The 55,539-nt window shown below is 40.3% G+C and overlaps 1 protein-coding gene across 5 annotated transcripts; it reads right to left on the bottom strand.

Annotated features, from left to right (window-relative positions):
• Positions 1-673: 673 nt before the first annotated feature.
• Positions 674-55,254, bottom strand: CNOT10 (CCR4-NOT transcription complex subunit 10). 5 transcript variants are annotated; one of them, XM_039524142.1, is made up of 19 exons: positions 55,101-55,254; positions 48,373-48,467; positions 45,718-45,879; positions 45,169-45,319; positions 43,592-43,737; positions 42,546-42,632; positions 41,660-41,743; positions 40,458-40,575; positions 38,703-38,852; positions 37,321-37,523; positions 32,958-33,079; positions 31,843-32,019; positions 25,818-25,943; positions 12,944-13,057; positions 10,487-10,617; positions 9,713-9,748; positions 9,481-9,608; positions 6,556-6,631; positions 674-1,087 (listed from the first exon to the last, which is right to left on the bottom strand). In XM_039524142.1, the coding sequence occupies exons 1-19, from the start codon at positions 55,120-55,122 to the stop codon at positions 933-935; spliced, it is 2,283 nt and encodes a 760-aa protein (XP_039380076.1). In that variant the 5' UTR covers positions 55,123-55,254; the 3' UTR covers positions 674-932. The 5 variants fall into 5 exon arrangements, with proteins under 5 accessions (XP_039380076.1, XP_039380077.1, XP_039380073.1 ...); XM_039524143.1 differs by having other exon boundaries at positions 25,818-25,898; XM_039524139.1 differs by lacking the exon at positions 55,101-55,254 and adding an exon at positions 49,164-49,543.
• Positions 55,255-55,539: the final 285 nt, after the last annotated feature.

Below are 55,539 nucleotides of genomic sequence, written 5' to 3'. Positions count from 1 at the left end.
TTCATTCCACCATATAGTTTAGTAGTGATGGGCTGTATTTACTGGGAGGACACAGAAGAAACCCAAGGCTCCTGCAGTTCACAATTCTGATGCTCTGATAGGTACCATAATCAATCCACTCTATACTTTTCATGATAATAAATCAGGCTTAAAAAAAATTATACATGGCAGAACCTATACAGGGAATAGATTTTAAGAAAATAAAACCATATGCCTAGCTGTACAAGGGTTTTAAGATTGGAGACAGCTGAGGAAAGTCATCTATAAAACAATCTTATTGTAAAACAGAAACTTTCAGATAGTAGCTGTCCGCAGGTAGAGAATCCAGTAAGTTTCTCAGCAAAAACAGCAGAGAAAAGTTGTCGCCGCTATAGTAGCTACAATACTATTGTTTCTATGACCTCCTGGTTAGCACAGGCCAGACTAGATGATCACAATGGTCTCTTCTGGTCTCAGGATTATCCAAAAAGATAGGTTGGCAGAGGACTCTTACTTTTTGTCCAGATCTGATGATGATGGTTTATCCCTGTTCCCTGAGAAGCATGACAAGTAGAGAGCTTGTGCAGAGGCTCTCCTTTAACAAAAAGAGGCAGCTGCACTGTCTGTACTGAAAATTAATGGAAGTGAGAGGTGGTGCAAACAAACTGCTCTGTATGAAAAACGCAGAATCAAAACTAATGATGCTGGTTGCGGTAGTGAGTTAAAATGATTAACAGCATAGCCTGAATCTATCATTCCTGTTTGTCATTTCCCCAATAAATATCTTTTACAAATTTCTTCAGACATGATTTTTTCATTGAATTTTTTTTTAATTAAAAATGTACACAAGCCAGCACATTCCAATATGCCTGGTATTCAGGTGGCTGAGAGTTTAAAAAATATACAAACTCACAAGCCCTCGTCTATAGGGCCCGTCAGGTTATAGCAAGACTTCATTTCCTCTGAACAGTGGTGAAAGCTGGCATCTGAATGGGCTGGATAGGGTGGACTGGCTGAAATATTGGCTTCTTTCGCATATCAGTGTGTGTTTTCACTGAAGGGAGAAGCTGGTTTCTTTTGATTATCTGCAGTGCCAGTTGAGTGTTACCTACAAAACAAACAGTTTCTAGTTAAAATTCACTTCTACCCATGACAAACTTGAGTCACAGGAGACAGAAAAAAAAAAATCTTGAAAAATCATCTAGACAATCCCCTGCCAGTGGTAGCTCCTGCCCATGCAACTCAGATAAACCTTATGCTGCAGCTGGCATATGCTATTTCATAATGATCAACATACTGATAAGTGGATGTCACCTACTACAGATGCACAAACAAAAGAAAGTTGAAGCAACAATCCTGCTCAATTCTAGCTGCTGTTCCTAGCTATTAACAGTTACACCTTCAGGACAGACACCTGACTTTAGAGTTGGCAGAGTACTTGACACTGAATCTCCAGAGCCACCTCGCCCCTACATCCAACTTGGACTTTTGTACAACCCTATTAGATCTGAAAACAAAGGTTCTTAGACAATTATACTCTTTTGCCATCAGTGATCTCTCAATCATCCCACAGACTACATAGTACGTAAGAAATGGAAACAAGTGAGACATCAAGGATACACAAATCAGAAAACATTAAAGTTAAGATTCCAGCTTAAATCAATCATGCTTAGAGCTAGTCCACATTTTTCAAACAAAAAGTTTCATTGAAAAATGGCCTTAAAAAAAAACAACCAACATGACCCTGAATTGTTTTCAGTTTAATGAATTCTGAAAAGATTGGGTTTTGAGTTCTCTCTCAAGTCCTGTAACATGAAAAGAGGGGGAAAGAGTAATGAGAATTTCTGAACTGAAGTGATGTTTCTATAAACAACTTTAGTCACACTGAACATCTATACCACTTTGAGGAGGAAACCTGAAAAGGAAAATAAAATGGGATCGTTCTCTTCTGGCTTTACTAACTGAATTTACAAAGCAGAAGTGTTTCCCAAAGTTTGCTTTAAAAACCTAAACAAAAGAAAATAAACTTCAGGTTTTATATAGAGCTGTCATTAACGTAATAGCTGTGCAGTCAAAGAAACCAGGTAAGCAAAATCTGGTTAATTGAAGGGACCTCTGTTTTAAATAGTCTGAATAAAAATTTTTGGTGGCACCTGTTTTTCCTCAAAAGATGTCTTTGTTAGGAATTCAATGTAAAAAAATAAATCTCTCACTCAACACAAAATTATCACAAAAACCAAAGAATGAGATTTCATACTTATTTTGAAAATATAAATTGAAAAATCTTAAAGGAAAAACTATCAGCTTAAGTCACACTCCTCTCTGAATGTTTTATGTGCTATTTTTACTTGTAAACGCATGGTTGTAACAGATTAGAGTGGTGACAAATTGAGCACCAACAGCACTTTCTGTTCAGTTATTAATGCCCCAGTCCTGCAGGTGGTTCTGTTCTGGGGGTCCCTTGCATCCAGAGTCCTGATGGCTTCAGCAGGGCTTCAAGTGGGTGCTTGGTTGTGTCCATGCACAGCAGCTCAGAATGAGGGCCTTCATTCCTGTTCCATGTGGGTCCTTCACACAAACAGGGGAAATAACATTTGCAGGAATGGGAAAAAGTGACTCATCTTACAGTAACTGGAGTCCTTTGAGATGTGCTGTCCATATACACATTGCACTATTGGCGGACATGAGCAGTACCCAGAGAGTCCCTGTGCTCCACATAAAGGGCATATAAGGGCAGCATGCACCAGTGCTCCTCTGTTTCTTCTGAACTGCAGAATCTGAAGGGTAAGGACGCCAAAGTTGAGCAGATGGAGGGTGTGAGGAATGTGCATGTGAGTAACATCTCTCCAGTGAAGCTGATGATGATGCTTGAGCTCTAGTTGAATGAGCCCAAGGAACCAAGTGGCTCTACTATGGCTACTTCACAGCAGGTCTTGGTGTAGTTGGAGATTCAGTTTGATGGTCTCTGTATTGATATGGCTGATCCCTTTATTCTTTTTGCAAAACAGACAAATAGCCTTTGAGAATATGAGAATGGTTGTGTCCTATGCAAACAGAGGCTAATACCCTCCTGCCATTTAAGAAATGTAGCGTTACTTCTGATCTTGAGGCAAGAGGCTTGGAAAAGAATACTGGCAAGTGGAACTCAGTAACCACTTTTGTCAGGAACTTGGAATGTTTCCTTGAGATATCTTATTGGAATAGAAGATTGCAAAGGGAGGGTCAGCCATCAGTAATTGGATCTCTTACCCATCTTGCTGATGTGATGGCCATCTTCGCTGAAGTGTAAAAAGGAACAGGTAGCAAATGGTTCAACTGATCTGCTCATGAAGGATTGAACTACTAAGTTGAGGCCCCATGGTGGAATGAGGTACTCGATCGGTGGGAATACGTCAATCAGCCCGTTTAAACATTTCATCATAGTCACGTGAGAAAATAGTGTGTTTTTCCAGTGGGGGTGGTGAGCTGAAAGTGAACCCTGACTGAACTCCAATGACAAAATTATTTTTCTTTAGTTCTAGCAAATAATCTAAGCTTTGAGGTATCAAAGAATTGTGAGCAACAATCAGCCTTCTACAGCACCAGTGGGAAAACCTTGTCCATTCTGGCAGGTAGGTTTTTCTTGGCGACCCCTTCCTGGTGTTCATTCCTCACTGGAGGACATCAGGCATATTCTACCAACAACATGCACCCAGGAAGGATTTCAGTTCTAGATATAGGATCTCTGCCTTGTTCTGTGACATGAAGTCTGGGAGCAGAGGTGGGTTGGGAGGTTAACAGGTATAGCAGGTCTGTGAACCAAAATTGGCAAGGCTATGCCAGGGCTATCACAATCAACTTGTATGAATCTTGCTGTTGACCCTTGCAGAGCACTCTCAATATCAGAGGATAGGCGTATATTAAGGTCCCTGACCCTGGAATCAGGAATGCATTTGCCAGGAAGCCCAGGCTGATGCCTCCCCTAAAACAAAATATTCAACACTTCCTATGACCCCATGTGGCAAACAAGTCTATCTGGAGGTGACCCAAGAACAGAGTTCTTGATCTCCCAGTAGTGATTCTGGAAAAAGTGCCCACTCAGTTTGCCTGCCAATGTATTTTAAATACCTGGTAAGTATATTGCTGATAGGACAATCTAATGTTAGATGCATCAGGTCCAAAACCTGACAGCATCTTGGCTCTGCATTGTTTTTTGATGTAGAACATGGTAATTGTATTGTCAGTCCATTATCCATACCAATTGTCCTCTGATAAGTTTGAGAAGTCTTGAAAGTTTTGCATCAGCTCTGAGGCTGATGTGCATCCTTGCTTCCCATACCATCCAGAGGCCTTGCACTTTGAGTAATCATATGAACCCCACCCCCTCCCCTTAGTGATGCATCTGTCACTATGTGATGGGTGTGTGTGTGTGTGAAGAGAACGGAAATCAATCCCCTTGCAGATGCTTAATGAGTTTTTCCAGTGTGTTCAGGGAGGACAGAACTAGAGAAGACACACAAAGATGCATTACTAATTATGACTGTTGGGCAAGTATACCATCTTCAACTGGTGAAGTCTGGCATGTGGTGTCACAAAGGTGACATAGAATACATGTTCTAGTAGCCATGAGACAGATCCTTGCTATGGTATTTGGGTTTTGTTCCAACTGACAGATGAGGGACAGTTGGTTGTTGAATCGGTCCTGAGGGATGTAAACCACAGACTTGGTGGAATTTAAGACTGCTCCTATGAATTCAATGTTCTGGACAGGAATCAGGCTGGATTGCTGCAGACTGACTTTTGAGGCTAAGCTGCAGCAGAGGTATAGGGTAGAGGCAGATGGAGTCTGAGGCGCGTTGAAGAGGAACTCATATTCAATGTCTGTTGGGAAGAGGGGGTGTGCCACTTGGCATAGGAAGGGCTGATAATTCTCCACTTAGTACCACCACTGTCTGCACAGTGTTGTTGAAGGCTGTGGTTTAGATAGGGGGCAGTAAAGGCAGTTTGCATGACCATTGGTTATGGGCACGGGCCCTTTGCATGTGGGGCAATACTTAAACCCAGGAGACACAGATGAGACCATCCTGGGTCTTGACAAGAAGTCAAACTAAGCTAAAACTTATCTAACCAGAATATACTGTAAAACTACTAAAGCTATTAAAAACGGTCAACATTATTAATTGTGCAGTAGGAAGCTGCTGGCAGTTGTACAGGCAGTGAGCTCAGTCTGAAGCCAGATGTGATTAAGAGGAATGGAGGAGTGCAGTGCGCTCTGCCCTCACATGCCCTCAATATGGAGCATAAGAACTCTCAGGGCACACGTGTGAGGTCTAGGTACTGCTGACTAAATACTCTGGGCTCAAGTGCATGATGCAAATGTGCATATGGACAAGCAATGAAGGAGAATACTATACTGAGGACGTCTCAGGGGTAGGTCTAGTACATAGCACTATCTAACTCATTTTTGGAAGCTTAATAGGTTTCAAGTTGGTGTCCCTTACAAAACCCAACAAACCTTTTAGTCCTTCTTTATACAAAGGTGCAAGAAAGTGCATAAACTTTATCATTCAATCTCCCATACCTCACTAACTGATAGGATTTTGCTCAAACTTTCCAAGACAAAATTGCTTTTGTACAGAGACAATGCATGGAAAATTTCAGCCCTGAAGATGAATGCTTTGGAAAGATACGAGTGTGTAAGAACAGGTTTATGCTAGACATTGTTTTTAAGTCTGCACTACAGAAGGCACTGCCAACCAGCGGTGTAATTTAGGCTAAGAGTCTTTAACTGATAAATACTTATTTTTACACAAAAGGAAACATAAAAAGAACAGGAGTACTTGGGCATCTTAGAGACTAACAAATTTATTTGAGCATAAGCTTTCGCGGGCTAAAACCCACTTCATCAGATGCGTGCAGTGGAAAATACAGTAGGAAGACAGATATATACACAGAGAACATGAAAACAATGGGTGTTACCATACACACTATAAGGAGAGTGATCAGTTAAGGTGAGCTATTACCAGCAGGAGAGAAGGGGAAAAAAAAACCAAAAACCCACAACACTTTGTAGTGGTAATCAAAATGGCCCATTTCCAACAGCTGACAAGGTGTGAGGAACAGTAGGGGGGAAAAAGTTTTACTTTGTGTAATGACCCATCCACTCCCAGTCTTTAATTTAATGGTGTCTAATTTGAAAATTAATTCCAATTCAGCAGTCTCTCGCTGGAGTCTGTTTTTGAAGTTTTTTTGTGGTAATATTGTGACGTAAAGAGATGGCAACCAATAGCGCCATGTAGAAGCGTGTACACACACACACACACACACACACACACAGAGCTTTGGACTTGAAATGTGGGGAACAATTAATTGCACAACTTGCTGAGCTGTAACACATCTGAACTCAAAATCTAAACAGACAGTATATTTCTGATGCTACTAATTGCTTTATTCTACTGCTTTGGCTTCAAAGGTTCCTTGGTAAAGTTTGCAGTAAGGCCTAAAATAATAATTAAACAAGCAACATGAGAGCACAGGGAGCGCCAATCAACATAAAAGGGGTTAAAATTGTTTAGAAAAGATGCTAAAATTACTTACCATTCTGTAGTTCAAGATACACAGCCAGTAGAATGGCCTCCGGAGGAATTTCTTTGGGATGGATCAGTGAAGCAGCCTTATCCCAAAATGAGAGAGAAAAAAGGTTAACACCACAACAGATAATTCAACAAGAAGGAAAATACCAGCTGGCAGGATAGTTATAAGACAGGGCAACAAACAAACCAAGGTACTATTTTTCAAATATAAATACCTGCCATCAGGTCCATGTATGCAAAGAGGATGACAGATGATCTGCCTTGTAAGAATATTTCGCACCTCTACTCTGAGGCACCATCTGCTTTTTACATACATACATGACAAATATAAATGAGTCATTCCTGAGCCAATCTGAAGGTTTTGTTTGTTTTTTCTTGGAGGGGTGATTTCCCAGATGAGCAATTCATTCAAAATCTCCCTACAGTCACATGACCAGATCCTCCGTTATGAAGCTAATAAACCTATTCAGATGTGCACCAGCTAGGGATCTCTCTCTCTCTCTCTATTCCCAAGCTGCAGCAGTTTGAGAACACAGTGAAATGTCATTGTCTCAGCCAATCAGAGTGCAGGAATACCATACAGTTACTTAGTTCCCTGTGCTCAGCCTGGTTGCCAATGATTTGTACAGATGTTTATTTCTCAATAATCATATAGTATTTGATTCCCCATACTCTGATCAGCTGACAGAGGTAGCCTACAAGGATTTCATGATCACAATACAATTATTTCTCAAAAAAGTGTGTTTTAAATATGCAGCTCTCCGATCAGTCACTCTGATCTCTGTGCTCTGACTGGTTCCTATACTCAGAAAGCTCGAGCACAGTGTTATTCCTTTCAGTCAAAGCAGAAAAATTCTCACGATTAACATGCAAAGAAAAACAGCAAGGGCTGTCAAGCCTCTGAAAGGGAAAATGTTATTAAATATTTGACTAATTTCCCTCCTCTTCATCCTTCAACCTCAACTTCCTTCCCTCTACAGCTGAGCAAGCATCATTGTTGTATTTGTGTTCGTCTTGTTTACACTGGACGAAAACAGCCCTTCTCCTAGTCAACTTTGAAACGTGTAAACAAATATATTGCAGCTATTCAAACAAAAGCCTTGCTAAGCTATGAGGAAAGGAAGTAAGGAAGAAAAGAATGGTAAAAAAGGAATGATGATGGGGGAGGAAAGGCTATGATTTAAAAAAAAAAAATAATTTCCCTTCCTGAAGTTACTTTGAATTTCATTTTGAAGTGTGAACAATTAAATATTTCCAACACAACAACAAAGATGCTTCTCATTAATCACCAACTGGTAGACTCAGGGGCCTCCAAGTTTATTTGCTATAAAACCCCTTAGCCTCACAGTTTGTTCAGCCCAAAATACAGCTATTACTTCACTAAAAAGGGAGAACACTGCAATTATATTAACTGAACCTGTACAAGTGCATTTGGTTTAATACCCCCTCACAACACACACACATTCCTGAAAAGTCTGGGACCATATTTGTGAAAACTAAAAACACGGGACAAAACGATTCTGTATAAAAAGCTCTAGTCCAAGCAGTACAGTTAAAAGACTAAACAGCAACTTGGGTAACTTGGTAGCAAAAGTGCTATTTCACCATTTGATTTGCCCTATTTCTCTCTGCAATAAAATCCAATGGTGTCCCTGCCCATTGTTTTTCTAGTTGGTTTCACTGTGTTGAAGACAGGCTGTTTAAATATGCACAGTGAAGTAATTCCCTGTATCCTCTCTTTCACACATGGTGGTAGTTACATGTAGCACCCAGTGACATGGATCTGCTCTATTGAAAGGAAGGAAATGAACAGCTTTGAATAGCTTCAACTTCAATTTCTTCAACTTCAGTGTAGTATCCTGTTTTGGACAGTGATTAAATTATGACAGCCTAAGTTATTCTGCAGAGAACCCTTTTTAGTTTTACACAGAGGAGAGCTGCTACACAGAGGGAAGAAAGGAAGAGGCAGTAAAATCTAGAAAAACTGTAGGAAACTGAACTCCAAGGATAATTAACTCCCTCAGCCTCAGGAAACCCCTAACCTTTCAGCACAAGTATTTGCACATTTTTTGTAAGTACTCCACAAGTGAAATTCTTGCATTCAGGCAGCAGAAATGGGATGTTTGTGTTTAGATTTTGATGTGACAGATAACAGCTATAAAGCATCCTAACTTCCCACCAAGGCAGTTGAACTGCTTTACAGTCTTAAAAGTAAACTAAAATCAAGTTTTAGCAGTCCAGTGTTTGGACCCAAAGCACCACAAAAATTCTACGTTTAAGGGCAATAACTATCACCGGTTTTGGGAACAATTAAGTGTCAGATTAATTTTAAACCCACCCACAAACAATTTAAGGCAAAATGTGAAGAAAAAGGCTAAAATTACAGGCTTAATTGACTGCTTTAGAGAGTTTGATGCTTTTGGCTTCCCTTTAGCCATCCCTATGTTTTTTAAAACAATGAAGCTAAAAGGGATGTTAGCATGATGCTTGACATAATTGAGAACAACTTCATTAGAACTAATCCAGAACAGCTCATTTAAAATCGTTCTAGACCATCGTATCAACATGCATTTAGATAGAACACCCAAGAGAAATTCACCTAAGCAGACAAACAGCTTTGAAATCAGGTGAATACATAAAGACGTGATTAAAACATTAATATTGGAAACATTTTTTAGGGTTATCTTCTGGCTGAAAATATATAGCAAGCTTTAACTGAGCAAGTTTGAGAATCCTAGGAAGGATAAAGGGGAAAGATGAGGGGGGGGAGGAAAGGCTATAATGTTTTCTTAAAAAAACATTTCCCTTCCTGAAGTTATTTTGAAGTTTCATTTTAAAGTGTGAACATAAATATTTCCAGCATAACGACAAAGATGGCTCCTATATAAGAGAACAGTACATAAAGCTGTCTTGAGGTTTGTTTTTTCACCTGGTGGAGACACTTGCGAGCTTTATCATATTCACTTCGCAAGCAGTAAGCACTGCCAAGGTTAAACAACATCATTGTTCGTGCAGAAGTGACTGAACTGGGATAACACTGGGGTGTCTGCTTGCCAGCTGAAAGAAAAAATAATCAAAATTATTTCACACTTTTGATTTCATTCCACACCATGGCAAGACAAATGCCTGCATTACTTCTGGATTCTGGAGCTATTACTTACAAGATTCCATCACCTCATTTTCTCCTTTGTCTGACCCTGTAGAGACAAGAAAAGCCAGAATGTTCTGTGAGCCTTCTTAAGGCTTTCAAAAGAAAACCCTATCGTTTTATGACAGCAGATTCAAGCTGTACTTTCCCTTCATAGACAGATTTTCTGGTTTACCATAGTCAATCAGCTTGTTAGAACTCGTGGACCATTTAGAAAGCTTTCAATTTTCATTTAAGGGGTTTGCTTATCTAAAAACATCTTTTAATTCTACAGTATAATGATGGGCAATAAAGTTTAAACTGCAAATGTGCCATTCAAATCAGAACTGCTACTGAAGGCTGAACTGTATTGATGGGCTCTAACAGTAGCTGTTATTACATTCCCCACCCCACCCACCAAAAGCGTTGGAAGATTTAAGATACAGATTTAACCATCTTCCTTCTCATATCCCCACAGTGTACGTCAATGTCATTTAAATTCTGAAAATACGCACAGAGGATGAAAAAGGGTGAAGTGTTAGTAGGTCAGAGGCCCAAGCATTAACTGTAATTACATATTTAATAACAAATTTCCAACAAATGATATTTAGACAAACTGATGAGCAATACATTAATTGTGTGTATTTGTAATTTAGTTCAAAATACACACAAGGTAAACCAAAAACTAAGGACTAAAGAACAGACCATCCGCCTCACAAAAAATGCTGCAAATTTATATATGTTGCGAGTTACAGAAGGAAAGCAGCTGAAAGCACGACCGGTTCTAATCAGGTGTAGACTCATTAACCTTGATCCTGCTCGTTTGAAGAGATCCCCAGGGAAACATCAGTGACGTTCTCAGGGTTCAAGTGAGTAATGGCATCAGAGATTCTGTCTAGAGAGATGAGAGCCTCTGCTGCATACAAATGGCCAAGAAACCTACAACAGCAAACATTCAGATACAAATTCCACTTAGACAAGTCTCATTACCACATTACTGTTTCAGAAGAGAAACTGGATGTATTTCTTTACCTGAGTGACAGTTAGCTGCATTGAAAATATTATGGAGACACTTTTGCAAGTGACAGTCATTTAATTTTTTGTAGTATTGGAGTCTAAAATGGCAAACACTTGTGCATGTGAGTAGTCCCAGTGAAATCAGTCGTGCACAAGAGTTTGCAGGATCAGGGCTGTTCTCTATTTAATAATAAATAGCACTTATGTAGGACTTTATCCATTCAGATTGCTATTCAAAAAACATTATTTAATTCTCACAACATCCTTGGGAGGTTGGTATTAGTTTCTCCATTTGCCAAACGGGAACAGAGACAATGGCTAAGTGATTTCACACCCAGAAGAAAAACCACCAACCTGCTACTAGAGTCAGTTACTTAAAAAATAATTGGTATATCTCCTATCTCCTAGAACTGGAAGGGACCTTGAAAGGTCATCAAGTCCAGCCCCCTGCCTTCACTAGCAGGACCAATTTTTGCCCCAGATCCCTAAGTGGCCTCCTCAAGGATTGAACTCACAACCCTGGGCTTAGCAGGCCAATGCTCAAACCACTGAGCAATCCCTCCCCCGAACAAAACTGCAAGCATAAATTTATACCCCAAAGAGGGAATATAGGCTGTCAATTCTTGCGCTGTCCTACAAGCCTGTAAAGCACCTAGCATAATGGGATGCCCATTCCCAACTAGTGCTCCTGGGAGCTACTGCAATACAATTACCAACACAGAGATGTTTATGATGTTTTCCATTTTTAGCTTAGCACAAGTAATCTGCATTTTTTTAAATTAAAATGTTCTAATTAAGATTGAATATTAGAAATTACCACAATATGCACATTAACAAGCAAATATTAAATTTAAAACAAAAAAGTTGAATACACATTTTATATACATGTGTAAGACATGTAACAATATAGAATCCATTTCAAATTACAGCAAAGTTACTTTGTTTTGAGTTAATGATTAGCACGCACAGGAATTTGACAGTTTGAATTAAAAGGCAAAGCAATTATAATATAAACTATCCATGAACTGAAGCATTTTAATCTGAAGCACATAATCTAAGAAGTCAGAGAGAGTCATCACAACAGACTGCCAGCTCCCTCCATGTAATTTACCCCCTTCAGTAACAAGAAGAAAACAAGCATAATTACCACAGAGAACAGCTAATTTCGCAAGGCAAGGAATGTAAATGGCTGTCTTTTGCTTCCAAACATTACTCTGATCTGTTATTTCTCCATTTGGGGCACAAATAGTAGCATACTCATTACAAAGCAGTTTGTAGTGGACTTCTAAATTTAATAATATTTGGGTCATAAAAGGACTGTACAAAAGCTACAATGAAGTAACATTAGGCATGTAACAAAAACAAAATTAAGATCAGTTAATTTCTTGACATGAGTGGGTTTAGCGTGTATATTGCCAGCAAAGTACTATAAGCATGACTGGATTAACTCATTCAGTCATATGTATGTATGGCAACAGATTTGTGAAACCCACCATGAAATATCACTGATAGCCAGGGAGTGAAGGATAGGGTTCAAGATCATTTGTTTGGTTTTTTAAAACAAAAAGCCTTCAGAATTGTATGACAATAACATGACCAAATATTACACAAGGGCAATCTATTCTGTAAATGTAGTTGGATTTCTTTCAAAGTATCTTGCTTATCTTTTGGAAGTTAAAAGCCCCTTTGAAGCTAATTTGCACACTGAATACCCAGAAAGTAGCAGTCTTTGTGAAGAGCAGTTATTGCTCATTCACAGCAGTTTTAACATTAAATACATATACAAATAAGTAACTAGCACTTCCATAGCACTTTTTTCCTGTAGGGCTCAATAAACGTTACAGAAATAGTAAGCATTGTTATCCTCATTTTGCAGATGAAGCACTGAAGCTCTGTCTCACAAAGTCAGTCAGTCAATGGCAGAGCCAGGAATAGAACCCAGGCCTAAAACATCCACTTTGGCGCCCTAGTCACTGGACCAAACTGCCTCTTCAGGATTAACACGCAGCACCAAAAAGTAGTTACAGAATCTGACCATTTCAATTATACAGATTTCATATTCAAAAAGTTAGGCCCCATTCCTGCTTGTCAGTGAGTATTTTGCCACAGACTTCAAGGGGAACAGGGTCAGATCTAATATTTGCGTTCTTAGACTTAAAGGCAGAACTGGCAACAAGTTAAAAATGTTGGCACTTCAACTCAGACTCTTCCAGATACCAAGGGCAAAAGAATGGTCATCCAGACTTACTTAAGAGATCCTGACAGCTTTGGCTGCTGAAGAAGTTTATCTGCATGATTCAAAGCCATAAGGTTATCACCCAAAGCCAGAGCAACATAAGCACTGCAGGCAAGTATTGAGCACCTGGAGGAGGAAAAGAAAAGGAAAATGTTGTAGTTTCAAATCCAAATGTAACTGTCCAATTCTTGTATTAATAAATACATATAGAAAATTCTCAAAGACATGCTGGGTCCTTTTAAGAGGATTTTGGCACAAAGAACAGCTAAGCCATTGGGATAGCTAGCTGATTATTTGATATACCTATAAGAAGGCCGTAATCCTTTTTTCAGATCACACCGTTTCAGACCTGACTTCTCTATGGCACACATTACAACAAACGTAATCTGTAACATCGCGCAAGGGGTTGGTTTTCATAGTTTTAAGCAGTTCAAGAGGGCCTGTTGCCTGTCAACAGTGATTTGGATGCCAAACTTCAAATCTGTGAAGAGGCTGAATGGCTGGAATAACCATGTATAAATTCAGGATTCCTACATAACAACAGTACATGAACATTTAGCAGTCTATGAAAAGTCCTATCTTAATCTCCAGAAAACATGAGCTTTTAAAAGCTAAGTTATACCATTTTCTCCAAAGCAACTGTACTATAGTCCAGGAACCTGCAACAGGAAATATGTTAAAATGCTCTGCACATTTAGGCTCAAATATTTTGACTACAAGTACTCACTGGATGGAATAGAATTTGTCCAGCAAAATAAAGTTCCAAATTCTCACTTTATCAACACTTTATAATATTCAGAAAATCCACACAAATTATACTTTGATTTTATTACTCATGTTCTGGATTCTTTTAGCCTTGAATTTCAGTTGATATATGTTCCCATTTTATGAAGCAATAAAAAGTGATACTGCAAGTTTGCAGATTTCTGCATCATGTAACTTGATATGTAATCTCCTTGCATCACAGATTTATTGTAATAAGCCTTTTATTTGAAAATTGTTAACAGCTACGTGGGTCAATCATATTGATACTTTCTAGTATTTGTACTGTATGAATGTGACCATAAAATCTTAAAGTATTAAAAGTAACAGTCTGAAGTTTTCTACACTGATTCCACTATTTTAAAACTGAAAACACTGATTTCAATACATAATTGTAGTGCTGTATCAGAAGATTCTATGAGATAAAAGTGCCAGAGATATTTAACTACACAGTCTTTTAGATGTTACTTGTGCAGTTTCATGCATTTCTAAAGCACAAGATTTCCTGAAATTCTTGTAACAAAATCTGAACCTCGCATTCCACATCTTCAAACAATAGTCCCACATCAGGATGTCAGCATTAGGTCAAGCTTTTATAGCTTGTCATTTTTTTCCTTCTCCACCCCTCAAACACAGCACTTTGGAATATTTTCCACTTCATAAAACATAGTCCAATGTAGGCTTGCTTTGTCTTCAGGGCATGAGCCTTCACCTTCCTTGCCTTGGAACTCCCTGCTGCAAGAACAGATTCTATCCTTCTGCAGGGAGGAAGAATGGATCCTCAGACAGGTCTCATGTTGGGAGTTGACAGAAGAGTGCATTTGATTCTCCTGTCAGGAGGTGGGCTATTACAGCAACAACTTTCTGGCAACTGTCAAACCTACTTTTGGTCCAGCAGTAAGTTATGTCTTTATTCCTGTTTCCCAGGAGGCCTGCTCTTTAATTATACACAAGCACTATAAGAAACTTCTCCACTATTTTCCCCACCCTCTATTCCTCTTTTCATGTGACATATGAGCATGATAATCTGAAGACGCACAAAAGCTTTCAAGAAAGGGAGGAAGGCTTCCACCTCAGCTCCCTAAAATATTCTTGAAAGGTTGCCAATAAATAAAAGAAATAGGACTTTCTCTCGTACTGAATTCTAACTGGCATGTTTTCTTCTATCTCAAGGGAGCATTACTTTTAACAAGGAGAATGGTAAAGGTATTTAGCTGATAAAACTAATCTGTATAAAAAGGCCAAGCCTGTACTGACAGAGTTGTTACTCTACATCTGTCCGAAGCCAAAATTTGCTCTCTCCCCTCCACATCTTTCTATATGTTCAATTTTTTAAAATTTTATTTATTTATTTTAAAAAAGACACTTATTTGCCATCACAAAATTACCCTCCACTGGAAATGCTACTGGTCTGGAAACGCTCATTAATTAGTATTTTAGGAAAGAGACACCGCACAGCAACAGCCAGCTAGAGAAGAGCAAGATGTTTACATCAAATTTTCTTGCTTGCAGTATTATTCCTCTCACACTCTGATTCATTGTCAAACCTGTTAAACCAAACAGTCAACAGATCTGACAGTTAATCAGAGTGGAAGAATTGCATCACAAGGGAAAAGACAAACTAGTTTCTCCTCCCCCCCCCATGAGGATTCTGAGAAAACTCCACAGGCTGCCTTTAAGCACTGGAAAGTCCCAGCATTAGTCTGCTTCTCTGTTCCCTAAAGTTTCGTTTGCATTGGAAAAAAAATTTTTTTTTAAACTGCCAGATTATGTCAAACAACCTGTTGTGCAGGACTTGACAATAAGATATGTCAGCCCTCAAAGAGTCAGTTTACTGAACCTAAACCAGATACTGAAATTAGCTTAATCCATGTAAAAAGGCTAACCAGGATAAATCCAGTCATTCAAAACTGATTGAAGGGGAGAGCTACAATGACATACAGTGCAACTCTTTAAAGATATATCAAACAATGGAATTTCCGGAATAATATGGAGGAAAGTCTACAAGCTGAAATAAATACAGAATACCAAATTAAACACAACATTGCCTATCTTTACTCTAGTCACATTTCAATATGGCCAAATGCAAGGTCACACAGAATGCAGACCCTGCTTGCACGACAGGAGACTGTTCTGGAAAGCAGTGATTCTAAGGTTTTCCACATTTAAATGCTACAGTGGTACAGCTGCACTACTGTGTCTCTTCAGTGTAGACACTACCTACGCTGACAGGTTCAGTACTCTCGTTACTGTAGGTAATCAACCTCCTCAACGGACGGTAGCTAGGTTGATGGAACAAGTCTCTGTTAGGCTTTGTATACACAGGGACTTAGGTCGATTTAACACTGCGGTCCACAACCTTTTTTGTCTGGCGGGTGCCGGACGACGAGCCACCGAGGACCGTGGCCGGCGGACAAGCATCCGCCGAAATGCCACCGAGAAGTGGCAACGTCAAGAGGCGTTGCTGCCAAGAAGCAGCGTCATCAAGAGGGATCGCCACTGAAATGCCGCCGAAAATCAGCGGCATTTCAGCAGCAACGCCTCTTAATGACACTGCTTTTCGGCGGCGGCATCTCTTGACGTCGCCGCTTTTCGGCAGATGTTTGTCTGCCGGCCAGTACATGGGCGCAGATAGATGCCCCGGCGGGCACCACGGCGCCCATGGGCACCACGTTGGGGACTACTGATTTAACACCACCACTCGGTGGCGTGGATTTTTCATACTCTTGACCAATGCAGTTAAATCAACCAAGTTTTCTAGTGTAGACTAAGCCTAACAGACTTGAGGGTCACAGTGGATAAATCAGCTGAACTTGAGCTCCTAGTGCAATGCAGTGGCCAGAAGGGCTAATGCAACTCTTGGTCATATGAACAGGGAGTACTGAGCAGAAGTAAAGAGATTCTAATACCTCTGTATTTAGCCCTGGTGCAACTGCTACAATGATATTGTGTCCAGTTCTGGTGGTCACACTTCAAGAAGGACATAGATAAACTGGAGAGGGGCAGAGAAGAGCCATGAGAAAGATGTAAGGATTGGAGACTAAGCCTTAACAGACTTAAAGAGCTCATAAAAACATAAAAATGGCCATACTGGGTCACCCCAATGGTCCACCTAAACCAAAATCCTGTCTTCCAACAGTGGCCAGTGCCAGATACTTCAGCTCAATCTATTTAGCTTAACAAAAGAGAAGGTTAAGGGGTGACTTGATCACAGTCTACATAGGGAACAGAAATTTGATAAGAGGGCTCTTCAATCTAGCAGATAAAATATAACAAGATTCAATGGCTGGAAGCTGAAAATAGACAAATTCAGGCTAGAAATTAGATGCAAATTTTTAAACAGTGATGGTAATTAACCACTGACAATTTACCTAGGCTTGTGGTAGACTATTACTGGAGATTTTTAAATTAAAAGGTCTGATGTTTTTCTATGAGTTCTGTTATGTAGGAGATCCGACTATACGATAAAAAATGGTCCCTTCTGGCCTTAAACTCTATTAATCTATGAACTCTGAAACAGGACCTGAAACTTTCTACAATACCACAGTCGATAGGAGACAGTAGAAATAGTATTGTAACACTAAAAGTCAGAATTAGAGAGAGAAAAGACAACACAGGATTATTCTCTACAGTATATCTTATAGTGCTTTGTTCAGTAACTGAGTTCCTACTTGTCATAGTTTCTTCCCTTTATTCATGCTCCTGAAGCTACATTGTTTTCCCTCCCAATCTGTAGCACTTTTATTAGCATCACACATGTCCACAGCCAGCCATCAGAGGAGCAATAAAACTTCTGAAGAGGTTTCCTAAAGCAGAAAATTCACTATGACTTGAGACCACGATTTAATGATCTATCAATATAGAAGATTAGTAAAATAAGAGATTTTTAGCTGCACTAGGCCTAAAAAGAGGAAGACTAGGTAAATAAAGTATGTTTGTCCATCAAAAGAGGCACCAACAATTCTCTTGATCCCTATAATCGTTTTTACAGCACTTTCACATGTAATCTGTGGTACAGAGAGGATACATCAGGTTCAGTGGAGCCTAACAGAATTGGGTTGTTCTAGCACATTAAAACATTGTATGGAATTCTACTGGGCAGCAAAAAAGGTAAAGAGATTGACTTCCTAGTCAAAGTATGCTAAGTATGCAGAAGCTTGGAGGCTGAAGTAACTATTACAACTCATTGAAAATCCAGAATTTGAAACTCAGAGAGAGAGAGAGAGAGAGAGAGAGAGAGTTAAAACAAAACAAAAAAAAACTATGCTTAGTTACTTTGTGCAATTGCCAAATAACTGGAATGTAAAAGTTTAAGACAACTAGCAAGTTCAGTATGTATGGTAAATTACATATTAATTCTAACTATCCTCACAAACCCCTCTAAAATGACAAGATTTTTTTGTTTGTTTTAAAACTATGATGATATAAGCAGTTATGTACAAAACACATTCAAAGCTATTTAAAAGCACATTCAAGTATTAGGAAAGATGAAGTTTTCTAGTCCAACTAGCTGACATCATAGTAAATCTAAAGAATATGCAACATTTTTTCCCTGAGAGAGCATCTTTGCTGGCTCTTGGAATTTTCTATTAATTTTAACTGACCAACAAGATAAGAGTTTTAATCTTTTTAGTTTTACTTTTAACAGCTCCTCTTCCAGCAAAACTGAAGGCAGTTAGTTCTGTACAGAATCAAATGTTAACTGAGTTTTACACAGCCACATGCAAAAGCCCAGAAATAGTTTACGTTGACTCAGGCCCTAAGGATACCAAGTCCCAGGGTTTTAACTATCAGTCAAAGCAAATATGACAAGAACTAAATTAATGTTTTTCTTCTCTTTTCCTTTTTTGATATGATGTTCCTTACCAGAAGCAGTAAAATAATTCTTGTACTGACAAGTTTTTCCTGACATGCTGTCAGGTTACATCAATAGATAACAATGGCTGATTGTGAAAGAAAGGATTACATACATTCATTTTCTCACAACATGACACTATGTAATAATTTTGACATATAGTAGTCATATTTTACACAACAGAAAAAAGAGCCATATAATTCGTTTATATTTTAACCCAATATCTTCCATCTCAAGTATTATACTCCTCTGTTTAAAAACAATCAAAATATCAGTAATGACTCCTCACTCACTCCAACAAAAATGTTCTTTAATTGACTAAAGCTAGATTTTCTGCACATATCTGGAGCAAAGCAAATGTTAAGCTTGATATTATGACAACAGGTTAGCCAGGGGTTAGCCTAGAAGACAGTATATACCTCATAACTTAAATAAGAAATTACTGTATGCTTTGACAGAAAATAAAAACACAGTTAAAGCAGATACCTTTTGTTTTTAATATAAATTCCTGTTCATAAACATGTCCTGGACAGAGAAAAGAAACCCAAGTCCTGCATTCATTTCCCCATTTTAAAAAAATCCCCAAAACTTGACTAACATGGCAAGGTTTGTAATCATAAGAGCTGTAACAGGCTGGCAGCATCTGCTGGAAACTACTTACAATGTTAGCAGGTGTTGATCCTGCTGGGAAAAAATTACATGGCTTCCAAGTGACTTGTTACCCCCATCTGGATATCTGGGAGACAGAATGGGTCTGTAGAAAGAGCACCTAGACTGTGGGCCAAGTAGTCTAAAGGAAGAGAAGGTTACTCCCCCTGTGCAGTAACTGAGGTTATTTGAGATGGTTCTCTCTTTGGGTGCTTCCCTGTAGGTGAATCTGCACCCCTGCATTTGTAATCGGATATTTTTAGTAGCGGTGCCTGGTTGGGTCACATATGCGCAGTCCCCATCTCATGCTGCCTCTGGGGGTTACATAGCGCTATGTGACCAACCTTCCCTCAGTCTTTAGAGTGAAAAAAAACCCTCCGAAGTAGTGGGAAGGAGAGAGGGTGGTGGACCACGCATAGGGACAACCATCTCAAAGAACCTCAGTTACTGCACAGGGGGAGCAACCTTCTCCTCTTCTTGAGGACTGTTCCTGTGGGTGCTCCACTTTAGGTGACTGTAGAGAAATGGCCTTCAGTGGAAGGGAGGGTCTTCGGAGTTGCAGTCTTGGCGGATGATAAAACCTAAAGTCCGAATAGAGTCTCTGATGATGAGTGCTGATCTGTGGCATAGTGCCGTTTGAATGTATGAGCTGATACCAGGTTGCTGCTTTGCAGATGTCCGTAATGGGCACATTGTTGAGAAAGGCTATCAAGGCATAGAGTGATCTGGTGGAATGTGTGCAGGTCCCCAGTGGGGGTTGGAGCTGTTGGTGATGATAAAAGTCCATGCAGTTGGAGAGCATTGTAAATAGCCTGTTTAGATAAATTGTTTGGTGATGCAAAGAAATAACTTTGGTGATTTTCTGAAAGTCTTTGTCCTCTCAATATAAAATGTTAGCACTCTTTGGACATCTAGAGCATGCAGCGTTGCGTCTCGTTTATTCCCATGAGGTTTTGAGAAGAATGATGGGAGATAAATAGCAGGTTTATGTCTAATGGGGATTCCAATGAGGACCAGAGGCCTTGGATTGTGTGGTTGTGCAGGTGTGCCCCCCAACCTAGCAGAGATGCATCAGATGTGAGTATCATCGACAGAAGGTTCTGTGCAAAGGGAATTCCGGCACAAACATTGTTTGGTTGCGTCCACCAACATAAAGAGTTTTTTTTGTTTTGTTTTGTTTTTTAAACTTTGGCTAGCATTGTAAGACATTTGTTAAGGCTGTGTCTGTGTGGAATATATAATGCATCACATGTGCAGTCTGGCATATTAGACAACAAATGTCGCTGCTGACATGTGGCCTAACAATTGGAGGCAGGTCCTGGCTGATGTCTGGGGACAGGCTTGCGTTGTGATTAGATTTATTCAAGTGCTAAACCTGTGTCAGGGCAGTGAGACTCTAGCCTCCAGACAGTCGAAGTAGGCCCCAATGAACTAATTTCTGCACAGATGTGAGTGTGATTTTTGTTTATTTATTTGTAGGCCTAGATGTGTGAAGAGAGCTACTGTCTTGAGTAGCTTCTAGTAGCTGCGTGGATAGGCAAATAGATGATTTCCCCTTCACCCTCATCGTCTTCATCGCTAGATAAAGAAGGAGTTGATCTGGGCGGTGTGGTAAGTTGGCTCAGTACCGAGTGTGCTGGAGTGAAGTCGGTACTGAGGAGGGGAGATTCTGGTGCTGAGGAGACTAGAAGATCTTTGTGGCAGAGAAACTGCTGTGATATTGAGAGCATGGTACCGAGGGTGTTGTCGGTGGTACCGATGCCTCTGCCGCAGTTGATGGTACCGGGGGTCATATGCTATGCGCTATAGAGGGAGAAGGTAGCGCTGGCCAGTGCTGCATGTTTAAGCTGCTCCAGCAGTACCGAGGGAGGGATTGTAGGTCTTCCTTTAATGCCTTTTCCCAAGCCAACCCATTTAGGGTCTTTTGCTCGCACAGTACCGGATGATCCTGCTGACTCGGAGGTAGAAGGTCTTGGTGCGCTTGGTACCAATGGGTACGGCTATGATTTTGTCATGGATATTTTTAGTAAGAGTCAGGGACAGGTCACAGGCAACAAACAAACAAAAAAAAATCACGGAAGCCGTGACTTGTCCCTGACTTTTACTAAAAACACCCTTCACAAAATGGGGAGGGAGGAGGGTCCAGCACCCTACCTCCCCCTGCAGTGACTGGGAGCTGCAGGGATCCCATTGCCCAGTGGCTGCGAGGGGTACCCTCATCGCCCTGTGTGGCTGGAGCTGGGGGAGGGGTCCCCCACCGCCCACAGCGGCAGGGGAGCAGTGGGAGGCCCCTGCCAGTGGTGGAGTGTGGGGAGCTGTGGCAAACCCCACACCTGCAGCTGCTGAGCAACTCCAAGGTTCCTCTGCCACTGACACTGGGAGCCGGTCAGTTGCTGGGCAGCTGCAGGAGTATCCCCCACCGTCCACAGAGGCTGGGCTGCTGCAGGGTCCCCAGTGTCAGGGAGGTCGCTGGAAGTCACGGATTCCGTGGCTTCCACAACCTGTGACATAATCTTAGCCTTACCAATAGGGTCTGCCAAGTCAGGGAATTCCACTTTTTGGCTGATTCCCAAGGAGGGGAGGTCAGAGCCCACTTCTTTGTCATCTTCTTGGCAGGGTGCTCCTTCCCCTAAGAGGGTGAAGGGGAACCTATGTCAAATGCCACCAAGGGAGACCATTGCCCAGGAGGGGCCCATGATCCCTGATCAGATCAGGGAACAAAGACTTCACCATCATGAGAAGTTTTAGCTGTATCTCTCTCACCTTCCTGGTACAGGCTTTCAAGTTGTGGCAGTGGGAGCACTTTTGGAGGTGTGTGTGTGACTCACCGAGGCAGCAGACACACTGAGTGTCTGTCACATACCAGGATTGAGGAGCGGCAAGTGAGGTAATGTTTAAAACCCGGGGAGCCAGGCATGCCCCTCAGAGTAGGGTTTCTCCTGTGAAGAAGGTAACTATTAGATAATGTTTTCACCTCTTAGCTCACTAAGGGAGATCCTAATAACTGAAACTTAAATTCCTAAGGGGAAAAAAAAGTTTTTTTGTTTGTTTTGTTTTTAAGAAAAAATAAAAGGGGGAGAGTAATTAAATTATTGATTTAACTTTAGAATACTAGTTAGTTAAACTAGAGAAAGATAAAGTACAGCGGCACTGCTAAGTGTTCCGTATCAAACCGAGGGCGGCAGAGAAGGCACTGGTGGGGGAGGGTATGTGTGGTCGCACAGCACTATGTAACCGCCAGAGGTGGCGTGAGACAGGGACAGGGCATGTGCGATGCACCCAGGCACTGCTACTAGAAATCTCTGATTACAAGCGCAGGGGCACAGATTCACCTAAAGTGGAGCAGGCATAAGGACACTCCTTGAAGAAGAACAGGCTAGAGTGGAGATTTGTTTTTGTTAATTTCCTAGTTAAAAACACCAAATTCCAGTAAGGGGTTGAATTTGACTCTACATAATGTGCAGACTTTGTTTTAGAACAGACTAGAAATAACACCTGTTCCTTTTGCCATCACTGTCCCCAAAAGCATCAGTTATACAAGAAACTGCTTTAATAATCCTGCGGGAATTGTGCACCAAAAAATTAAAAATTCTGTGCACAATATTTTAAAATTCTGAAATAGTCTGCATATTTTATTTGTCAAAATATCACAATATAATCACTCTAGTTTCAATTATTTTGGTAATTTATCTCAAAATACCTGTCAACAAGTATGTCAACAATATAGATAGCAGCAAAAAAGATTCCCCAGGAATAGAGAGTTAAAGCAGCCCTTACAATCCAGTTCCAGTTGTCCCATCAGGGAACGTGATGTGGTACGGCCCTGCCCTTCCTCACCCTTTGCCAGAGCTGGGTCTCCCAGGCCCTCCCCTGTCACCAGGAGAATGAGGATTAAGCCCACAGCCAGAGCAGGCAGCCTCTATCTCCCCGCCACACACACCCCGGGCTCTGCAGTGTCCAGCAGCCCCTAGTGGCAGGCAGCCAGCAGCCCCAATTCTGCAGGGGAAATATGGAATTCTGTGCAAATTCTGCATTGCGCAGTGGCACAGAATTCCCCCAGGAGTAATTTAAAGTTTCTAAACTTATTTACTGGAAGCTTTACACAGTGATAGGAAAAATCAGAAAGAAAGATACATAAGATTTGATTTTAATCAATCAGACTTGAGTTAGGAAAGGCCATGAAGAAGCTGAGAGTCTATTTATTCCTCCACCACTTAATTTTGTTTCTGAAAAGGAGAAGGGAGAACAGAAGCCTGGCCCATCACACCTTCACATTGCCCTGAAGGCCTAATGCTTGAAGCTTCTACTGCAAGTGCACTAATCTGACCCATTGTATCTGTGCAATGCTGTTGCTGATCTCCTGGTCTTTAATAGCCTCCATAGTTCAAGGGACTATACCCCTAGCTGTAATTTTACAACATGCAAGGCTCAGTGTGAGTCAGTGACAAATCTTGGTTTATAAATCAATTGCCTGACCATGACAAAACTTCATATTTTGTTTAATTTGTCCAATTTACTTCCATGCCAGAGTGGTTTTTTCTAGTTTTGGAAGGATGAAATGTCAAACTGTTTCTTTGCACATCTTTACTGGACTGATAAAGTATAAACCCCTCTTTGCTTGTGCATGGACCAGAGACCAGGGCTTCTGTATTAAAAGGGAGCACAAGAAATACAAGCAAAACTATTAAGTGTAAAATCTGATGTTGCTAAGCTCCTATTCTGGGCTTTCAGTTACTATTTAAAAAAAATAATAATAATAATCCCCCACACAAACCCAAAACACACCAGCACCACCACCACCACCACCACCTTCTGATGATTTTCACATTCCACTTTATCAAATGATATCACTTAGACTAGAGGGCAAGCAGCAGTATATAGACAGAAAGCAAAATTACTACAGGACTACATACACTTGAGGAATCCAGTTCAACAAAGCACTGGATTTTAAGCTCCCATGCATTTTAGTTTTTAATGCAGCCACATTTAACATTGGTACTTCTCCAATCCAGTTCTGAGGTAATGGGCAGGGATGACCAAAGAATGGAGATGTAATGGTCCCAGTGTGCGAGAGGTGGCTTTTTGCCGGAACCTTCCAGCCTGATGTTTTAATACACTAGAACATGGAATTAGTTGACCTGGGGTTTCCAGCAATGGCTTGGTTTTACTACACATAGCAAATGTATGCACTTCAGATTTTTTTTGCACTTAGAATAAGGTCATATGTGTATGTTTCTTCCCCCAAATGGTACACCCTGAGATTTCAGTCACTTGTGCAGAACTAAAAAGTGAAGCAATTGAGGAATCTGAGGTGAAAAACTACTTTTTAAAAGGTCAAAAACAACATGGGACAAAGATCATTTTTTCAAACTGAGTTTCATATTATGTACAAAGACTAAATATGATTAGACTAATAAAGCTTTAACATGCATACTTACTTACACTCTCATATACATCTCAAAATGTGAAGTCATGATTTAAAAAAATAAAATAAAATTATAGAATCCAGACATGGGACAAACAATCATGCTTAGTTTGGTCTGCCACTTTGCCACATTCTGTACTCACCTACGTAAAAGGAAAACCAGCAGCAGACACCAGCAGCTGCCATTACCTACTATTTGCTTAACATTCAATGTATAAGCACCTATCACCTTGATGTCCAAGCACCATGTGTCTGAAGAATTGCTAATGGAAAACTAGTCAGTTACATGTTCCAGGGCTACAAGAAGACATGCTAGGGTGTAAGCTTTAAAAATCAACCATTTTAGCAATGTTAAAGGTGTCCCTTGTATTGGTCAGACCTTTAAAATGTACTAGTTAGCCCATTTTAGCTAACACATGCTCAAATCACATCTTTAAATCCTAGTCTAGATAACTCTTTAAAAAACCTGTTTTGATTATAGTCCTGATATATGAAAAACTACTATAAGTATGCAATAAGATTACTTTAATAGCTTTTAGTTGTCTTAACATCCTTCAGTGGAATATGCTAGTTTCTTAAAATAGATATGGTGGCTATCACATGTGGTTCAAAAACCTCAGTTCACTACCTTGTCACCTTTGTTATGGGAGTCCTGATGAGGAAGTGGGATATGCACTAACATTACTTTTATTTTCCATCTGTCCGAGAAAAATGGGATATTATAGGCTGACATTAAAGCTAGCCTTACTAGTGCTTTAGAAGGAAAAGGCAACATAATGAAATCTCAATCATTTCCATTAATGGCAGCAGGAATCACAGATTCTTAACTTTGTAAGGTGAGCATGCTTTTTTCTTTTCTTTTCTTTTTTTTTAATGTAGTAAAAGGGACATTAGACTTGTGTACAAACCTCAAAGCTACAGGTTTGGTTTTTTTTAACCTGTACCCTGCTCTTTATTGAGTTTTACTCTTTTAATTAAAAATGTAGCCATAAGGAAAGAAAGTAAACCTTCCTCTTAGATTAATATTTATCCAATTTCCTTGTAATCTGCCGATAGTTCACTCCATGCCTAGTAGCTGTGATGTAGTTTTTGAGTGCAATGTGACTTTTTTCTTTTTTTAAAACACTTTTCAACTACAATCTGACATTCTGCTTGTTTTTGTTAGTTTCAAGTTCCCAAGCAATAGAAGTACTTACCTTAAATTTTCTAATTCTTGTTTTCTCAGAGGTGAAGAAGGTGGAGCTGGAATGAATTTATCTCCTTCATGACTTTTACTGCTGAAATGAAGACAGCCTGTTAATTGCGAGCAGTGACCTTCGAGCCTTTAACAAAAAAAGAATGTAAATGCAATAACAATCACAGACACTAATCCTCCCTGCCCCCCCCCCTTTTTTTTTCTTTTTTTAAAAGGACAGCAAGAATCCCATGTTGAAATGGAAGCGGCTGGGCAAACAAAAGTGAGGACTGGCAACACTTCAAGCATTGATATCATTAACAATTCCAGTTTTGGGGGGAGAGGGCAGGGGAGGCAGATACAACCTTTTACCAACAAAAGAAAAAACACCAACACTACCTTACACAGCTTTAAGCTATTTTTAGAATTCTGTAGTAGAAACAACTAAAACTGGTAGATGCAGATTGCGTTGCGTTTGTATTAGAGATAGCTTCCTTCCTTTTAAACTTAAGGGAAGGACAAGAAGAGGCCCAGTACAATTTGAATTTTTAGCAATGTATGGTCAAATTAGAGGAATTCTTTATAATATTAATATATTTTTAAAAAAATACCACAAACCACACCAAGAATCCACTTATTTTTCAGTTAGTAAAATTCTAATGTGAAACTTGAAATACACACAAATATTTGGACAATCCAAGACGCATTTCCCTCTCAAAACTTGTATTTTCACTATTTCTTTTTCTTGAACAAAAATTTTGAAAGTTTAAAAGTGTCTGCTGCCAAAGATGGAAGGAAAGCTGCTTTCTGGATTGGCAAACATGGAAATGCAGTTTACAGTAAGTTGAAAAACAGCTTCCTTCTGAGGTGGGGAAGGCTACACTTGCATTTCTGCAGAAAAAGCAACAAAAATTGGATACAACAGACCAAGATTTTGGTTTAGATTTTTTTTTTTTTAATTTTTGCCCACTTCACAAACAAACAGTGAGACATTTTTCACCCAAGTCTAGTACTGCTTCATCTCTGCTTACCACAAGCACTACCTCATACATGTATAGATGAATGAGGTTATTCCAGTGCAAACTTCAAACCAAACATCAAGAGAAGTATAGAATTAAAGGAACCCTGTACCTAAAAGTTGTAGAAAACACACACACAAAACCACCCCCTTTTCACCAGGGGAATGTCTGTTACAAGGTCCAGGCTGTACAATATTTTCAGTAGAATGTCACCATCTTGGTTGTTCTATTGGCCCTACCTCCAAACAGACATGGTTCCCAGCTGAGAGGAATGGATGAAAATCCTTTCAGGACTTGGCAGTATGAATTTAGGAAGAGAATATTTAATTACTGGATTTTTGGGGATCAACAATGCTCCTTGGGATGTATAGTGACAATGTTAGTTATAGTATCAAAGGGGTAGCCGTGTTAGTCTGGCTCTGTAAAAGCAGCAAAGAGTCCTGTGGCATCTTATAGACTAATAGACGTTTTGTTTTGGAGCATGAGCTTTCGTGGGTGAATACCCACTTCGTCGGAGGCATGTAGTGGAAATTTCCAAGGGCAGAGAGGTAGGTAGGTGGGTGGGTGGGTGTGTGTGATATATATATATATGCGCAAGCCAGAAGCAGGCTAGAAATAACGAGGTTAGTTCAATCAGGGAGGATGAGGCCCTCTTCTAGCAGCTGAGGTGTGAAAACCAAGGGAGGAGAAACTGGTTCTGTAGTTGGCAAGCCATTCACAGTCTTTGTTTAATCCTGAGCTGATGGTGTCAAATTTGCAGATGAACTGAAGCTCAGCAGTTTCTCTTTGAAGTCTGGTCCTGAAGTTTTTTTGCTGCAGGATGGCCACCTTAAGATCTGCTATTGTGTGGCCAAGGAGGTTGAAGTGTTCTCCTACAGGTTTTTGTATATTGCCATTCCTAATATCTGATTTGTGTCCATTTATCCTTTTCCATAGAGACTGTCCAGTTTGGCCGATGTACATAGCAGAGGGGCATTGCTGGCATATGATGGCGTATATTACATTGGTGGACGTGCAGGTGAATGAAGCGGTGATGGTGTGGCTGATCTGGTTAGGTCCTGTGATGGTGTCGCTGGTGTAGATATGTGGGCAGAGTTGGCATCGAGGTTTGTTGCATGGATTGGTTCCTGAGTTAGAGTTACTATGGTGCAATGTGCAGTTACTGGTGAGAATATGCTTCAGGTTGGCAGGCTGTCTGTGGACGAGGACTGGCCTGCCACCCAAGGCCTGTGAAAGTGTGGGATCATTGTCCAGGATGGGTTGTAGATCCCTGCTGATGCGTTGGAGGGGTTTTAGCTGGGGACTGTATGTGATGGCCAGTGGAGTCCTGTTGGTTTCTTTCTTGGGTTTGTCTTGCAGTAGGAGGCTTCTGGGTACACGTCTGGCTCTGTTGATCTGTCTCCTTATTTCCTCGTGCGGGTATTGTAGTTTTGAGAATGCTTGGTGGAGATTTTGTAGGTGTTGGTCTCTGTCTGAGGGGTTAGAATCCCTGATTTTATATGGGAGTTCAGACAAGTGTGTAAAGAGAAATCAGGATGAAACCAAAGTCTCCATGTTGGATCTGACATTCACTGGCTTTGTTATGTTTTTAGAAACTTTATAAACCAATGGAGTTTTTTCTTAAGATTTCTTTTGTAGATGTGTCATTTTTTGTAGTTTATATTTTTAATTGCCAACTTTATGCTTCTTTCCTTCACACTTCCTAAATCCAACCTCCATCCCCCACCTCAGAAATAAGCATAATATTGCATACAACACCCAAGAGTGCTATGTCTATGGACCAAATCAGAGGCCAGGGAAAATGTTTAGAACTGAAGCATAAGACACTAAGGGCTTGTATACACTTAAAATGCTCCAGGAGCATAGCTGCCCCTGCTGCAGCTGTGCCGTTGTAGTGTGTCAGTGGAGATTCTCTGCAGTGACAGGAGGGGTTCTGTAGTTAGTTGCTCTAGTGAGTGTCTACGGTGAAGCACTACAGTGGCACAGCTGCACTGTTAGGCCTGGTCTACCCTGGGGGCGGGGGGGGGGGGGGGGGAGAAAACGATCTAAGATATGCAACTTCAGCTACGAGAATAGCATAGCTGAAGTCGACATATCTTAGATCGACTTAGAATCACTTACTTTGCATCCTCGCAGCGCAGGATCGACGGCCGCTGCTCCCCCATCAACTCCACTTCCGCCTCTCGCCCTGGTAGAGTTCCGGAGTCAACGGCAGAGTGATCGGGGATCGATTTATCGCATCTACACTAGACGCGATAGATCGATCACTACCCACCAATCCAGCAGGTAGTGTAACGTACCCTTAGTCTGTAGTTAGTCATCACTGTAGTTGGTCCACCTCCCTGAGAGGCAGTAGCTAAGTTGACAAATTCTCCCATTGACCTAGTGCTCTCTACACTGGGGGTTAGGTCAGCATGGCTAAATCTGTCACTAGTGTGGATTTTTCACACACCACCCCCCCCCCCCCCCAAGAGATGTAGCTATTCCAATGTGAGTGTTCAGCATAGACCAGTTTTGAGAATTACAGAAGTATGTGCATGCCCGAGGTGACTGGGAAAACAAAAACCACCGTCAACACGTTTAGCATTTGTAGAACATAAGTAAAGGCAGTGAAAACATTCATAAAAATCAATTTACCGTATATACTCATTCATAAGCTGAATTTTTTTTTAAGTAAAAAAATGGACGCACCAGAGAAAGGGGTCGGCTTATGAACAGGTATAGAGAGGGAGAGGTGGGACACAGCCCCTTCCCCCCCAACAGAGGGAGCAAGGAGAGGCAGCAGAGCCAGAAGGGAAAAGGTGGGGTCAGAGTCTCTCCGCTTCTGCCCACGCTGCTCTCCCCCCAGCCTCCAAAGCAGCTGCAGCTCTGGGGCTGGCAGGCTGCAGAGAACCAGAGTGGGCTGCGGCCGCACCACCCGGTCTGGCCTGCCGGAGCAGGCTGCGGCCACACTGCCCAGCCTGCCGGAGCAGCTCCAGCCAGGCCAGAGACATCCTCCCCTGGCCCTCCCCAGATAAGGTGGGAAGGAATGGGATGGGGAGAGTGTGGGGGTCCTGGCCTAGGGGTGGGGTCACATGGGAGGTGATCACAGAGATTACTCCCCTGACCCCCATCTTGAAAAATCATGGAGCAGGTTCTCAAGGAATCAATTTTGATGCACTTAGAGGAGAGGAAATTGCTCAAGAACAGTCAGCATGGATTCACCAAGGGCAAGTCATGCCTGACTAACCTAATTGCCTTCTATGAGGAGATAACTGGCTCTGTGGATGAGGGGAAAGCAGTGGATGTATTATTCCTTGACTTTAGCGAAGTATTTAGCACAGTATTCTTGCCGGCAAGTTAAAGACGTATGGGCTAGATGAATGGACTACAAGGTGGATAGAAGGCAGGCTAGATCATCAGGCTCAACGGACTGTGATCAATGGCTCCATGTCTAGTTGGCAGCCGGTATCAAGCAGAGTGGCCCAAGGGTCAGTCCTGGGGCCGATTTTGTTCAATATCTTCATTAATGATCTGGAGGATAGCGTGGACTGCACCCTCAGCAAGTTTGCAGATGACACTAAACTGGTGGGAGTGGTAGATACGCTAGAGGGTAGGGATAGGATACAGAGGGGCCTAGACAAATTAGAGGATTGGGCCAAAAGAAATCTGATGAGGTTCAACAAGGACAAGTGCAGAGTCCTGCCCTTAGGACGGAAGAATCCCATGCACTGCTACAGATTAGGGACCGAGTGGCTAGGCAGCAGTTCTGCAGAAAAGGACCAAGGGGTTATGGTGAATGGGAAGCTGGATCTGAGTCAACAGTGTGCCCTTGTTGTCAAGAAGGCTAACGGCATTTTGGGCTGTATAAGTAGGGGCATTACCAGCAGATCGAGGGATGTGATCATTTCCCCCTCTATTCGACATTGGTGAGGCCTCATCTGGAGTACTGTGTCCAGTTTTGGGCCCCACACTACAAGAAGGATGTGGAAAAATTGGAAAGGGTCCAGTGGAGGGCAACAAACATGATATGGGGGCTGGAGCACATGACTTATGAGGAGAGGCTGAAGGAACTGGGATTGTTTAGCCTGCAGAAGAGAAGAATGAGGGGGGATTTGATAGCTGCTTTCAACTACCTGAAAAGGGGTTCTAAAGAGGATGGATCTAGACTGTTCTCAGTCATACCAGATGACAGAACAAGGAGTAATGGTCTCAAGTTGCAATGGGGGAGGTTTAGGTTGGATATTAGGAAAAACTTTTTCACTAGGAGGGTGGTGAAGCACTGGAATGAGTTACCTAGGGAGGTGGTGGAATCTCCTTCCTTAGAGGTTTTTAAGGTTAGGCTTGATGAAATCTGGCTGGGATGATTGAGTTGGGGATTGGTCCTGCTTTGAGCAGGGGGGTGGACTAGATGACCTCCTGAGGTCCCTTCCAACCCTGATATTCTATGATTCTATGATCTTCTCCCCACAAAAAATTTCCCCACCAGTTGCTGTCTCGGCCCATCAGGGTAAGCAGCTGGCATGCCAGGACACTTTGTTTACTTAGGTTTACCTCCGTGCCTGCGGACTCTCAAGGTAAACAAACCATCACAGCCCGCCAGCGGCTTATCCTAATGGCCCAGGAGCCAAAGTTTGCTGACCCCTGAAATATAGGGTCGGCTTATGAATGGGTCATCAAATTTTTCCATTTTTACTTATCCATTGGGGGGTGGGAGGGGTGCTTATAAACGAACTGGCTTATGATCGAGTATATATAGAAATTGTTGAAGGGTAGTTTTTGTTTTATTTTGAAAGGAAAGTATTTGATGGTGGAAGTCCAATCGCTAATTTTTCCTCGGGTTTGCTTAGTAGTACTTAAATTCTGTTACATCAGTAGCAGTTTGCTTTGCATGGAGACTTTGCAGGTGAGTTTGAGATCACCTTTTCCGTTTTCTATTTTTCTGCCTGTCAAACTACAGGACAGCCAATAGGCACAGAAATCTCACCCAGATGCTGTGGATGAAAAAAAGTTTTTTAAAATAACTGAAACATCTACTATTGTATTTACCTGCATGCTTCACTGCTTTCATTGTTCTCTGCATTTCCCCCCAACTGGTTGTTAGTTTTAGATCCATTTTCCTGCTTTGGCTCCTGCTGATCTTCCGGCAGCAACAGCAAGGCATTTCTTAGACAAATCGCTGCAAACTCCATACTGGCTACAGGGATAGCTGAGGACTGCCCATCACTTGAAAGATGGAAGTTAACTAGTAAATAGACTAATATTATTGCTACTTTGTTAAAAAAATGTAACGCTTTGGAAAAAGTGAGTTCAGGAAGACACAGAACAACTTTGTTCTATGGACCAGTGGAAGATTCAACTTATTAAAGCATGAAATTAATATTTAAATATTCACTCTATGCACTCAACAAAAATGATTATATCCTAATTTAGGGCTCCATCCTTGGAAGTTCCATATATTCCAACAGGAACTCCCTAAACAGAGTGCTGGTAAAATCAGATCCTTTGGATGCAAAATTCCTTTTTGTTTGTACACTTCAGCTTGTAAAGAACTAAAACACAGCATCAGTGCACATACAAGGAAACAAGATGTGCAGGAATAACAGAATACATGCACACATTATGTTGTGAAGCCTGAAGATGAAACCAATAAATGCTACCACTTGAGAAATACAGGCAATTCACATATAATCACACTTCAAGTGTTTTGGCTTTTACAAGATGAGGTAATTTAGCTAACAAGTCATAAAACTTTGTACATCTTATCTATTAGATCCCTACTCTAGCACAGAGTTTTTGTGATGATAATTTCCCTTTCTATAAACAATTCAGCATGCAACTAGATGGAAAATATGAATTCTAGAGAGATTAAATTAGGAAATGGCCAACTAAAACTTGAGTTTCATTAAACACATAAATAAGTCTTCTGTTGCCCATCCAACACTAGACACCCACTAAGACCCCAAGCCTGTTAACATTTCAACACATGAGTAACTTTAACCACATGTATAGTCCCATATAAATCAATGGGAATAGTCACATGAATAAAGTTACTCACATTTAAAGATAGGAAAGTTTAGAATATTTTTTTTCTGGTAAACAGCCACATACTTTCTACTCATCTCTGTAAAGGGTAACAGAGTATAGAAAAATTGTGTACTTACTTATAAACAACATTCTGTATTGATTGCGATGCAAGGACTATTTTACGGTGATAGCCTTGACCTACTATAGATTGTACAATTCCTTTTTTGCTTGGAAGACCTTTAGTTTCTTGTTCTGACGTCTAAAGGAAGAAGGATTGAAAATATCAGTGAGACTTGAATAGGTGATCTTCTTGACATAAAAGCTACAGGGCTGAGAAAACAAACATTCCATGTACATTACCGAACTCAGCTAACCTCCAGACAAACTGCAAATTAATGTAGATGGTAGAATACCCCAGAAAGTTTTACTGTCATCCAAATATCATGAAGGATAAGGAACTTTTAATTTGTCCTCACAATGCAATTTTACTATACCCCAACTAACTTGAAGCTTCAGGGATTATTTCTGATAATTTGTTCAATAGTCTATTGGCCTAGTTTTTCCTCTGGTATCAAAAGAAGAGGACAATGAACCAAGTCATTTTCAAAAAGAGTCAAATGTAGTATTGCTAGGACGTTAAAAAGTTTCACGTAATATGGAGCTTAATAATCTAAGATACCAATATTTATATTTGACCTCACCCCTCCCCCTTATTTCGCCCCATTTGTTGTCTCCCAAATTCAATAGATGCGTGGGTCGAGTGGTTCCTCTCCCTGCACTCAGGGGGATGGCCTTTAGTTTTAGGTGACAAGTATTTCAAATAGTACAAACTTTCCAACTTCTGCAACAAATGAAGGTGGGGTCCTACAGACAAGTCTCTTTCACTACACAACCCTAATTTATCCCCAGAGCAGGTCTATCCTGTGCCCTGAATGAGGCAGGGGGCCTGGGCAAAATTTAGCATATAATCATGTAATTAAAGACTCTATTATAAGATACATGCACAAGGGAGCTGAATTAAGATTCCACAGGCAATCTTAATCCTCACATTCTGTAACTTTTGAGTGCTTGACTTTGCAACCTTAACTTTTTAAGTAGTTTTGTATGTGTAATTTCCTCAGTATTAAAAAAACAAACAAACCTAAAAACCAGAAATTCCATCATGTGAAAGCATCTTGATCTTTCAGGGGTCATCAAGAAGATGTGACATATCCTTTTGCAGTGTGTTTCACAAGTATTTGCTGACAGCAGAGGAACGTCAAGACTCAGCAACCTTGGGTTTAATTCCAAGTTCGGGGGGAGGGGGAGAAGCGTGCTCTTCCAGGTACAGGCCCCTCACTTCCTGATCCCCTCAAGCCAGACTTCTCCTAATCTGTGTCCCCTCCGACCTGTTCCTGTGTCAGTCACATCTCCTCATACAAGTTTCTTCCCCAAACGCAGCTTCTAATCCCAGTTCCAGTCCTAGTCTCCTTCTTTCCATGTCCAAATCCCAATCTTTCTCCCCATGCCCCCTGTAAAATCTATGGCTCCCAGTGCCAGTCTTCCTTGCCAAGCTTCTCTCCCTAGTCTCCTTGCCCAGCCAGTCCCAGGATCTTCTCCCTTCCAGCTCTTGTTCCCTCTGCATTTCAGTCAAGCTGCTGCTCCTGCTTCACACTGCCTGGTCACCAGCAGAGGGAATACTGAGAGCACAAGAGAGCAGGAAGACTCAATTCCAGTGCCTGGTGCCACAGCAGCCAGAAGCAGCAACTGCAGGGAAAGTCCAGCTCAGCCTCTGCAATCCCAGGCTGGAGTATGCTCAGTGCAGACAGAATATTTGGAGAATTTGGCTGCCAAACACTAAAAGACATTTTTATGGAGCATGTGCTAGCAGATTTTTTTGTCTTATAATTTGGCCAAATTTGGGCAGACTTCCATGGGAAAAGCAAAAGCCACATCCCTGACACGAACACAACTCCCCTGGCCAAATTTCAAGACCTGGCTCCAAAACAGGCACTGCAGCTTTTCAGCAAAATGGTTGTAAGAATTTTTAACATAGGCAAAAGGACATTTTCCCTTAAACAGCTGAACCATTTTTGCTGAAACTTTCAAAGAGATTCATTGTGAGGTAGGCACCCAGCATGGACACTTTCAGCCTACAGAGTTTAAGTTTGGCAAAGTTATAAGCAACTGAAAACAAGGTCTTCCACTGAGAAGAGCCAGAAAACCTCAATTATAGCAGCAGCTACCAGTTCCATCTATAATAAAATAAAAGTACATTTCTAGCCCTCAACAATTGTGAAGAAAAGCATGAAAACGTGATCCAATGCAATGACATCTGCCTGAGCTTGCAGAGAGCATAAAACAGTGGCTTTAACAGATATGAACTGCCCCAGTATCTCAGTGGGGTGTTAACTCCCAGTCTCAGCAAATATCCCCCCACCAAACTCGACATCATCCCAACATGGGTCTGTGTAGCAGAAGGAGAATAATGCAGTGGGCTTAGCCCACCCACTAAAATAAATACCATAGGTGCTGGGGGAAGAACTGGGGGCCCTCCTGCTGCCACCCTTTCTTCTCTTGGAGGAAGCTGGGGGACACCATCCCGTCAGCTGCTGGTGCACTCCAGGGGAAGAGAAGAGGGTCTGAAAGTGTTTGTAGGAGCAAATACATGAGCGGAAGTGTATGTGATAAAGAGAACAAGACTGGATAAACAGGGATGGGAAAAGTAAAAAAGAACAAGAAATGTCAACTTGATACTGTGAAAAAAGAGTTTCCAGTGGAGGGATTCAAAGAGAAGATGATGGGATCAGAATGACGAGCAGAGATGATGCATTTTTGTATGAACTGGATAGAGTGGCCCAGATTTCAGAGAAGCCAGAGAGAAAAAAGGGCGCAGCAATTGAGATAGGAAATTATGAAAGCCTGCAGTGAGTTCTGGATGTGTGAAAAGAAAGGAAAAGGTAATATACCAGGATTCCACACACACACACCACAGTGTGGCTTGTTGCTTACATCCTGTTTAGATTCCTACCGCATGCAGTCCATGGCTACTTTGAGAAAATATTTATATTAGAAAGGATTAAACAAAAAAAAACAAGTCCTAAGGGATACATACCAACCCTCATGAACCAGAACCAGGACAAATGCCAACCACTAAGGGACACCGGTTAGAAAGATCCTTTATGGGACAAGTATTCCTCTACAGGATTCTGCCCACCTTATTTTAAAGCATCTAGTACTGGTTACTACCAGAGACAGGACATTGGACTAGATGGAGTGATACAGTAAGACATTTTGTAGGATTTAGATACCAGCATATTCAGCAGTAAATAAATACAGGTCACAAGAAGCCAGCTAACACATTTGCGTGTGAAAATGTAACAATATACTTTCACTCAAATTGTACGTCTTGGCATATGGATGTGGGATGTGTGTAGGGGGAATTTCCACTGGGACTGGGAAAAGCGAGTGGGAGAGAAGAGAAAGAAATCCACCTCATTGCCACAGAGCAGCAGCAGTTACGCTGTAACTGCTAGCAATGGCCTGCATGAATATTTATGCTCCCACAAAGGAACTGGCTGGTAGTTCCATCTTAACCTTACTACTTCCCATCCCCAAACCTCCTTGCACTGGGAGCCCCAGCAGAGCAGAACTCCACAGCACAGAGGAAGATGTACAGACCATGCAAGACTTTTAAATCCTGTGATTCTCCTTTTCACAGTACAACTACACCAGTTCTACTGGGTCAAGGAACAACATGGCCTGAAGATGGCCTGAAGAATTTTGCTATCAGTGTGAAAGTACAATGGGAAGGTTAAGTTCCATTAAGCACCCATGAAGAGAGGGGTGAATGAGACGGCATGATAAGGCAAGTTTGAGTTTTCACCATGGAGAAGTAGCATATTGGATCTTATTTGCAGGTGAAGCCCACTGCAGACTACTGCTGATTCATTCCTTATCTTTATTTTTAGCCCAAAAATAAAGTCAGTACAAAATCAAATCTAAGCCACGCAGAGACTTGGAGACAACCCAGCTTCAAAGCATGTTAAATATGTCTACCAAGTAGTCCAATGAGTTAAATATGGTCTAAATGCATTAACGCCATGTAAGTTTGCCAGGAGAAATCATGCTTCACTAGTCTCATACACAGCCTATAACTTTAGTGAGGAAGTGTTGTAACATCCACTTACATATTTTCCTTTTATCCCTTACTAATATTCTAAAATAGCTACCATGACATTTTTTGACCTTACAGCAATCAGTTAACCTCCAGACCTCAATTTCCGCTTCTGTAAAATGGAGATACTGCTTATCCATCTTTGTAAAGCAGGTTGATATCTTCATATTAAAAGAATCGGATATAAATTCACAATATTATTATATTATTTGCATAATTAAATATTGAAGAAGCAGGCCCATACCATGTACAGTAGAACTCATGGAATATTTCTTCTTTTCAAAAGGATACTGGTTTTTAGAAGTGTTGTGTGATCAGATGGCTTCTGAAGCAGACTTACTTACCCCCTTGTTGGCAGCAATGCAGCATTCTGCTAGTCTCAACCAGAGGCGTGGATTTGAGTGGTAGACTTGGACAGCTTCTATCAAGCATTCAAAAGCAGCTAGGGGCCTCCCAATATGTAAAAGCTGAATTCCACAGTTGTATAGCAACTCATACCGTTTATTAGTCAACAACGTACACATAGGTCTCCCTGAAAATTTCTTGCCTGTGAGAGAGAGGTTAGATAATATTGGCTATCCAGTTTAAGAGGGCAGAAATGAAAGAACACTGCTGGAAAAATAATTGCATCATGTAAACATTCACTAATTTTCATCTGTAAATAAATTTCTCTCACCTTAGAGCTGCCCTCAGAACAAACAAATGCACCTTACTCATTAGAGTATAGACTGCTTTAATCTCATTAACTATGCTGAATACTCAATATATTACATAATAATATAATTTAAAAAAATGAAATATCATACAACCCCAAAGTCAACTAAATGCCCTTGGCTTCTTCATTATTCTCAATTTTTGTAAAATTAGTTCCTCTTTTTAAAAGTACCTGTTTTGCTATTTTAATACAATTATAATCAGTCGCTGCCTTTTTACTGACATTATGGTCTATACCACCATAATACACACTTATAAGAATTAACAAGCCACACTGAGAACTAGTCGCCTAATAGGTAAAGTGTGGATTTAACAAAAAATGAAATATGACTTGATGTTGGATTTCTTGTCTTAAAAAAAACAAACACAAAAAAAAACCCCCACTAATACTAACAAACTGAGTTACAATTAGGAGATATAGTATCTCAGGATTTTTTCTTTTTAAAAAAAAAACCTGATTATATCAAAGTCGGCATCAGATAAACATAATGGAATCAGACTGAATTGTAGGTGAAAGTTCATACAACCCTGGAGAGTTCACGAACAAAAAAAGGTTGAGAAAAGTTTGTATTTAAGACAAAAAACAGTTAAAATTATTTTTAAGGCAGTAAATGAGAGAGACTTTCAAACCTTGGTGACTCAAACCAAGTCAGCAAGATCATGAGTAATGGTTTTAATGATGTACAATAGGGCAGGAAAACTGTGTTTATTTCAGACCCTCTTGACTGACAATCAAATAGTATAAACAAGTGTAGAAATAATTACCAAAGCTTCCAACATGCTGAAGCAAGCAAGAAAATGACACACATTTCATCGCCTATTTCTGACAGCAGGCAGCTATACTTTGAAATCATGTACACTCAAACCTCCCTTCCTTCTTATCCTGTCCCTTGTGGATCACTGAACGGTAATTACTAAAAAGAAGTACTAATATAAGCTCTCCAGTAACAATTTATTTGAATCAAAAAACACTCACTCCTTCACCACGCTTTTCATCTGTTACAAGTCTTACCTGGGTCTGTGCTACCCGTTCCTAGTTGTGCACATGCATTATCATTTTCCTGCAGGGCCTTTTTAAAGTAGAAAATTCCTAAATTGTGCTTTCCCATAGCAAAATGAATGCAGCCGAGATTGTTCCAAAACATGCACCTTAAGCATTCACCTGAGAAAACAGCAAAATATAATCAAAATCAAAACATTTTCATAGCTCAGGACTTTCTTAGCAAGATACTCCTGTGAAGAGCTAAACTAAACATAGTATGATATGATCTATTGTGAAGACCAATGAGACAATAAATTAACCACCTATGACTTCTGTGTACCATTTTACTTCCTTTGAACACATAACATTATTTAATTTGTTAAGTGGTAAGAGGTTTAGTGAGCTTCTCTCTCATGCATCATGTTCTCAAACAGCACGGTATAAAACCATTTTGGCAGATTTCAATTTACAGCACATTAATCTGAAAGTTCTCTTAGTACTTAAATGTGTAAACACTTGCAGTTTTCTGACATATGGCTCCTGTAAGAAGGAAATTCTTACATGACATTATCTGCTCAATGTTTAATAAAATAAGCAAATACACTAATCCAACTATACAAGCAGAAGAGAAACGAGGGCTTCTCAGATTGAGACGGCACACAAATATGGTGTTCAGATAATACTGACAATTTAACTTTTGACCTATTTACTTATAAAGGCAGTTTCACAAGGTTGCCACTAATAAAGAATAACTTAGTTTCTAAATTAAGCAACTTCATATTTATGTAATTGTGTGTATTCAAGTAGTCAGAGAACTGTGATATTTCCAAGGCAGATTCCATGACTATATTCATGTAGCTGCCATTTCTCCATCAATTCCTGCTAGATGAAGAAACATCCTTGTGGTGCAAGAGGTTTCACAGAGCATCATAAGAAGTGTCGCACAAAAACACTGAGTATGAAATTTTATGGAAGAAAGGGCATTTAATAGCTATATTTAAACTATAAAACACAGAAAGGTCTTTTCTTGCATTAAACCCAGTTTTATAATTTGTATGAACTGGGTTTTCCAATGTTTTAAGATACCAATATTGGCTAAAAGACCATTTTTATGCCTTCCATCTTACTTGAAAGAAGATATAAATATTTACAAGTAGTTTAAGCTCCACAAGATTTGAGGCAACCCCAACACTCCATGCAAACTTTGAATTCACCCTACAGCTAGCACCACTTCTCCTATAACTTCTCCCCTGGGCGCATCATAGAACCTCACACTCACCTTCCATTATACTTCTAGTTTCTATTGGTCCAAACATAGGCATTTCCCCCCCATAAAAGAAAGAAAAAAACAAAAAAAACTTCACTTCTTCATGTGTCAACACTCCTAAATATCTGCTAGGCTGGATTAGAGTTTTGTTTTGTTTTAAACAGACACAAAAACATTTAGGGCTGGGAGGAAAAGGATGTGGAAAATGAGTTAAGGAAGATTTAAAAAAAAACAAAAAAACAAAAAAACCCCACACACATGGTATTTAAGGCCCCAGCGTTGCAAGCACTTACACACGTGCTGAACTTGAACACTTGTGAGTAGTCTTACTGAACTCAATGAGAATTAAAACACTGGAAAACCAAGTTCATACAAAATATTTAAAAAAAAAAAAAAAAAAAAAAAAAGGATTTTATGTGCCAGAAAATGTCTTAAAACTGAACTCAGTGAGACTACTTGTGTGTAAAGATAAACACATGGGTAAGTGGTTGCACAATCAGAGTTTTGTTTTATTTTACCTGTTTTCATGAATCCTGGATGTTCAGCAATGTTTGAGCTGTTTAACAGTTTTACTGCTTTCCGATAATTGCCCCTCAAATATTCAAAATTGCTCTTAAGAAAGAGAGAAGGAGCAGACTGTGAAGAAAACAAAAATTATTACTTATCAATTGCTTTAGGAGATCTACCGTTAGTGTTAAACTGCAATAGTCACGGTTTATTGACTATTGTTGCTATTTGAAAACAGAAGTGTTTATTTTAATGCAGCAAAACTTGTTCCTCAGATGTATGGTTAATATTTTTCCCCTTCCTAGAACTCACATAGCTATCAATGACAATTCACCTTAACTTCTAACTAAATGTTTTTGTAACTGCTTAAAAAAAATATTGAAAAATACAACACACAGATACAAACTGTTCTGTAACATTCTTATTTTCTTCACATGGAAAGAATGCACTAGAATGTGTCTTCTTCCAGCTCTGCAAAAGTGAACTATATTGGACATACTGCCTCCAGCAAAATGAAAGGATCTGAAAAGCTTCAACTGAAGCAAGATTTTAGTATCCACAAATTATTTGTCTTATTGACCAACTATGGAGTAGTTTAATCCTATCAATGAACAGGAAAACTTATTCTAGTCAGAATAAACTAGAGATTAGACTTCCATAACTTTTCTAGAGAAATATACATGCTGTTGGGAGTTGCTTACTCTTTGATTAAGGTTATTATAATCTATGCTTTCGAGTTTATTTATATAGTGCCTCATTTTTTTTAAACTTTTATATCTTAAATTAATAAAAACCTTAAGCGTGATTTTTCTGAGCACATAAATCAGCCAATCCAAATAATAATTCTATAATAATGAGTTGCAATTATACAAAAGTAAATTATAAACAAGACTAACGCTAAAGCTCTTTTTACACCTCTACCCCGATATAACACTAATTTGGATATAACGCAGTAAAGCGGTGCTTGGGGGGGTTGGGCGGAGGCTGCGCACTCCAGCGGATCAAAGCAAGTTCAATATAATGCAGTTTCACCTATAACGTGGTAAGAGTTTTTTCTCCTGAGGACAGCGTTATATCAGGGTAGAGGTGTATTTCAGACACTTCCCCTGAGTCTCAAACTTTATAAACAGAAATAAAGGTAACAAGTTTAGTTTTAGGACAGAGAATTGACCTAGATTGCAAACAGAATATGCTTAAAAAAAAAAAAGCTTACATTTCCAGCTGTATTCATAACGGACTTAATCTCCCTTTTGCATGCTTTTAGAGACTTCATCTGGATATAGGCTCTCACTTTATACTGTTAAATTAAAAAAAATCATTAGTATAATTTTAATTTTAAAACACTAGTAAATTATGCAGTTTGATGTAATCTGTAAAATGCAACATGCCCAAGTTTACTACACAATATTGTACTGATATACATTAAGAAAAACTATTTTAAAACTGTCTAAAAAATAAAACTACTCTTCAGAATATAAAGACAAAATTCAATTACAGGCTTCTAACAAAATAATTCTTCCAGAATCCTGTAAAATGGATTGTAAAAGAGATTCAGTATGATGGTTGAGTAACAAGTTCCAAAACTTAAACTTTAAAAAAATCTCTGCAATACAATTTTTTGTTACTATTGTGATAAGTAACTTCATTAATTGAAAGATCAGAGAAAAAATGCATAAAAAGAAAACTGAAAAATAAATATCAATAGTACTCTGGGGCAGATCCTCAGTTGGTATAAACTGTCATAATTCCACTGTGGTACAAGTTGTCATAGCTCTATTGATTTCAATGGAGATACAACAAACAAACATCATTTGAAGTTCTGCCCCTTTGTTCTTTAGTCAGATTCCCTCACTTATGTAGATCTTACAGAAACAGGGGAGAAATTAAAATACAGACGTTGGGGGCTGGAGGAGGTATTTTACACATAGACAACGGAATTCAGGAGCAGGTGTAGTATTCGAAACTTCTTTTAAACTGATTTTTAAAGATTAACTAGATTCATAGTATGCAATACCTCTTTTTAATAAAGATAATTGAGAACATCATCAATTTTAAATTGTATATAAATATCTAATTCTGGACACCAAAGAGTTTCCTACCTGATGTATCTTAGATTTTGCAGCTTCTATTAAAGCTCCACTTTCAGCTCTATGATTAGATGACTCCTTATTTGTGTTATTACCTATCTGAACACAAATTAAAAGGAGAAAATATGATTTCATCTTTAATCCAGTGTACAGGTTTATTCTTCTTAGGTCTAATATCAGAGGGAAAATCAATGTCCAAAAAAGAAAACTCAGTCATAGCTACTATCATCACATTCTATTTTGGCACTTAGTGAATTCTAAAAAACTACCTAACACATAAGGAAGCCAAGGACATTTTATCTATACATCGTTAGCTTCTGAAAACTAGGTTTTCATGTCAAGTGACTTTCTATTCTCCTTCAGACTCTTCAATAAAGTTACTGTACACTAAAGATAGACATAATTAGTTTCCTTTAACATATCAAAGAAGTGTTCTATATTCAGTTAGATCCCTGTCTAATCTCAATCCACTTCTTACTCAAAAAGGTACGTCTTAATAGCAGAATTTCAGTGCCAACTAAAGCAGATTTCACCCCAACTAGTGACACATGAATATCTGTCTCATATACTCAAGGACTCCTCCGATACCTCAACAAGCAGAGGCAATTCCTCTCTGACCTACTAGTTACTTCCCTGGCTCAGGGTCAAAGGAACTGCAATCCAAAGCAACAGCTTCTTGGTTACAGCTCGGAGCTGTCAGCCAGGGAGACAAAGTGGAAATATTTGACCCTAAAGACTATAAAACTGTCCCAATAATGCAAAAAAAAAAAAAAAAAAAAAAAAAAAACGGACAATAGGAAACACCTCTCAATCCTTTGCCAGTAGTAGACCCAGTTTGTAGTGGGATACAGGGAAATATATACATGCCACATGCAATTAAATAGAATTACCAAAGTGACCAGTGACAGTCTAAGATTAAAACCATTCTAACATAGTTTTTAAAATTTAAACTATTTGAAAAAGCTATTGATTATTTTTGGATTAGCCCAAAGCATATTGCCATGAATACATCCAAGAGTAGTAGTTTTTTAAATAAAGGTCCTCTGAAACATACTCACCTCATTATTTTTTCCATTTTTGTTATTGTTTCCCTGAAAAATCATTTTTTCCAAAACAGAAAGCAGATGCAAGGCTTTCTCAGCCTGGTAAGTTAGTAGATACAAGTCTACAAGCAGGAAGCACACAGCCTGGGCAAACTTCTCTTCTACATCAGACAAAGAAAGGAGAAAGAAATATTATAGTTTTAATATGTAGCCCCCACCACCACATAACTGTGAAAACACCCCCACCTTAGCCATAAAGCACTGTCATGAAGTGCTCCAAAATTAATTTGGATGCACTACATACGCTGATCCTGACGAACAAACCTACAAACACTGAAAATGTTGACCTGTCAACATTAAAGTATATAAAATTGAGAAACATTTCCTCTTAAAAAAAATTAATTTTGAAAGTTGATCTAACTGATAAGAAGTGGAGAACCAATCCCCTACAGGGATCAATGTGGGCAGACCTGTATGGCTACATGGAATCCCATCAAAGTCAGTAGGACTCTACACAAGCCTAAGTGTCTCTGCCTGGATGTCTTTGAGACTGAACCCTAAGTTCGTGTATGATATCATACATCAGTATGATAGTTGGCCACACACACACACGGGCATCAGCAACCAACCTTAACACTTCAGCAAGGTTTATAAACCTTATCAGACAAGCACAGAACCATTCCACTACACAGAGGGCCACTGTTTACAGTTATGGGGGACTTAATTTTCAAAGGTGGGTGCATACAATTACATACAAGTTATCACCACAGTTGCCAACTTTCACGCAGTAAATAAGCACCCCGACTTTCACAATAAGCCAAAAATCAAGATGATCCGATTTCAAAACAAGGCCAAAACAAGCCAATCCCTAAGAACCCCCAACACTCTATGTGACTAGATCCCCACAGTGTGCAGTCTGGGACTGTGATGGGCCTGCTGCGCACCCCTGACACTCTACCCCCCTTCCCCCTGCTTTCAGGGAGCCGATCAAAAGAAAAGCAACAAGCTATGAGCCATAAACTAGCCAACAAGCAACTCACAAGCCAATTAAGCCAAAACCAAGCCCAATTTCTGTGTTTTTTTCATGGGTTTGGCATGTCTGGTTATCGCAATTCCTCACAGCTTGTGTGCCCACATAGATTATTTGTGCGCCCACACACACACACACACACACACAAATATCTAGTTGTATGCCTAACTGCCCATTTGTTCATTCACATGTATGATTCTGCATGTACAATCATGGCATTTGCACGCGCATCTTCGGAAAGAAGTCAACCCCTTAACATCCATTTTATATTCAACATATTATTTTTATGTTCTACTGCTATCTTAAGACCTAGCCCCCATGTTTGAATCATGCTACTCTTGATATACACATACAGCACATTTATTTCTAAATCTCAGCTACTGTGTATCTATCGATTGCTAATGTAGATCATTCATATTTATATAATACACACACACACGTAACTTAATCAGAAGAATCAATCACCAAGAATCTTTAGGTCAAGAAACAGTTTAACAGTCTGCAGCCATTAAACCACAGGGGAACAAAAATAAGAAATAACTTTGCCTTCCTATCTACATACCAAAAGGTTCTATAAACTGGTAAAGCTTCTCTCCAACTGATATTGCTTCAGTGTATTGACGCAGATGATACAGAATAACCGCTTGATTGTAGTAAAGCATGCTGTTTTCAACATCATCTAAGCCATCCATTTCTTCAACAGCTGAATGAACCTACCAAAATAATAATAATAATAATAATTGTTTTATTCAGCTTTCCTATATTCACTGTGGGGGTGGGGGTGAGGGGGGAAGGGGAGGGGTGTCTAATATTTGGAAACAATACTTAAAAGCTATAGACGATCCATATATGAGGATAAAGAAAAAGTTCACCTGCTACTTATAGGCTAATAAACTCTTATGTGGTGTTAATGATAAGTATTGATATAAATGAAGCATTTACAAAAATAATTAAATTAAAAACAGAAAATAAAACTACTTTCATAACCAAGAAACTATTCTAATAACTTCACAAATGATTTCCTGTTCCCTCAACCGGTAGAGGGCCCAACCATGATGTAAGAGGAAGATGCTACTTGAATTAAAAAAGCTACTCACTATTCTTCCATTACCTGATTCTTCAGTTGATTAAGTGTTTGTTTCAAGTTGTCAGTTGTAGTCTGGTTACTTTTACAGAACTCTGCAACAGCTGTATTCAAAGTTATTTTGTAGTCATCTTTGTTTATTTCTTGCAAGCAACTGAGATGTTGGAGACAAGCATCATAATTCCCAGCCTGTAAGTGGGCACACACACATCAACAATATGCATTAGGAAAAAATAAGGTTTAATCAACATGTTAGTAACTCAATATAAAAGTACTCTCTTCCAGTTTATAGAATAAAGTTGTATTTCCACTCTTCACACACCTATAAAGACAATTGTTTCCTGCCGAGCTGAAACACAAAACATAACGAAAGGTGTAACTAAAGATGTGCTGTAATGGGAGACGGATTAATATGGGAAACAAGTCTAAAAATTGAGCACAAGATTCAAAGAAATTGAAAGAAATCTGTGAAAGGAGAGTTGAAATGGAAGAATCCTAAAATTATTTGAAAGGGAAGTTTCTCATTTATTCGTTCTTGTTTATATTAGCCCTATGGAATCTTGAAACTAAAACCTGTTTTCTTTTCTGAATTTTCACAATCCCCTCTCCAGTTATGAGCACACTTTTTTGTTATTGTAGAGTTGCTTATAAAATATTAGGCTGTAACTCTGAGGGGAAAAAACACTGAGGCATCTGAGTGGGGAACATATTAAAAAGTTTTAGCCTATGCAAACATATATATAAAAATAACGCAGGTGAAGTTTGAGGTCTACCAACTTTAATAATCCAGCTTTAAATAAACTACTTTACAACTTCTTTGAGGGCATGTGCAACAGGGTTGGTGCATTCCAGCAACTGGTCATCAAGGCTTCAGTTTCTCCTCTGACTTGCACATACCCATGTGTTTCGAGTAAGTCTCCACTTGGAGTCTGGTTTATTATGACACAGCAAAACTATCTTTGGCCTCCCAGGTTCAAGCAATTCCTTTCTTAGGCAGCAGGGTTTCACAATAGTCAATTGCCCTCTCCCCTGGGTAGCACAAATTTCAGCAGGAGGTGTAGGGGAACCCAATCCCTCCTCCTCTTGTTCCACCCTCAAGTCCTATACAGGAGTGGTAATCGTCTCTGGCCTCAAGTTCCTCTCCTCTCTTCATCCAGAGACTACTTCCTATCTAACTTGTCAGGCTTGCAGGTTCCTTCCCTATTCTGCCACCATTTGATGCACTCCAAGTCCAACATTGTTCTCTTGGGTCCCCCTGAGCTCTTCTTAGCAAGATATTACACAAGATATTACTCTTTTCCCTTCTGCTGATCCTACTACACTGAGCACCTCTGGGCTCCTCTCTCAGCATCCTCCTGTCAGGGAGCTCTGCCAGTAAGGGAAATGACAAAAACATTTGACAAGGTTACTTATGGGCAACTTAACACTAAGCAATACTGACAACTGGATGTGTAGATGTGGTTCTGTCTTCTTTTGTCACCTCCTTAGAACATGATATGTTAAAAGCCTTCTAGGTACAGAGACATTATATCATGAGTGGATAAGCAAAGTGGGCTGGGTCCATATTAGAACCAATAACAAAGGTGGCAGTAGGTCATTCAAAACTCGTTTGAATAATTTTAAATTAGCTCAAAAAATTCTTTCCCACTATCCAAAGAGGGAAAAAAAAAGCTAAGGATACCTAAGATAGGACAACAGGATGTGGAATCACTTGAGAAATGAGAGGGTGGTAATCAAAATGCCACTAGAGCCTATATTAGGACAATTTTGTTCTCTTTATATAACAATATTGTATAAGCAATGTATAAGCAATATTGGCATATGATCTACAAAATGGAAAAGGAGGATGGATATCTAAAATGAGCAACACAACAAATTCAAATGATTGGGATAAACTATATATAGCAGAAGAAAACTGGTTTATGAAATTCCAGGTAGAAAAAAGTAATTACAAAGAAAAACAAAGAAAAGGAAACATACCTCCAACAGCCATAAGCTACAGAATACAAAACATGAATGAAATATGAAGCGGTAAATAGAATTAAAAAGCTTGCAGCCTGAGTCTTTACATTACTAAACATACAAACAAAAGCTTCCAGGAAGTATTGGAAGAGGTATTGAACACAGTTACCAAATTACCAAGTGTAAGACATTTATGTGTACATTAAAATGTTGTGTAGTGTTCAGGTCACCTTACTACAAAAGGTATATTCAGCGGGACAGCCAAAATGATAAAGGAACTTCGCTTTTTTAAAATATTTTGGAGTCCACAGATTGCTAGCTAAAATTATGGAAACATTTCTTCAGTGAGTGCACACACAGTTGACAGAACTGTCACAAAATAGCTGTATGCTTATTTTACCCAATTCTCACCAATCACATAGCATTGATAGTGACTGAGCTCTTGGAACCAAGAGAAAGATTTGGTTATGTTTCTGGTTGCCCTACATTCAAGAGCCCTAAATATAGTGTCTTCTCACATTATATCAGATATCTTAGATGAATCAAAGTGGACATGTCACTATATTATAATGAAGTCTGCTACTAATTTAAACTGAATTTATGTTGTTGATACATTTACTATTACTCTTTAAAAAAAAAGGAACAAATTAGTTACCAGGTGATCGTTTAAATAATCAAATAAGTTCAACAGAAAGTTTTAAAGTTTAAGCCTTTTCTTACATTAAAAGCTTGTAATGCACTACTTGACAGCTCCTTTTCCTGATCAGTAATCCCAGAGGAAGTAACTGTTCCTTCATGTTTCTCAGTTCCCTGATCTGAAAAAATAAACAGAAGAGTATAGAATACGTTAGTTATCATATTTGCAACTAAGGTTAATAAACATAACTCCATTTCTTCCATTACACATTCCATGCCTTTCCCTCAAGATCTTCTTACTCATACCCAAAGCACCTTAAGCAATGATAGCAACACTGTAAAAAGGCTTTCAGTCTCATCCAAAATTTACCTGCTGGTACAGAACTGAAGAAGCAGACAACTCTTTAAGCTTCACTTTTTGCAATTTATCTTCTGCAGAAGCATTCTGGGAACCTGATCCATTTCTCCTAGTTTTATTGTTTCAGCTCTTTTCTGGAGGAAGTAATATTTTTCTTTTTCAAAGTAGTAACAAAAGCACTACTAAAGACTTAGCTCTTAGACATTTGCCATGTACAGAATACAAGGGGTTCTTAAATGCAGCTGTTAGCATTTCTAAACAACACCGAGTTTCCTCTGGAATGACGTTAGATGTTGGCTTCCCTGAAGACTCGCCTAGGCAAAACAAGCCGAGAACTTGGCAGCCCTTGTGTCAGCTTCTCCCTTCCTTTCCATTGCTGACAATTCAAACTCCAGCCATGTTCTTTTGATGGGACTGATGGTACAACTACCCATTCACCTTGGTTTTTATTAAAATTTCTCAGTCTCCTCCAAGTCCAAACTATTTGTAATCTCCACTGCTGACAATAGTTTCTTACCAGAATGAGTTTGCATCCACTGCCACATCTCTTCTTTGCTCTGCCAAAAGAAGTCCCCATTGCCCACAGAAATAGTAGAAGATCTCTTGTCCCAAACTTGGACCACTCTGTTGACATAGTCCAGCAGCTGTGGCTCATCCTCTAAAGCCAATGGAGCCCAACTCTCCAAAACCTTCATACTTTGAGAGTTAGACTCCATCTCCAACAAAACCAGTTATTTCTGTGTATTAAGCAAGTAGAAGAGGTCCTAATCCAGAATCTTTACAAGATTACTAAATCTTGTCATAATTGGTCCCATGCTGCAGGAGACCCTAAATCCTGTAGCAAGGCACAGAAAGCCACCATTCCCTGCAAACGTTCACCTGATTTGGTGAAAGAGTCAGTTAACAGTAAATTGAGAAGTGTTAAATTGAAAATACAGAACCTCAGAATGTTGGTGACTCAAATCTGATTGGTGGCTCCACCATGTAAGAGTTCTCTGCGATGCACATTGTCTGCAGTAATTGAGGCTTCCTTAATGTCTTAGAACAAGGTATTGATTGGACCATCGTGAAAAAAAAAAAGCTTATAGCATCAGGACACCATTTCACAGCATGAACATGTTGGATTATCTGCATTTCCATGGAACCAGGGTTCACATATACGATGCATTCATTTTTCTAATATCGGAACTGAAAAAACTAATGCGGATAATGACTCTTACTAACAGTTGCTAAGCAGGATAAGCATTCCCACACACTTATTATAGCATCACCTCAAGCAACACACTAGTTAAGGCTGTCCCAGTTTCTATTACAAAATCCTGTTTTCTTAATTTATCTGCAGTAGAATTGGGCACATGTGAGACTCAGTCCAAAAGTAGTGTTTATTCTTCAATTACAGGAAAAACTGGTCAAGCAATTGTTACACTAGTTATCCCAGAAAAGCATCAGTTTCTCAGTTGCTTTAAATACTTTCTATGGAAGGCTGGATCACAGATAATCTACCAGTAAATTTCTGTACAGTTTGTCTTCACTACTAAAACCAGTTAGGCTACTTAAATAAAAGTTGAAATTGTGGTGTATTTTAAGGGACAAGCCTCTGTAATCACGAAATAGTAACATTATAGAAAAAGAGCAGCTTGATGGTCTGCATAGTACAAAACACTAAGGGCTTGTCTATATAGCAAGCAAAATGTGCCAGAGAAATGTTATTTGTAAAACACACTAACATGTGGCAATCTAACTGAGCCAGGTAGATCCAACTGGAGTGTTCTAGCAAGTATATAGTTCGTGTTAACGTTGTCATGTTTGAAGCAGGAACCACAAAGGGCAGTTACAGCACAATATATTAGAATGGTTTACAAATCACACCACTCTTGTAGGCTTTGACATTGCATGTAGACAAGCCCTAAACAAGAAGTTTAGTGAAGCCTGAGCAAGATTCCTACTGGGAAGAGCTTTATCTTTGAAACAAATAATGTAAAACATGGAATTTTATTTATTTGTTTTAAAACACTGTACATATTTTCTGTAACGTTTTCTTAATATTCTTGAATTCTGGCTCTTCCTTATCCCCTTTGCCCTTCCTACCTTTCTCTATCAAGCACTTTCTAAATCAGGTTACGAGTTCAGGATACTCCCTGACATACCCTGCCACCATCCACTCCTTTGTAAACATGCGTTGGTTGCCTCAGCTTTCCTTAACTGTCTAGGTATCACACAAAGAGAAGGGTCAATCCTACATTAGATTGCCTAAGACATTTCAGGTACTTGTCACACACAATGGAGGAAACACTAATATACAATACTGCTACCTGGACATCCAGAGATTTAAAGACACTGAAGACATGAATCTGAGTAATAACCAGCACGCATACGCTCCCTCATACAAGGAAACTGATAGCATCATCACTGATTTTTCTATTGTTTCCCTTATTCTACAAACATCACTTATATGTTATCTGAGTTAAGTCTCAGACAGTAAATTCTGCAAGCCCCAGCTGTGGCCAGACACTGGATTTGTGACAACTGCATAGACAATGGAGACAGAGCCTAATGTCATCTGCCTACTGACTACCAAAGCACACCATGCTTCATATGCACATTGAACACAAGAGTAGATACAAAAGACCCTTGTGGAAGCCCATGAGTGTGCTGTTTAGGTAGATGAACAATTGTGTATTACTACTCTCTAGCACCTCCCAAAGAAAAAATACGGAAGACTCTTAGCAGAGATGGGTTTGGATAGTGTGGAATAAACTATGACAGATGCTAACATATTTGTTTTAAAAACAAACAAACAAACAAAACACACTGCCTAAGCATAACATATAACCTTGAAGATCCTTCCAGTACTTAAGTAGAAAAGCAAGAATGTCGGACTTGCAGCCTTCAATGAAAGTTCAAATTAATCTATTCAGTGCAGTTTTCTAATAAATCGTGTAAGTATGACTCTCAATGCACAACTTCTCCGTTATATTTTTAAAAATGAATATCTTAATTAAAATTGGTATATGAATTCTGTGTGTGGGCATCTTGATTAAAAAAAGACTTAGGACTTTTAGCAGAATGGAAGCTTAATGTCAAAGATTGTACGCCAAGTCTAACAGCATTTTAATTCTAAGTGAAGTTATTGTTCATATCTACAGCTGGTTGAAAAACAGGTTTATCCCCCTGTGGAAAAAAATCAACAAAAACATTTTTCATTTTTGTCTAAGTATTCTGTGGAAAAATTTTGACTTTTTAATGAAACATCAAAAACCTAAAAGATTCAGTTCAAATTGACATTGCAATGTCTCATACTTTGGAGCTGCAGTTTGTGTACCTTATGTTCCCCTTTTCATAGATTCACAGATTGTAGGACTGGAAGGGACCTCGAGAGGTCATCGAGTCCAGTCCCCTGTCCTCATGGCAGGAGCAAATACTGTCTAGACCATCCCTGATAGACATTTATCTAACCTACTCTTAAATATCTCCAGAGATGGAGATTCCACAACCTCCCTAGGCAGTTTATTCCAGTGTTTAACCACCCTGACAGTTAGGAACTTTTTCCTAATGTCCAACCTAAACCTCCCTTGCTGCAGTTTAAGCCCATTGCTTCTTGTTCCATCCTTAGATAAGATGAACAAGTTTTCTCCCTCCTCCTTCTGACACCCTTTAGATACCTGAAAATTGCTATCATGTCCCCTCTCAGTCTTCTCTTTTCCAAACTGAACAAACCCAATTCTTTCAGCCTTCCTTCATAGGTCATGTTCTCTAGACCTTTAATCATTCTTGTTGCTCTTCTCTGGGCCCTCTCCAATTTCTCCACATCTTTCTTGAAATGCGGTGCCCAAAACTGGACACGATATTCCAGTGGAGCCCAGCCCAATATTCATCTATGGACTGGGCTCCATGTCCTATGATGCACCACTTTCTCCATTCTGGGTGAGGGGAGAGGGTACATTACAAGAGTCTCTGGCCATGGTGCATCATAGGAGATGTAGTCCAGACAGTGAACACAGACCCTAGAGGAGAATGGGAACATAAGGCACCTGAACTATAACTCCCATGAGGCATTACGGTGCTATTTTGAATAAAAACATTTGTTTTTGAGTATTCGGTTTCTCAAAATAATATTAACATTTTCAAAGTAAAGCAAATACTTTTTCACTAAAAATTTCATTCAGTCAAGACCCCAAATTTCTTTTGAAAAACTGTATCAAGAAAATGTTTTCAACAGCCCTATTCATAACTCACCCCGTTGTGGACAAATATTGCACATGATAGTATGTATGCTATAATATGATTGATAACTAACTTGTATTTGATCAATTTGATAGAGCAACATTTTCCTTTCTAGGAAACTCAATTAAGGCAAAAATAAGTCCCTCACTTTAAAAGTTTTTCTTGTAAGTCTTAAGTTCTCCTGTTATTTAAGAAGAGTGTACATCCTTATAAAGATACACAAAACAACTAGGTGCACATGCACAAGACACAATTTGGTACACATCTATCATCCCCCACACACAAGATTTTGTTTTGTTTTATGTTAGAATGCACACATGCAGTGGAATTCCTCTCTGGACCAGTGCAGTGAGAGAGGCAACGTGCCCTCCCATCCTCAGAGGCTCCTGATGGCCAATTCAGCACTGAATACAGGACAAGGCAATACTCAGAGGATTGTTTTAACTTGTGCTCTTGCTGCTCAGGGTCTAATGGACCACTGCAGCAGAGTCACCGGGAATAAGAAAACCTTTGCCATTTCCCCCTCTACACTGCCTGAGCCCCATCCTGCTGGGCCAAAGGGACCACAAAGCTAGTTGGACTTTGTGGACCATGGGTATTATTTAGGAGGCCTGCCCAGTGCAGCAGCAACAGTCAATCAGGCCTTAATTTTTGGTGGGGAGGGGCAGAGCCAGGGCACGTGGGGGTTGATTTACTCACTGCAGGGTAGAAATTCATTTTACTAGTATTACTTCATGCAGTATCTTTTTTTTTTTTTTAAAGTGGGGATGAAGATGATCCTTGGTCTCCCATCCAAACTGTGACCAGGACTGAGCCCGCTTAATTTCAGAGGACAAGTCCACGATCTGAGGCCACACTAAACTTTCACAAAGCAATACATGTTTAGTGTCTTCCAACTCTGCACTCCCTAAATTAGGGAATTAAAATCAGACATTCAATGTTTTTCAGGATTTTTGGTTTTTTTAGTAAACATATATTGAAATGCTTCATAAAACTTTGAGTTAACGGTTCTCTGCGTTCCATGGAACCAGCCTGGGGAATTCAGGTCTGTAGGAGACCACTGCATCAAAAACTGTAGACAAATTTTTAAACAGAGGGCAGTGGTTCTCAATCAGGGGTACACATCTCCTTGGGGGTATGCAGAGGTCTTCTGGGGGTATATCAACTCATTTAGGTATTTGCCTAGGTTTACTACAGACTACATAAAAAGCACTAACGAAGTCAGCGCAAACTAAAGTTTCATACAATGACTTGTTTATACTGCTCTATATACTACACACTGAAATGTTAAGTACAATATTTACATTCCAATCAATTTATTTCATAATGATATGGTAATAATGAGAAAGTAAGCAATTTTTCAGAGTGCTAGGACACAGTTGTATTTTGACGTCTGATTTTGAAAACACGTAGTTTTTAAGTGAGGTGACACTTGGGGTACACAAGACAAATCAGACTCCTGAAAGGGGTACAGTGTCTGGAAAGGTTGAGCACCATCGCAATAGCGTATGAGCAGCAACATCAGTAGTCAGGCAAGTGGAGATGGCGGGGTCATCAAATCCCATTCTTCCAAGCATGGGGTCTGCGTGCCTGGTGCAGGGGGCTCCGAGCGAGCACCGTGCGGGGGAACCTGTCCGCAGGGCGGGATGCAGCATCTCATCCCGGGCGCTGCCGGAGGCAGGACATCCCCGAGACGGGCACCCGTCCCCGGGTCCCGCCCCGTCACCCCAGCCCCAGGCACCCACCGCTCAGGGGCAGGGGGGCCCCCCGGGACTGGGCACCAGGCGACCCCAGAGGGAGCCAGGCAACTGCGGAGCCCCCCAGCGGCCAGAGCCCAGGCGCCCCCCGCCCCAGCGTAGGAGCCAAGACGTAGCGTGACCCCAACAGCCGCCCCACCCGCGAGGCCCCCCGTGGAGCCCGGAAGCCGGGGCGGGGAGTGAGGGGGCAGCACCCAGCCGCCTCACGCGCCCAAGCTCCACCCCGCGACAGAGGGGGCAGCAGCCCAGCAAGGAGAAGGGGCTGCCCGCCCTACTTCGCCCCCCACCGGCGGAAGGACACAACACCACGCCGCCCCCTCCCCGTGGCGAAGCAAGCGGCTGTGGTTATATCCCTCCGCTGGGCCGGGGCACAGGCCCACAGCGGGGCTTTGACGGGACCCCTGCGCGGGGAGGAGTCAGTCCCCGAACACAGAGCCAGAGGCCGGGGTCCGCGGGGCCCTTTTCGTACTCACCGCCCGCCTTGTCCGCCGCCATGATCGCTCCCCTCACGCGAGAACCTGTGCCTCGGCGGCGGGTGAGCACCGCCCCTTCGGGGAGGCTAGCCCGCTGGCCCCGCCCCTTCCGCCCGAGGCCCCGCCTCTGCCGCTCTGGCCGGCCGAGCCGCAGGCCCGACCAGCCGCCTCCCCGCAAAGCCCAATTCACCCCAGTGACCCTTAACTTCCACCCACCACGCCGGCCGTTCAGCTACACTGTAAAATGTCCGGTGCCGTTGCCTGGTCCGCTCATCCCAACGGGCCGCTGTTGAAATAGAAAACAAGGTCCCGCCCTCTCCGTGTCCATGGAAACGCCTTTGGTCAGCGCAATCCAGGAATGATTTTCCTTCCCGGCTTGATGTTTTGGTTCCACTCACCTAGTTACAGTCACCCACTACTGAACGTCAGCGTTATGGGA

The sequence above is a fragment of the Mauremys reevesii genome, linkage group 2, assembly GCF_016161935.1.
Source record: "Mauremys reevesii isolate NIE-2019 linkage group 2, ASM1616193v1, whole genome shotgun sequence".
NCBI lineage: Eukaryota > Metazoa > Chordata > Testudines > Geoemydidae > Mauremys > Mauremys reevesii.
Note: the sequence above shows the minus strand (reverse complement) of the source record. Positions and strands in the feature narration are given on the sequence as shown.

Excerpts from the sequence above, each read along its gene's own strand:
- CNOT10 (XM_039524139.1), bottom strand. The coding sequence starts at position 49,362 with ATGGAGTCTAACTCTCAAAGTATGAAGGTTTTGGAGAGTTGGGCTCCA. Across the intron at positions 40,576-41,659 it reads TTATGAATACAGCTGGAAAT|TCTGCTCCTTCTCTCTTTCT; the intron begins GTAAGCTTTTTT and ends TTTTCTTCACAG. Across the intron at positions 13,058-25,817 it reads CAAGAATTAGAAAATTTAAG|GTGCTCAATACTTGCCTGCA; the intron begins GTAAGTACTTCT and ends TTCCTCCTCCAG.